We start from the raw sequence: 72,089 nt of genomic DNA, 5'->3' as shown, positions 1-72,089 counted from the left end.
ATTGCTGCAATTGACCATTTATCCTCTGTCCCTCAGTAATTTACCTTTCTGTTCAAAGAAAACTCTGTGGTGTTGCTCTACACAGTGACACCAGTTTATAAACGACATAAATCCTAAAAGTAACCATGGATCCACCAGTAGCTCCTGTAGCATTAAATATTGCTCCTCTAAATGCCCCTCAAAGACAATTGGAGTGGCAGCCTCTAGCAGACCTGTATTATCAGATAGCAGAAGAAATGCTAATGCACAGCAAGTACCACATTCATTTGCTGAATGAGTTGAGGATTAAACATGAGGCTGGAACAGATGTATTGGGCATTTGGGATTCTTTCCTCCCTCTATTCAAACTCCCTCAGGTCAACCAGTTTTCTGACCTGATCCACCTATGTGCTGAATCTACGACGCCACTGAGAGGGCTGCGATTGACCCTTCAGGCTCAGTTGTTTTCTATGTCACCCCTGAAGCCATCAGAGAGATGGTCCATTTCAAAACTGAGAAGAAATTAGTCCCTTTATCACTGGCTGATCTGATAAAGCAAGGAGCCAAATTGACAGATGCCCAGATCACCAAGCTAAATCAATTATATATTGCCTCTGACACAGTGAAGTACACTCCCATTTCTCATGTTTACCTAAACCAATTGGGCAGGGACCTTGTAGACATGATCAGTACCATTCTGGGCTATAATTCTATTGAATTTGTTGATGAGATTGTGCTGGTGATGATGCTCATGTTTGCCCCTGGCAAGTCTCCAATCTGCTATGACTATGCCACTTACATATCTGACAAAATACATGAGCAATTGATGAACTTACCAAGAGAAAGGGTGTTCAGATACACCTCCTACATCTACCACTTGATTTTGTATTATCAACATGAGAAGTTCCACTTTGCTATAAAGAGAGTGGATGCACAAGGAAATCCAAGGTCAGTGGTGTATTGGTCCTCTGCCTTCCACTGCAGATCTGTTTCTCCATACACCTATTGTGAATTTATAGACCTCTTCATCCACCCAGCCATGTCTCTGCTCATGAGCTCACCTCCTCCTAGGCTAACTGATGAGATGCAGAGGATTCTTCAGTTGTCCAAGGCATACAACATCGGGGATTGGTATTATTACCAACACCACACAGTCATCAGAATATATGGGTGTGAGCTGCCCCCATACAGATTGCCTAGATATGTGCCCATGAGATTGTTTGCCCTGGAATACTTCAGGCAATTTGGGAATGCTGATGTGCTGCACTTTTCAAGCAGAGGCAAGAAAGCACAACTCAAGGTCAGAAACCAATTAGGCCACTTCATCTACAACAAAAGGGAGGAGGGTTGGCAAGAAGCCGACAGCATGTTAGGATCCCTTGGCCTACAGACCAGTTTCCTTTGGAAACCTTATGACCCCAATCACTTCATAACTCTAAGAAGGGTCAAGTATAGGATGTCTGGTTATGACCATGTAAGGTTGCCCCATATAGAAAAATATGCAAATCGAGCAAAATGGAGGAGGGGAACCTTAGAGGAAGCTGATACACAAGAAGAATTAAATCAAAGAGTAGTTAGAAATATCCAAAAGATGGCTAACTTGGAGCTTTGTGCACAGGTGTTTACTCTTCCAAGCACTCAAGTGGGAGCAGCTGCATCTTCCTCCACAACAAATCAGCAAACGGTTAAAGCTACTGAGCAAACCTCAAGCAAAGGCAAAGAAAAGGAGATGGAACCAGAATAGCCACCTCATGAGGAGGCACAACAACAACAACAGGTACAACAGCAACAAGAGGGGCAGCAAGAGAAAGAGCAGCCATTACAGCAAGAAAAGGCAGCTGAAGCCCCAATTTCCACTGAGCAGCAGGCTTAGGACACAGTGCCTCCTAGGCCAGAAACGACGGTGGAGGCCTCAGTCCTCCAAACCCCACAAAAGGAAGACATAAGCAGAAAGAGGGACAGAGAGACTCCCCTCACAACAACAACGACTCAAGGGGAGAAAAGACACAGAATGAATCCCCTTTCAGAAGAGGAAATGCCTTTGGGGCAATCTTTGGGCATGGGCCCACCAAGTCTGGAGGCCTCAGCAAGTTCCTTCCAGAAGGAACAAGAGAGGATGATGCGAGGAGAAGTCAGCTCCTCAAGCCAGCAGAGAGAAGGTGAACTGAGTATCAAACAGCAGTTCATTGACATAAAGAGGAGGAATGGGCCAATAAAGATACAACTATATAATCATTTGTTGAAAATGGCTCCCACCAACCAGCAAAGGCTCATGTCTGCATATGATGTTAATGAAGGCAAGATGATCATGAGTCACTTCATGCCAACTGCATTGCAGCCACAGTCCCCTTCAGACTACTTGAGGACCAATCTTGAGGTCCTTGCCAAGGACATCCACCCAATGGACAAAATCGAATTGCATAAACAAATGGGTGAGATGGTGTATGCCTCCTTGGCAGACAAGACACTGGATAACTACAGGCTAGAAAATAGCCTAAATAATACAGCTGCCCAACTTCAGTTGGAGAGAGCATCCTCTCAAGCAAAGGATAACAGGATCAGGGCCTTAGAAGATATAATCATAGAGATTGGACATGATCCTAAGGACATCAAGGGCATACAAGAAATATTGAAATTGAGGGATGCAGACATGGCAGCTTTGAGGAGAAAGATCAAAATCCCAGCAACAATTCACCCACAAACAGATGAAGTTTCCCAGCTGAGACATGATCAAGATGCCACAGCTTTGCTGGTGTCTTTATATAAACAGCTAATCCAGACTCAAGAAAATCTGGGTGAATCAGTGGCTGCACAGGCAACATTACAAGCATCATTATAGCAAAAGGAAGGAGGTCAATCATCTCAGCCTCCTCTAGAAATAATTAACCTGGAGGAACCTCCTTAGACCATAGCTCCTCCTACTGAAAAGACATCACCATCTACATCAACAACTGCACCAACAACAACAGAGCAGGCTCCAAGCCTGGACATGCAGAAGCTCAAGAATGAAATACAAGCCCTGGAAGCCCAAATGGCAGAGCTAAATGAGGCCAGGGAAAGTCTAGCCAAGCTCAATGAGAGGTATGATAAATCCAAGCAGAACGTGGCAGAAAAGGGCAGGGAAATAAAAGCCCTCAAAGACAGGATAAAGGAGCTGGAGAAGGAGCTCACACTGGATAAAGTGCCAGCTGAGCTCAAGACAGTCTTATGGGCCAACATTGGCCAATCCATCACTGACCAATGACAATAAACTGATACAATTCATGAGCAGTTGGAGCTCATTGCAAAAGCACAGAAGGAAATTCAGAGATCAAGGGCCTCTCTAAGCAATATGCCTGAAGTTGCCAACAGGATGATCAATGTGCTCAATAATAGAACAAGTGCTCAGTTAGGAACTATGGGAATTACCAATAGGACTGAGACTATTCTGCTAGTAAAGAGGGTCCTGACACTAAGAAACCTGGTGCAGACATTAGAGAGAAGGACCCAGGACATGCAGACAGAGGTCAACAGGTTCATGGACAAGTTTGTGGCATTGCAAAACAGAGGTCTCCCTGGCTTACTGAACGGCGTAGGAATGCTACTTACACATGAGCAGTATACCAAGAGGGTCAACACATTCGCTACAAATCAGATCAATGAAAGGCCCTGCACCTCAGAGGAAGCAGGGCCAGCTACAGGACAAAGTCTCTACAACAGGGTAGAGAATTTATTCTTTATAATGAATGAAATTAAACACCTGTTTGAAGTGCCTCCCAATTTCTATAAATACACAGAGGCAGATGAGACTTTGGATGCAATTCTTAGACATCAACTGCCCACACAGGAATGGTGGACTAGCATGATACAGAAGATACTGTAAATCCAAAGGCTTCCAGCACAGTTTTTAGCAAAAAACACAAGTCATCACCTTCAGAAAAAGTGATGCGTAAACGGTGGATGAGAGAGGAATGGGCTGAGCCAACTCAGCAATCATATTCGGCCAACAAAAGCAAGATTGACAGCTAACAGGTAACAGGGCCAAAAATCTACAGCACAACAGCCATAAAGGCACATTTCCAGCATTAAAGCAGAACGTTCAGACCGACTAAGTGGCCTCCAAGGGTCAAAGTATCTCCTGACAGATATAAAGGGCATTCATTTTGTATTAATAGCAACAGTAACTGCTTTTCTGATATTTTGTAAAAGTTGGTAACATATTTAATTATCAAATAACTCAGCGGTTCAGATATTTTGGGACCGATTGTTTAAATTCCCCCTCGCATAAGCTTGCAGGGGTTGTTGATTTCCTCTTTAAGAGATCCTATGCTGTAATTTATTCAGAGTTTAATAAAAGAAGTGATGGAATCTCTCAAGTTCTGAGCTGTTTGAATGCGTTCATGGTGTTTGTTAAAGGTTGCAGGATCCCTGTGCATCTCACAATACAATAAGTCTTCTGTAACTCTCTTCGTTATGTGTTTCAGTCTTTTACAATCCATACATGTTTCTGAGTTCTAGTATTTAGCAGCAAAGAAAAAGAATAGCTTTCAGGATTTATTCATGAAATACCCTGAGCTCAATCTATGTTGTTAATGAATGTTTTCTTCAGTTATAATCTTGATAAGTGTAATTCTTAATTGCTGCACTTTCAGAATATATCTTTCACAGTGACCCTTGTTTCAGGAATTCAACTTTGCTCCTGTGCAATATACCTCACTTTCACACCACTAGCTTAGTGGAAAATTCTTAATTGCTTTCCATTAGCTAATCATACATCATCACCACGCTTTTAAGTTTGTTTGTTGAAATACCCAATAGGCCCTGCAGTCTGAACACTCTCACTTAATCATTTCAAACAATTCAGAGCTCTAGACTCCATTGCCCAATGAATTACAATTGTCTGAACACTACATCTTAGGTATTGAAAGATATCACTCAACCAAAATTCAAACCAATCCCTCACTTCATAGCTAGCCTAAAATCCTCATAAAACAGAGATAAATCTTAAAGAGAGAGCCCTCTCTGATTACAGTTTGGCTAGAGACTGTAATCCAAAGCTTGGTTAGTGGTTACCCCGGCCGTATTCCCTTGGGAGTCATAGGGAACAACCTGGGTGTTAACAGAGATAATACTTAAGAAAGTTAATAAGAAGCTGAAACAAGAAAGAGAAAATTCCAGAGACAAGAAGAATAAACTACATGAGTACAAGAAGTTGATAGTGAAATTTTGGGTAGATGTAGTATATGAAGAAGAAACTAAAATTTTATTACAAAAAATAGAAACTCAAATGAAATCCTTGAGGAAAAAGTTAAAAATTCAAAGTACAGAACATGTTGAAATAAAAACAATTCTTCATGTTGAAAGGAAAATTGCACTTACTAGAAAAAATAATACACAATAATAATGAAGTCAGTAAGTTGTAGAAGAGAATTCAAAAACTAGAACAATCCCTCCAAAGTCATCTTTTCGCAACTCTCATTCAAGTTTACCCAAATTCATAAATGTTTACAAAACAACTGTTTAAAGTATTGGAAGATTTGAATCTTTCAGCAATTGAATTGAGGAAAACACAAATCTCTTTGGAAGAAACGAAAGACAACATGAATATTAAAGAGAGTAGATTAATATAGAAAGTGAGAGGAACAACCAACTATAGTGTGAAAATTAAATTTCTCAAGAAGAAACTAATAAGTTGAAACTAAAATTAAAGGGAAATGCCTCATTAATGGAAGAAAAATGGGGAGTTTCTGATAAAATTATACAGGTATTGAACTCAATTTTCCACTATATTGGTGTTGTTGTAAAGAAAATTTCCCTACTAAATCATAGCCAACCATAAAAAGAGTTTAAAATGAAATAGGAGAGAGAGTCCCAAAAGAAAAGTAAAATAAAATATTTGAATGAGAAAAATCCAAATGAAATCAAGACCTTAAACGTGGTTGACAAAGTATGTTTCTTTTGCATAGAAAAGAGAGGTCATAAAGGAAAACCTTCTTCACATCCAAGCTTCTAATCGACATAGATAAGGTCACAGGGTAGTTTTAATATTTAATAACAAGTTTTATCAAAGAATAAGAGTTGGATTGCCAAGTTTTTGGGGTCAAAAGGGGAAATTGGATCCTTGGGAGGCATATAAAACACTGTTATCAAATATGAAAACTCAAATTAACAATACTTTTGAATCATATAAAGCATTAAAAGGTTGAAATATTGCTAATTGTCTACAACATGACCTCCATGCTTTTTGGTTTGTGAAGACATTTTTGATGGAAAAACCGAATTATTCTAAGAACTCAAGCTTGCAGATGGTTTTCCAACAAAAAATAACTTATCAGCTTCCACTTGAAACAATTTTGCAAAGATATGAAAGGATGATCTCACCTACAATTATGGAAGTTGTGGAACCAAGAGCTAGTCAACCTATTCAATGAAATATTGTATTTAGTTTCGTTAATTCCAAGGGTTATCATGTTTATCTTTGATGACAAAATTTTGTATAAAATTTAAAAGACTCATTAGATAAACTTAATTATAAGGAGTAAGAAGTTTGACTATTACCTAGTAATTGAGAACTTAATTTTGATGTGTTATTTAAAGAGAAGAGAATGAGATGAATGAGGTTAGGATATTTTTCAATTTTGGTCTATAATTTTAATGCTTCATCTTCATTAGAGAATAATAAATACAAAGACAAATTTATTCTAGATATTGATGTGTTACAATATATTATGTTTCCTCCCTATGGTACTCTTTCCAAAATTTGTTCTTATTTATTTGAAGTTAATGTATGATGTAGTAGGTTCCTCTTGAAATAAATTCAAATTTATTAATATTATATTGTTTGAAAAAATTACATGTTTCTACTTTTAAGATGCCTTAATAGGCACTCCATTATCTTCAACATAAGAATTATCCTTTGTTTTCTTTGTTTTCTCACTGAGGGTTCTAGAATTGGATTCTCCTTTGGCATGGAAGTGAAAACCATGCTCAACTTCTAATTTCTTCACACCTTCTTCAAACTCTTAAAATCATGTAACTATCAAGAAAATTCCAGTATGTTGGATCTTAATTAATCTTTGAGGTCAAGTCCACATTACATTCTAGGGTGTTCTATCTTTGGATTATTTTTTTAATATAAAATCCTTATCTTCTTTATGAATGCCTTGGTAACTTTTCAAATGAGAATTGTCTCCATAGTAGTCAAAATTACCTTGACTATTGGGAATGATACATAAACTATAATATATGAAGTTGGAATGTAGCTTCTAAAATGTTCTATACTTATTATAAGAGTGAAATTTTGTTTCTCTAATAGGAAAAAATTCAACTCATGTTCTTGCAAGGCTTGTTGATGAAAGAAACTATGAGTTTTTCCTTTAATTTCCTTTTTTGAGATAAAAAAAGGTACCTATTGTCTCATTAGATGCAAAGTTATAAAGAAAATAATCCTTTCATTATTCATGGCTAACCAACCATGTTTGACGCTATACCCCTTCAAAATTTCTCAAATTCCATCTACAACTCATTTTTCCATTCAAAATTTTTATCCTTCTTAAGTGTTTTTTCATAGAAATGACATTAGAGAAATAATATGGTACAAATATTCTAATAAAATTAATCTTTCCAAATAGTGAATGTAATCCTTTCTCATTGCTTGGGGCCTTCAATTCAAATATGTACCTAATCCTCTTAGGATCAATATAAATTCCTTTTTGTTTGCAATGTGGCCTAAGATTCTCCCTTCTGATAGAGCCAACTAACATCTCTTGGAATTAAGTGATATCACATATTCTCTACATATTTCAAGGACTCATTGTACATGTTCCCAATGTGAACCTCTCATATTCAAATAACTTATTCATTTATCCTAATAACATGGTATAATATTTCAAATTAAATATGCAAAGTCATGTTCCATATCCCTCTAGAACATCACACCAACATTTTTTGATCGGAAGGGCATACAAGCATAAGTGGATGCTCCCCATGGTGTGATGAAAGTTATTTTATTACTATCATCATTATCATCTAAAATTTAATTGTATCTAGAGAATACATCTATCATAGACACTATTCCTAATCCACTAGTTGATTCGAACACTATTTCAATATTTGGGAGTGCGAAATAACCTTGAGTGAGGCGTTATTGTCATGAAATTAAATATAGAGCCTTATCTCTCCATTCCTCTTTTGGGCTATTACTGGGTTTAACATTCGACAAGGGTCCCATATTTTCAAGAGGATTCGAGCCTTTTCACATTTTATTAATCTATGTTTTAAACAAAGGCTTGAGCTTAAGATTTGTTATCCTTGTTTTTTTTACTAACTAGCTTATCATTTTCTTTCAATAGAATCACAGAGTGAATCACCTCATTGTTATATACCTTGAAGTCTGTAGAAAAAATCTTGGAAAGTTTTGAATAAAATAATTTATTGATAAATTTCACAATATAAACAATGCAACCCAAGATTCAACCATCTAGGACCTTCAAGTGTCTAAGTGTTTATTTTCTTGGTCTCTTATACTCCTCTTGAGGGTGTTGGACCCGCAAACATGTCAAGGGGATCTCCTTGGTAAGAAGTCCTAATTAGACCTCAAGCCATTTGGTGTAGGAGTCCTACCAGTGGGTTGTAAGGTAATGCCTTGACCATGATGTCATATAGAGGAAAGTAAGATAACTCTATCAGTAGCAAGGGTGTGATTGATGCAATGAGCGAAGGAATGAGTATGAGAGGTTCCAACACTTCAAAGGAAGAATTAGGTGGAGGTGAGTTCCAAGTTGAAAGGGATCAATCCTAACTCAGCTAGGAACACGCAACACAAAGGACATGCACAGGTTTCAGTAGAGAAGTCGACAAAGATGCGACATTCCCAACATACAACGTAATATAACACAAACAACACTCACGAATCAATCTGAGATGAGTGCGACAGTTGATATAACAAGTTTCAAAGAAAGGTCTGTCTATTTTCTGATAGAGCAATCGACACAGACGGTGACGAAATTAGCAACATATGCAACACATTAACGGCAAGATTCATATAATTACATGTGAATCAGTTCATATACAAGTACACAAGTTAAACAACATATATCATTAAGGAAATCGGAGCAGTCCAACTACAATAACAACATATGCATGAAAATGTGTTGGCTTTCATTATATAAAGAAGTGTAAGTCACAATAATACAATATACCATGTAAACCTGCTAGCCCTATAAGTAGAATGTTACAGACACATCCGCTTGCTCTTCCAAAGAGCTATAATAGCTCCGTGCAGTGGAGAAGCCAAAACGCATTACAATATTGTCGAAACCTTCTTCAAGATAATCTTGGTAGAAGCTTGGCTAACCAAAATCCCTTATAATGAGTTATGAGGGACTATTTATAGCAAAGGGTGTTACCCTTGAAACTCCCCTTTGTGTCAGTTGAACTATCCTCATGACTCTTCACATGCTCTATGACTATTACATCCAACTGTTGACACTTGACACACACTTGACATGACTTAACATTACAATGCACATGTACTTATGTGAGACAACATGGCTTGAGCAAGCCTTGCAGGCCATCACTGGAACTTGGTCTGGTGTGGTCAGACAAACTCTTTGACATGCTTATGATGGTGAATCTAGTGAACTGATGCCAAGCTTAGTCATCCGTGACGGTGTGCATGCACTTGATGGTGACATCTTGTTGAACCAAACTCTTACCTCTATTGCAGCCAATGCATTAGTTCATCCCCTTCATCCAACTCATCTACTAACATGCATATGGTCTTCTTGGGTATGGTTGAACTAGAAACACACTAATGCATAGTGTGTGTGTTGATCTTCAAGTGTGTGTTGGTGGTCATGTATATCAACTTACCGAAGTGAATGTTCAACCCAATTTGGACTTGTTTCTTGTCTTTGCCTTTGTGAGTGTGTTGAATGGGTTCGATTACATGTGTGCGTTCAACGACATGCATGTTGTTGGATCCTTTGCATGTGGTCAACAACACTACTCACCATTTTTTCTCTATGTCTACTGCTGGGATGGATATTTCACTTGTATTATCTTAGTTTATTTTGTGAATGCATGTTCTGTCGACTATTGTTCCTGTTCCTACTGCAACTCATGCAACTTCATGTTCTTCAAGAGTTGCTACTTTAGCACGCGTAAATCCTTCTTTGTTCAATGTTCTAACTTCACATAACCTTCATGTCACATCGTCACTTCATAGCATGAGCCTCTGAAGTTTCGTTCATTATTAGTGGATCTGCTTGATCTTGTAACTTTGCTCCGCCTGTATGTTGTTAACAACCTTCCTCTTGCATTTGTTGCATTCGCTGCATTCACTACGCTGAGGTTAGTTTTTGTTGATGATGCTACTCATTATGATTCTACTACTTGATGTCCTTGTCCACTAACAACTTGATTTCTTCATGAGTATGTAATCCCATGGACACTTGATCGACTGCATCCCCAAGCATCCTTTGAACAATGTCTTCATCTCTTCCCTCTTGGAAACCCTTGTACCCATACCACTAAGAAGCAGATGAATGCCTGTGATACCTAGAGACATGGTAACACTCATAGAAAGTAATCTGTGAATCAAGAACCAAAATGAACATGAGAACTAACTTGCAACATACCTTGGTAAATTATCATGAAGGTTGTGCAATTTTGGTTGGGAGGTCGGGAGACTAACTTCCATGACTACACAAGGCACAGCACAAGCTGCTTGGAGACTAACTGATTACTGGAACCACAAAATGCACAATCCATTTGGGCAGTTGGCTGTTGGGATTGTGGAATGTGCGATTCTAGCTGGGAAAGACCACTTGCCTAGGGATAGATTTGCGCAAATTTTTTGGCCAAGTAGCCACTCACCTATAGAAATGTGTAATTTAGTCTAGGACGATAGGCTAGAATGCATAACTCTAGAGAGGAAGGTGATCTTTTCTTCTCAAAATTGTGCAATGTAGCCTTGGTGAAGGTAGTGACTGGGCCAAGGTTGGCTCAACTCGTCGACGGGAAACTAAAAGCAAGTAGTTTGATGATATGCATGGCGACACTAAGTGATAGTAGAAGTGATAAATAGTGCATGAAAAAGATGAACGGAATATTGAGAAAAAAATCAACATGCAGGTGGGTGAGGCCGTTCGCCGGTTGGGCGAACATCTCCAAAAAACAGTGTCATGCACGCGACAGGAGTGAGATAGCAACGAAAATTGAAACATAGCTTGGATAATCTAGAATACATGTAAATGACAACACATGTTAAAATAAATCAAGCAAACAACACTCAAACAAGTCAATAGACAAAAGTGACAGAAATGCTAAAAAATACAAGTTGTGGAAACTTACACATGAATAGTTGAGCCGTATGTGTCGAGAAGTCGTGGATGTGTCGTGGGATGTCAGAGCTCCAAGATCGATGTGAATGAATGAGCTCTGATGTGTCGAATAGATAAGTTTGGTCCCAGGACCCGCATGCCACACATCTAAGAAAAAGCGACACTTGGATGGAAACTTCTAAAACAACATTGCATGTAACCCCCAGCTACTAAAAATGGCTCCCTGAATCATGGGAGGCCTATTGCATGTTGTCTCTTTCTATTCTGGGAAGATCAAGTCATGCACGCATGCAAGTCAAGTTTCCTCAGTCCTGGGTGGAACTAGTCAACCAGACTGTCCATGCATGCCAGTGGTCAACTGCTTGGGGAAAATGCACATTCCTGACTGTAAGTTGGACTCACTGCCCAAGGGGATTATGCAATTTCTGGGCCGAACAACTAACTGCTACCCATATACACAAATATTAGGCTAAACTGCCTATTCATGAGAAAAATTACACAATTCCTGCTGGGAGGGTTGGATGGCAGGATTCTACAATCATTGAGCCCAACAGTTTCTCATAGGGAATTACACAATTCCTAGATGGAAAGGCCAGTTTCCCTCCAGAAATGAGCAAATTTCACTGGGAATATGCTCAGCCTATAGCTGTACCAAGTCTGGGTGAGAAGCATGTGAAGGGAAAAGATCAAACTATGATCGATAAGCTACCTTTGAGCAAGAAATACACTGAAGCTTGAGGACTTTACAAAGCAAGGTAAGTTGTTATGAAGGTTAGTAGCGAGGCACCAAAATAGGCTAAGGAAAATTTTTGGAGGTGGTTGTAGCTGCTACAACACTTTGCGACACACTAGTAGAACTCTAGCTCTCTGAATGGACCTTGCTCGTGAAAATAAATTCTAACACCTCCTGAAGTATTGTTTAGTTCTTAGCTCATCTTGGCATAACACTAGCTTGATTGTAAGACATAACATATTCCAGACTCTTGGTTAATTGACACACATTCCAAGCCAAGGAAACTCAGTTGTTTCGACTGGGGTTGTGGGGTATATAAGTGCACAAGAAGTATAGTTGTCAAAGTCTAAGTTTCATCTCTCTTGTTTCTCCACTGCCAGCAGGCCTCGACAGTACCCCAATAGAGTCACATAGCAACCCAAGCATGGCTTCGCTGCCAGGGAGCCTACTCTGTACCCTAGAAGAGTTACTTGCATCACCTCTCTATGTAGGAAGCCTTTCTCTTCTTTCAACTTATTCATTTTTCATTTGGATTTTTGACTTTTCATTTGTTTTTGTTTTTTTTTTTCACTTTGGATAGCACTTATTCATTTCAAAGGTGGAAGAGGGATCCCAATTTATTGAGATTTGAGGAGGTTGTTCCAGCAGAGAATTAGGTTACTGTATCTTTAACGTGCTTGTTAAGGTTTTCTCCCTCACCTTACTCTACTTGACTAAGATGGCAAGGGTTAACCCAAAAACAACCAACTAGAGTAGGTGACACTAGTTAGCATGCAAGCGTTGTGTTTTCACCAAGGTTCACTTCAAATAGTACATATTTTCCTTCAACGTATCATGGAATAAAAGTAATAAGCTCATCATAGAGAGGAAAGATGATAGATGACCAAGTAGTGATAGTTGTACAAACCCTCTTTTACTTTACCCAGCTTGTTTCATGATTCACACATGGTTTGATGAAAATTAACCTACAAGTGAAACAAGTGAACGAGCTAACAATCAATAAAGAAAAGAAAGAGTAGAAGAAAAAATTAAAGTGAAGCAAGTAAACGAAAAATCAAGAAAGAAAACAAGAAATCAAAGCATGAAAGCAAACAATCATGCAAGCAAAAAACTAAAAGAAAACATTACTCCTACTCCTAGACTGATGGTGCATGGCATTGATCACGTGAAGTGATACTTGCAACGTACCCACTGGTGCATTAGTAGACTCGTGTTGGTGAAGGCTTGGTTCGCGAATAACCTAGTTGTGTGGACCAACATACAAGAAAGATATAACATTTAAGACAAACACACTTCATGTTTCAAAGTTCCTGTGGGACACAAGTGAGTGCATGTGCATGACGGACAATATGTGAACTTATCATGGTGTTGTGTGACACTACATGCAAATTTCAAGCAAAAGCACACTCTTGATTGAGGCATGCGATCAAACAAAAGAAACAAAGATAACTTGTGTCGTGCATGATTTCTTGCAACTCAAGATTCCTCGAATGCATGAGCAATGGGATCATGTAGTTCAAGTGGAGGAAGTATGATCCGTGTGTAAGATGGATCTTCAGTTAATATAGACAAGTGATGAGGATCCTTGGTGGACTGAAGAGTTTCATGATCAGAAGTGAGACTCACCCCAAAAGAGCAAGGATAGCAAGGACCTGACATAACCATCAGCTCAGGTTGATGTGCCTCGAGAGTCTTGGGTGTCTCAACATCATCATCAGGTAGATCATCATAAACCATTTCCTTTGAAAGATCAACTGCGATAGATTCATGATCATGATAAAAAATAGAAGAAAATGAAACATGACAACCACAATCATAAATAAATGAATTCTTCGGCATCCTCATGATCAGATGAATCAAACAGAGGCGTAGATGAAAAGCAAATGAACACATCCTCTATTTTTCCAAAAAAGACAAATGAAGGATCAAGTGGACCTTTAATGAATAACTTATCCTATGTTGGGTGTGGAGCCAAATTATCTTCTATATTGAAAGGTATCGCCACATTCGACCCCAGTTCATAATGGGGCAGCAATGCTGCCCATAAAATATTTGTTGCAGGGGGTTCCAGGGGGGAGCGACTGCAACCTTTTGGGAGCCCATCTCCTGGTGGGGGGATCGAGGGCAGTGCCCCCGAAGCTAAGAATAGATGTAAAATTTCCTTGTAAAATGTTGTAATTTCGTAGTCAATCTCGGTTGTTCATTAAGCGAAGATATGACGGTGGATGTTATGTTTAATTTAGGGTTTTTTAGCCCTAGAAGGCAACCCCTTGCTATATATGAGGGAATTGTATTGCGTCTATGTATATATGTATTATGGGTGAGGAAGAGAGAGGAGATTGAGAGCGAAGAGGGAATTACAGCGGATCTACTATAGGTTGTATCTCTTCAGTTTTCTCGATAATAAAAAAGGAAAGATTGGTTGTTTCTCTGTGGACGTAGCCCAAACTGAGTGAACCATGTAAATTTGTGTCTCTCTTGTTTTATGTGTTTTCTCTGCTTATATTTTTGCAATATTTTATGTGTTCCATTGCTCTGTAATATATAATTTTCTAAAGTGCTCTACATTTTTGAATGATCGACTAGCACTTGGTGAGTCCTGCGAGTGAGCAACAATGGGTGCATTCGTAGATTAAGGAACACATAAAAAATCATGGATGGCAATTTCACCAAAGAATCTTGGAAGGAATGGAGGGGGCTCCGATGGAAGGGAGTCATCCTTCGCTGAGATTTTATGTTCAAGCTCCCACTCATACTCTTCATGAAGGACATCGCATGTTGGTTGTGAACCACCAACTCCGTAAGTGGGTTTTTCCTCATTCACAATAAGTGAAGAGTCTGGAATGAATGAACACAAGACAACATTATCTAAAGGAATACTTGAGTGTGAAGTCGGAGGTCGAAGAAAATAATACACATGGGAAATCAAATTACTAACAACGAACTCTACATGAAAATTAAGTGGAGTGATGTTGGTAGGGTGTGAAGAAAGAACAAATGTGTGAACATGATCCTCAATATCACTGGGAGATGGTGGAACTGTTGAGTGAAATGGGGGTGGAGAGTCCATTGAGACAGTGCCTACTACCACATGGGATTGTGCAGTTCCATGAAAGAAGAAGGTTGAGTGAGGCTTGACATCAAGCCTCCTCTTGGGAGGGAAATATTTCTTAAGACAGTAAGTCACGGAAGCATTGCCAAAAATCAATAACAGATTCATATGGAGCCTTTTTTGTTGTAAGAGTTTCTGGTCATGATGGTCTGGATCAAAATGATGGAACGTGTCTTCAATAAGATCACATAAGTGATCACATGAGTGGATGGTGTGAACCAGTAGGCTGAGCACCCAACAAAATGTGGATTCACAAAGTGTGAATGCAAGCAGGAGACTGACCTGTTTGTGAGTAAACTCATCTTCCAATAAATACTAGAAAGGATGTTATGTAAGTTCTCAGGCTAGGCCACTTCGCCTTCACCATCGTATGTGTGAGTGGACAAGATATTAAAATCTTCCCCTAGATGGAGACATCTTCACGATTCTAAAAACACGTCGGGGGAAGAAGAATGGAAGATTCAGTGAAAGATATGCAAGGGTTCAAAACTGGATGAGAGGACACTGCTTGTCATAGGCCCTCCTTCAAGTGCCAGAAATGTTGATGGTGCTAGACCCGCCAACATGTCAAGGGGATCTCTCGGGTAAGAAGTCACAATTAGACCTCAGACCATTTGGTGTAGGAGTCCCAACAATTGGTCGCAAGGTAATGCCTTGGTCGCGATGTTGCATAGAGGCAAGTAAGATAACTATGTCAGTAGAAAGGGCGTGACTGATGTAGTGAGTCAAGGAATGAGTATAAGAGGTTCGAACACTTCAAAGGGAGAGGAAGGTGAAGGTGGGTTCCAGGTTGAAAGGGATCAGTCCCAACCTTGCTAGGAACACACAACACAAAGGCCATGCACATCTTCCAGCGGAGCAATCAACATGAATGCGCCAGTCCCAAAATACAAGGTAAGATAACACAAACAACACTCATGGATCAGTCCAAAATGAGTGTGACAGTTTATATAACAAGGTTCGGAGAAAGGTCTATTTGGTGTCTAGCAGAGCATTCGACATGGATGGTGACAACATTAACAATATATGCAACACATTAACAAGAAGATTCATATAATTGCATGTGAGTCAGTTCATATACAACTACGTAAGTTAAAAAACATATATCATTAAGGCAACTGGAGCAGTCCAACTACAATAACAACATATGCATAAAAATGTGTTGTCTTTCATTATATAAATAAGTGTAAGTCACAATCATACAATGCACCATGTAAACGTGCTAGGCCTATTAGTAGAACATTATAGCCACATCCGCCTGCTTTTCCAAAGAGATATACTAGCTCAATGCAGTGGAGAAGCCAAGGCACATTCCAATACTATCCAAGACTTCTTCAAGATAGTCTTAGTAGAAGGTTGGCTGACCAAAAGCCCTTACAATGAGTTATGAGGGACTATTTATAGCAAAGGGTGGGGTGACCCTTGACATTCCCCATTGTGTCATTTCAACTAACCTCATGACTCTTCACCTACTCTATGACTATTACATCCAACTGTTGAGACTTGACTTACAAATGACATGACTCAACATTAAAATGCACATGTACTCATGTGAGATAACATGGCTCGAGCCAACATTGTAAGACATCACTGACACTCGGTCCACTATGGTGAGACCAAGTATTTGACATGCTTGTGATGGTGAAACTTGTGAGCTGATTCCAAGCTTGTTCATCCGTGATGGTGTGCATGCATGTCATGGTGACATCTCGCTGAAGCGAACTCTTGTCTCCATTGTAACTAGTGCATTGCTTCAGCCCCTTCATCCAACTCATCTGATAACATGCGCATGCTTTTCTTGGGTACAGTTTAACCAAAAATAGACTAATGCATAGTGTCCATGATGATCTTCAAGTGTGTGTTTGTGGTCATGCACATCAACTTTCCCAAGTGCATGTTCATCCCCAGTTGGAATTGTTTCTTGTTTTTACCTTGGTGAGTGTGTTAAACAGGTGGGATTCCATGCGTGCACTCAATGGAATGCATGTTGTTGGATCCTTTGTATGCGATCAACAACACTACTCACCATGTTTACTATGTGTCTGTTGTTGCGATGGATCCTTAACTTGTAATGGCTCAGTTTCATCCATGAGTGCATGTTGCACCCACTGCTGTTCCTGTTCCTATGGAAACTCATGTAGCTTCATGTTCTTCAATATTTGTTGCTTCAACACATGCAACTCATTCTTTGTTCATTCTTCTACTTTCGCGCGACCTTCATGTTGCACCATCACTTCATAACCTATGTCTCTAAAGTTTCTTTCATTATCAATGGATCTCATTGATCTTGAAACTTTTCTCTGCCTCTATGTTGTTAACAACCTTCCTATTACATTTGTTGTGTTCACTTCATTTGTTGCGTTCGCTGCATATGGTATGCTACCTTCAGTTGTTGTTCGTGATGTTGTTGCTTGACCTCCTTTTCCACGAACAACTTGATGTCTTCATGAGTAGGCAAGCCCATCAACACTTGATCCTTCAACTGTTGTTCGTGATGTTGTTGATGTGATGTCCTTGTTCACGAACAACTTGATGTCTTCATGAGTAGGTAAACCCATGGACACTTGATCAACTGCATCGCCAAGAATGCTCTGAAAAGTGTCTTTCTCTCCGCTCTCTCGCAAACCATTGTACCCATACTGCTGAGAGGAAGATGGACACCTCTAATACTTGGAAACATGGCAACAGCCATAGCAAGAAATATGTTAGTCAAAAACCAAAATGAAAATTAGAACTAACTTGCAACATACCTGGGTGAATGATCATGAAGGTTACACAATTACGGCCTGGAGGTCGAGAGACTTACTGCCAAGACTACACAAGGCATAGTCTAGGCTACTATGAGACTAACTCACTACTAGAAATGCAAAATGCACAATCTCGTTGGGCAGTTAGTTGCTAGAATTGTGGAATGCGAGGTTCCAGCTGGGAAAGATTGTTGATGCATAGAAAGATTTTCACAAATGTTTGGGACAAGCAGCCACTAACCTCCATAAATGTGCAATTCAGTCCAGGAGGCCAGTGCTAGGACATAATGCTCAAATCTTCAGAGGAAGGTGAGTTTTCCTTCTCCAGATTGCACATTACAGCCTTGGTGACGGAAGAGACTAGGACAAGGTTGGCCCGACTTACTAACGGGAAACTAAAAGAAGTTAAGTCGATGAAATGCGTGGCAACACTATGTGATAGCAGAAGTGATAAATAGTGCATGAAAAACATGAATGGAAGATTGAGCAAATAGATCAACATGCATGTGGGTGAGGTCATTCGTTGATTGGGTGAACGTCCGTGAAAAATAATTTAATGCATGCGACAACAATGAGATACCAACAAAAATTGAAATAGAACTAGGACAACCTGGAATACATGTAAATGACAACAAGCATTCAAATAAATCAAGTAAACAACACTCACACAAGCAGAAATGTTGAAAAAGACAAGTTGAGGCCACTTTCCTGTGAACATTTGAGCCGAATGTGTTGAAGAGTCCATGATGTGTTGTGGGACATGAGAACTCCAAGATCTTAGTGAATGAATGACCTTTGATGCATCAAATAGATAACTTTGGTATCACGACGCGCATGTCACAAGTTTAGGGAAAAGCGACACTTGGAGGTAAACTTATAAAAGAGCGTTGCATGTGACCCCCCACTACTAAAAATAGCTCCCTGAATCATGGGATGCCTTTTGCATGATGTCTCTTTCTATTCTGGGAAGATGAAGTCCTACATGCATGCAAGTCAATTTTCCTCGATCTTCGGTGGTACTAGTCAACCATACTGTCCATGCATGGTAGTGCTCAACTAGTTGGGGAAAATGCACATGGGATTGCACAATTTCTGGGCGCAACAACTGGCTCCTGCCCATATTTGCACAAATCCTAGTGTCATGAAGAATTTGGTATCTACGGATAAATACTAATTCTCTAGATAAGTAGCTATATCTAGAAAAACAATTTAAAGAACTTTTACCTTTTTCTATAAACAATAGATAAGAAAAAGAGAATGAGAGGACCTACTTGTACTTTTGCTTTCCTCTTGCCTCATTTGTATCGGTCCTGTCGTTCCTTCCCGTACTTAACACGCTTCAGAAGTACATGTAAATATTAATAGAAGACAATGAACAAATCAAAGCAAAAGATCTATTGATTACAAATAAATAGAATCAGATACATTCACACATATAAACATCATATATCAAGATAAGCATATGGAAAAAGGTGCAAGTACTTTATTGAATACAAGGAAGAATTACAACCATGAAGTCTGATTCAAAGTCACTTCTCCAACTTTGGTTCCATTCACATCACATCATAAGCATACAATTTTTACAGCATAACGACACTTACAATAGTTTGAATTCTCAAACTAACATTATCTCCTTACAATTCATCAAAGTCCAGCCCCTGATCACTTAGATGTGTGCTTAATTTATAGGAAGATGGAGGATTTTTTATCATCAATGAGGGTATTGAATGGCCTTCCATACTTAGAATTAGTTCCACGAAGGAAGAGATGACACAATATGCAGTATCTTAACTCATTCCTCATCCATTTTCAAGCTCATATGAGATGATGTGGGAATCTTCTAGAAGGCTGCAGAAGATAAGAATATTCCGCAAACCCTAAGTGAATTTCACTCAAACTCACCCAAATCAGGTCAAAGAGGGCCTAAGTTCTCTACAAAGCACCCTGGCATGGACTTAACTACTCTACAGTTCACCCTTACATGGGCCTACCTACACTGGTCCCTATAGAGGTCATTTCAAGATGTCTTGAGGCCATGAAACTGTTTGGGAAGGAGGCATTCAAAAGGTTGAATTTTCTAGGGCATGTAGCAACTGAAATTAGGGTTTGATGATCCCTAAAGAACTGATCTGGATGATGGGAGTGATGTGCCCAAATGGATCTGTAAAAGCTACCCCCTAAACCATGAAGTCAAAAAATGTTAATGTCGAGTGATATGCTTTATGATGTGATGAGGAGGTTCTGAAGTGGTTGGTGACCTGCATTGACTACAATACATTATATCATGATACTTTGAGTCCTTATCATGAATTTCTGAGGGAAGGCATATGCATGCACAACATATAAACTTTCATTAAAAGTACTTAGGTAGTCGTCTACAGATATAGACCCATGATCAGAATGACCATCAGTGTAAAACCATTGTACAAATGATTTGGTACATTCCCTCAAATCACAACCCAAATAGATGAAACTAGATCCGTGGTCTTCTATCTCATTCAATCATTTGAAGTATGAGTCTAGCCATGCGAATATGTGATCTGAAGTCGAACATGGGAATAAACCATCTGATTACTAGCCAATGATGTAAGTGGTTAACAGACGCGAGAAATATCACTGATAACGATAATGATCCTCTAGGTACTGCAATACATTCTACATGGTGTGAATAGATGTTTTGATGTCAAACACCATGCAAATTATTTCGATGGAAGGCCAGTGATGTCAGCCTATCGTAGGAAATGAGAAACCTGCCATTGATGTATGCGAACCTCAAGGTACTCGGAGGGTGTTTCTAAGTCAACTTCTTGGATAATGAGGTGATGTAGACAAGAAGCGACTCATCGCAGGAGGGCCTTGATGTATCTCACATCAACGACATGAAATGAGTGTAATGATTTTGGAGATGGAATTTGACTGACGACACTAGGTTCAGGAATGGCGATCATGAAAATGAAGGTTTATGGTATTACAAAGGATGAATTTTGACTGAATGACTTCTCTTGAGCATGTCGACAACACTAAAATGAATTGGTAGCATTGAATAAAAACAAGGTGATGGATGGTATGATAGACAAACCATATGATAACCATCAAGCTCATAACCCAACCTAAATAGTCATGAAGATGAAGTGAAAATGTCATGTTCAATAGCAGCCTACTACCAAAAGTGGTTTACCCCTTCTTCCATTTTCCCCAGTCATTGTTGACTAGTACCTCTTTCTTTTTATTAAGCTTGAGGAGGATAACATATGCTTGTTGTATAATTCCACCCTTCGGGTGAATCCATCGTTATGTGATTTTTTAATGAGTCTAGCAAAGGTGAAACTCGGTCTTGTCATGATCGAGAAGTTTGTCACTATTTGAGCTTTTAACGAGTTTAACGACAAAGATAACTCAATCATTTTCGTATTTAGAGAGTTTAAAAAGGGACAAAAAGAAAACTCCACAATTTCTTTTTCATAGAATTGTCTCTCAAGCCCGAAAATGCATAAAACGATATGAGAGAGAACCTATTGACCATGTTTGATCAGTGTATTCCTTTTTCGTAAATAATCTATCTCAGCTTGAAAAAGGTTTAAACTTACACTGAGTAGATTTCATTTCCAGTTTGTTAACGAGCTGAAAATGACAAGCACTCAACAATATTTTCATATTTAGAGTCTAAAAAGAGGTTAAAAAGGACTCCAAGGGAGTTCCTTTTTCGATGTTTAATAGAGCTCAAAAAAGAGAGAAACGTGTGCTTTGTGGTCAAAGATACAATTTACAATAAATCAAGTCAAATTCTATAAGTCAGTTGTAAAACCTACTCAAAACACCACCAAATGGATTAAAAATACCTATTTCATGAGTAAAAATAGGTAAATACTAAATTTATTCGATTAATTAGAAGGAAATAAACATAAAAGAAGTATTTACACTGTCATTTTTAGCATTTGATAATTACAATTCAGTTTTGTGCTATGGGCTAGTTTTTTACCTCGAACTTGAGTAGTTTATTACTAGAGATTATTTCAACCATTTCTCGTGTTGTAGGGACTAGGTAGGAGATCTACCACTCCTCTTTATTTTCATGTAATTATTTTAGTATTTCATGCAAGTTTTAGGGTTTTTTCGGGCCTCTGGGGTTAGATTTTTTCGCCCTGGCATCAACGCAGGCTTGCATGTGAGGAACTACGTTGAACAACAACCAGATAGAAGGTTTCTTGCTCTGTAGTGCACTATCTCCTTGCTTGGGCTACGCTCGGCGAGTTTCCCAAACTTGTTTCACCTATTTTCTCCAAAATTTGTCCTATTTTTTGGATAGAAAGGATCCTAACTAAGGTTATGGTTTGTGGTGAGCACCAGTATTGCAAAACTATTGCTACAACTCATGGGCTTCTTACTTTACTCTTATCAACCCGGTAGTTCATAACAAACTTGGAAGTGACGGTGATATATGCACAAGTACTAGTTCTTACTGCAGGCTTGTTATCAGTAAATCTAGTGTCTATGCAGAGCTGCTAGTCCCACTAAGATGGGTAGCTATCTTAGAAACAAATAGATTAAAGTTACTTTCACTTTCCTTTATGAGAAGTAGATAGGAGAAGATCAAAGAATACCAACCTCAATCCTTCACTTCGTTATTTGCTTGTTCCTTCTCCTCACCGACCGGTCTTTGCCACTTCTCCCTTGACCACTCCATTTCAAAGACTATCTGTAAAGTCAAAGCAGCATAATACCTTCAAAGTGCAGAGATCTACAATCATAAACAATATAGGGCCAGATATATATTGACCACACAAATTCATATACTATCAAACATACAAGAATGTGGAGGAAAACTCGAATAGATTTATTAATATGAAGATTAGAAGAGAGGATTACAACCCAGTGTTCTAACCCAGTGTCATCCTCCCAGCATAAAAGCCCTTCTTCACCTCATGAAAAGCTTAGATCACCCAACACTATGATATTCCACCAGGAAACCAACAACACTTCCTTACAAGATACAAAATTCCAGCCTCTAGATCTCTGGGATGAGGGATCCATATATAGATGATTGCAGGGAGGTGAGTCAACTTTTGGGATTCTTATTAGTGTCTTCTCTTTGATAGTTCTTGATTCCACTTGGAGATTGATGATTTCTTAGTCATCCCTGGGCGAATTCAGAGAGGCAAGTGTCACATGAGATGTTTCTTGAAGATTCCATGTTCATCCACCTTGCAAACTGTCTCTGCCATTTGTCCATTCCCACCCATCGCACCCTACAGAAGGGCTTTCCAGTATTCATCACACCTTTTACATTGGGTAGGTGAGATGCATTGCACCCTTAGCACTGAGCAACCTGTATGGTCCAGTTTTGACCAGTTCTGAGCAGTTTCTTGTGGAGAACTTCTGGGAGATGATGTAATCAACTGACCTTGTTTCTTTAGGGCATGAAACAACACTTTAGGGACTCAGAAGCCCTTGGTTTATGGACATATATGATTGGGGTTTCAGTGCCCAAAAATATCTATAATAGTTTCCCTCTAAACCATGAGGTCATTAATATTTTGATGTCGGGTGAAATTCTTTATCATGAGGATTCGAGGTTTTTTGAACTGGAAGACGACCTTTAATAAGATATAATAAAATACATTATCTTCATAATATTTTCATGATCTAGCTGAGGTAGGCATTCCCATGCTTAGATTTATAAATTCATTTTTATGTGCATAGGACAGACAACCGTCTATGTGGCAGGCCGATGATTTTGATAGAGCGATCATCCTTTGATTCAGATGATCATATTGTTAGCTACCTATACCAATAGGTTTCATATTTCATGATTAACAAAGAAAGTTCCAAATATGCTCTGCTTTGGTGATACAAAGATCCCATATTTCCAAGAGAAGACAATATGTGTGTATATCATGATGTTCACAAAATTTTGGTGGCTGGTCCAACAGCCTAATCTGGATCATGCCATGTTTCAATTTTCTGTTGTAGAATAGAGAAATAAGTCTGGCCAAACTGTTTAATCTTGGCAGACCAGTAGCTTAGGTAGAGAAGTAAGGTTCCCAACTGTTTAATCTGGGACCTTGGAAGCAATAAGGGTAGTTCTAGATAGGAAATAAAAAGAAAAAAGCCAAACAAAAGAAAAGGCACAGAAGGGTATGCTAGTCTAAGTGCACCCTCCATGAAGAAACAAAAAAATGTTAGGCAAGTAGATGGGTAGGCAGATGGGGTTGCAGAAATGTCATTCCTTTTAATTGAGTGTTTGATAACCTAGTCACAATGGAATATCAGTGGATTGAGAAGGTTCTCTTCTCCATCATGTGCAGTAAAGCAAAGGAGCATGTCTAACCCCCCTTCTTTCCCCTTTTCACATTCATTACTAACATCCCTTCATCAGTTAAGATTCATGGAAGAATTTGAGGTTTTATGCTGGTTCTTATGCCTTTAAAAGCCACATTTCCTGTGTAAAATTCTTTTCATTTTGATCTACTCCCTAAACCAAGTGGTTTTCAAATAAAATTAGTGATATCACTCCTCATTCATCTTTTCCATCGATATTAACCCCTAACTTCTATTATCTAAATCCACTATGTTACCCTTTCCCTACTATTATAAACACCATGGTGTATAAATCCCAAGCATTGTATAAATATCCTCTCTTTTTAGCACTATAGCTAAATAAGTTTGTCTAAGGGAGACATTAGTCCACCAGGGACTATGGTCAACCCTGTCATGGGATTGCTCTAACCTCTGGTTGGAGGGATAACCTCCCCCTAAGCCCTCACCTCACCTCTGCTCAAGAATTCAACAAAAACCCCTTCCCTCTGCTTAAAACCAACTTTTTAACCCTTTTCCCCCCTCAGATTAACGCTTGCCCCGAAAAACCCACAAAAAGCCTTAAACCTAAAGTTCTCCGCCCAAAATATTAATTCGAATATTTTAATCTGCCGGCAGGACGCCCCCAACATGCACGATCCGTCGGGAGGCCCGCCAGCCATCCATCGTCTGCCACCCCCGATCCAACGGTGGGCGGGTATTTCGAGATTTGGATCTGTCGTCCTTTAGCGTCCGGGGAACGGTGGTTTTCCGCCCCGTACATGGGACGCATGGCAGGCGGCGGGGTTGTTCAGAGCCCCCCTCCCCGATACCGCCTTTGCCCAAAGGTGGTGCGGGGAAACCGCTTACCACCTTCCCCGTTACCACCTTCCCTCCTACGTCACCTACACGTCACCATGACATCGGACCATCTCCCGCCCCGCGCCACGTGGCCCTCCACGTAGCCCTGCCACCTTATCCGCCCGCCATCGTGTCCGGCCACGCTGGCCTCCACCTCAGCGCCCACGTCACCCTCCGTACCCGGGCCCGCCATGATGTCATGCTGACGTCATCGGCGGAAAAGCGCTAATAACCCGTTTTTGCCAAAATTGTCGTTATAAACGCCCGAAATAGCCGTTTTGTGTGATTTTCGAGCAAAATACATAGAGCTCTTGTCGCTGCCTCGGCGCCAGATTGTTCCCGAACCTCCAAATTCGAATTTGCGACCACCCGAGCTTATCAACTCAGCTACAATGAGCCTTCACAGTTCGGCCCGCAGGCTTTTCAAGTGATTTTATCCAGGTATTCACCATAATTCTCCCATTTCGCCCATACATACCATTTCTCTACAAATTACCATTAAAGCACTTGTCAAATTCCAAATTAAACTCTGTCTGCTACCTAAAAGTGAGATAAGGTAACCTGCATTGCCCTAGAACCATAATTTAACATTAAAACAGTCAATTCGCGGACCAAAATTGTAAATTTGTCCTCGAGGTGCCCGGCATTGTTCCCTTTTGTTGGGTGTAGACCAGCTACAGCTTTTTACCAAAGTAAATCTCACATACCCTCTGCAATTTACCCCTAGCAATCCACAATCCCTGTGAATTTACCAAAAACTACAGAAACAAGCCTGCCAAGCCTGCCTTTTCCATTGTGAAGAAGATCTCAAACATTTTCTATAGTGAGCCTATCACTTAAGCTCTGAGGAACCTTGCAAACCATTGCACTCATCTTGTTCAAAATCAGATTATACAATGGCTGCCCCTGCACCCTCAGCCCTCAATGTTGCTCCATTAAATCCACCAAATAAAGACCTCGAGTCCTTGCCTCTTGCTGACAAGGACTACCTCATTGAAGACTTTGTGGGTAACAGGGACTTTCTGCAGACCTTCAGGCAATTGAGAGAGGACTACCTGAATGGTCATGATACATATGGGATATGGGAGTCAAACCTCCCATACTACTGTCTCCCTTCTGTCAATGTTTTTCCTGAGATCATTCGCCTATGTGTTGAAAACTATGATGTGCAGCACATAGCTATTAAGTCTCCATCTGGGAGCATCCTCTTTTACATTAATCTAGAATCCATCAATAAAATGCTCCATTTTGATCAGACTGAGCTGCTGTTCCCATTCTCCATGAATTATCTGCTGGACACTGGCGCCAAGATGACTAGTGAGGAGATTTAAAAGGTCACTAGGACATTCATGAGACCTGAGTGCCAGCCTACAGGGCCAGCTCCCTACTTGGATGTCTACTTTACTGAAGTAGGCAGACTATTGCTGGACATGATTGCTTATGTGCTGGGGTACAGAACCAACGAGCATGTGGATGAGACAATGTTGGTATTGCTAGATGCTTACAGCCCAGGCCAACCCCCTGCCCGCAAATATAACTTTGCTAAGTTCATAGCTAACAAAATTCATGATGAATTGGGCACAGTAGACAGACAGGGTGTCTTCAAGTACTCGGCCTATATCTACCACCTTTTCATGTACTATCAGTTTGAGGTTTTTCCATGCTACATCAAAAAGCTGGATTATAGAGAGGAAAGAAGATCTGTTATCTTCTGGACATCTGTCTATCACAAAGTTTCAAATTCACCCTATTCCTAGTGTGAATTTGTTGACCAATTTGTATACCTTGTCTCTTTCCTATTGATGAGGTCCCCTCCTCCCAGAATTTCAACTGAGATACAGAAAGCTTTGTAGCTTTCCAAAAAATACAAAATAGGTGATTGGTACCTATATGAGAATCATACAGTCATGAGAGTCTATGGCTGTGAGCTCTGTCACTACAGGCTCCCAAAATATGTGCCTATGAGAATATTTGCCTTGGAGTATTACAGGCAGTTGATTCAGTCTGACCTCACCCACTTCCACAGCTCCAAAAGGAAAGCCCACCTCAAGTTCAAACACCAGGTGGGACCCTTCATCATGAATAAGAAAGAAGGATGGGAAGATGCTGACCTAATCCTCAAAGACAAATACAAGCTATCATATAGTTTTCGGTGGGTCCCTTATGACCCTGAAGGCTTCATTACTGCTAGAAGAATCAAGTACAGGCTTCTAGGTTATAGGCATTGTCAATACCCACACATTGAAAGATATGCCAACCAGCAAGAATGGCAGCAGGGTACTCTAATTGAAAAACTAACTGAAGAAGAGACAATGTTAAAGAATGTCAAGGAACTAGAAAAACCTCTTGACCTAGACTTTTTGCAGTAGGTACCCTTCAAATGGCCTTATTCAACAGGAGAAGGGACCTCGGCCTCAAGGACTGCACCAGCCACATAGGCACCTTACACAGCAGCACCAGCTACAGACAAAGGGAAAGGCATAATGGGTGCTGAAGATGAAACCGTGAAAGAAAAGTCTGCCCCTTCAAGTGAACAGCAACAAGGGCAACAACAAGAGAAGAAACAAGAGCAGCCACAAGGGCAGCATCGGAGTAGCAGCAACAGCAGAGTCCCACTCCACAAACTGAGCCACCAACAACTCCAATTTTGCAGACCCCAGCACAAGAGGACAGGGGTACGAAAAGAGCCAGAGAAGAGTCCACTCTTGCTAGTGGATCCTCCCAGCAACCCCAGACCAAGAGGCCGAGAGCTGATTCCCCGGAGGTAGAAGACATGACTGAAGAATTCCTTGACAGTTCAAGGAAAAACAGGGAGGGCAGCCAGCACACAGGTACAAGCTCCTTTCAGCAGGAGCAAGGATTACAACTTGGTTTGGAGGTGTCCTCCCCCTCTCAGCAGAGCAAGAAGCCCAAAGGCACTAAGGACTTCTTCAAGCAAATAAAAGCACAGAATGACCTGCTGAGGGTGGAGGTTTATAAGCAATTCCTCAATGCCACACCAGCCCAAAAGGAAAGGCTAATGTCTGTGTATGACATTCAAGAGGAGAAAATGATCCTCAGCCATTTCAAGCCTACAGTGCCCCATCCAAAATCCGTAGCAGATTATGTGAAGATAAAGGTGGAGGTCCTAGCCAAAGACATCCATCCAGTGGACCAGATTGAACTCCACAAACAGACTGGAGAAATGGTCTATGAAACCTTGGTGGAGAGGGCAACCTTGGCCCATGAACTAAAAGAGTCACTCAAAAATACCAACACTCAGTTGGATTTTGAGATAATGTCCTCCCTAGCCAAAGATAACAGAATAAAGTCACTTGAGGACATTATTGTTGACCTAGGGCATGATCCTAAGGATCCAAAGGGTGTAAGGGCCCTTATGAAGAAAAAGGAGGATGAACTCAATGCATTAAAGAAGAGGTTAAAACTGCTGCCCACAGAGCATCCTCAGACAACAGAACTATAGAAGGAAAAGCAGGTTGATGAGCAGCTAGACCTCATAATGCAGTTAAATCAGAAAATCCTTGAGTTGGAGAAAGAACTTGAGGGGGCATTACAAGACAAACAGGGAGAATCCACATCCCAAGCCCCCCCAACTACTTCAACCACTGCAACAACTACAGAGCCAGCAGTGGCTCCCACAACAGAAGCAGCAACAACAGCTCCAAGTTCTAGTGCAAGTGTGGAAGAATTAACCAAGGCCATTAAGGAAATGGAGCTCCAGGCAGATGAAATAAAGAAGGCCAAAGAAAAATTGGCAGAATTAGATGCTAAGTATGACAAATCAAAGATGACAGTGGCAGAACAAGGCAGAGAAATAAAGGCCCTAAAAGAAAAGATAAAGGCCTTGGAAAAGGAGTTGAATCTGGAAAGTGCCATGGCCGAAATAAGGAGAATTCTGTGGGCCAAAATTGGCCAATCCATGGATAAACAATGGAGATCAATTAAAACCATACATGAGTAGATGGATTTAATTGGCCAAGCACAAACAGAGATTCAGAGGGCCAAAACAACACTGGGAGACAAGCCTGAACAGGCCAACAGAATGATAGATTTTTTGAATAGGCAAGAAAAGGAGGAACTAGCAACCATTGGCATAGTCAACAGAACAGAGGCCGTCCTCACAGCCAAGAAAGTACTCACTCTCAGGAATTATGTACAGACTGTGGAGAGAAAGTGGTTTGAAATACAGGCTGAGGTACATGAGTACCAACACAAGATGGCAGCACTGCAAGCAAAAGGACTGCCCAGCCTACTAAGCGGTACAGGAAAGCTAATCTCCCGAGATCAATTTGCTAACAGGATGGCAGCTTATATTGAAAAGCAAATCACTGCATCTGCCGGTACCTCTCAGGAAACAGGGCCTCCAATAGGACAGTGCTTATATAATAAACTTGAAGGCCTGTTTTTTATTGAGAGTGAGGTGAAGCACCTTTTTGAAATTTCTCCTAATTTTTATAGGTATACAGAGGCTGATGAAACTTTAATTAAGATCCAAAGACATCAAATGCCTAAGGAGGATTGGTGGCAGGCAATGCTTCAAATTTTGCCACGGTAGCCTCAGTTGCTCGGTCACTGCCATCTCCAGCTCACTAGAAGACAAACAACAGAAAAAGGTTAGCATTTAAAGCAGCTGAAAAGTGACTCAGCACATGTACAATGAAAGCTAGCCAAAAGGATAAGAAAAAACGCATATCTTTGACAGCGTATCCTCAGCCGACTCCAATAGCCACCAAGTCAACAGTCTCTGACCATTTTGACAGCTAAAGCACTGAAGAGTTATTACAGCATTAACTTTCTCAGCTACAACGCTTTAGGAGTTGGCATAACATCAATGAGCCATTAACTCATTTCCTTGATATTTTACATGTAAATTTTGAATATATACTCCCCTTAGTAACGCATAAGGGGTTGGGAATTTTCACTCTGATAAAAATGTATTGTACACTTTCATAATTATCTAATACAAAGGGCTGGACTGGCTCAGTGATTTCCTGAAGATTTGATGTCTTGCTGATGACCTGCGTGCTGTTGCAGAATTCTTGTGCTGTCTGGTGGAATAATAAGTCTTCTTAATCTCTGTTTTGTATTCTTATGTTATTGCATACTCATCTTTTCATCAGATCTAGCAATAGAGAAAAGGGATAGTACAGGACATGATTCATAACACCCTGTGCTCAATCTATTATTGCTGTAAATTTTTTCTTCTAAATTAACCATGGACATGAAATCTTGAGTGATCATGTTGGCATTAATTCAATAACTGTGAATGTGTATCTAGAAATTCTTAGTTGCTTCTAAATAATATTCACACTTCTTCACACATCCTTTTATTGAAAGATTATTAACTGCCTTTCATAAACTGAATACATCACACTTAGTCAAAATTCCAAAGTGTTGTTTCCCAGATAGTTATCCAGCTCTGCAGCATCACTATCATATCAACATAGCACACCGAAAAACTAAAGGACCACTGACTCCATGCCCAATGACCTATAACATTCTAGTGAGAACATATATATATCTTGACTGAAACATTCTCCAACCAAATACAAAAACAAATCTTGAACATCATAACTAGCCTAAAATTTCTGCACAAAAAGAGCTAAACCTTAAAGAGAGAGCCCTCTCTGATTACAGCCTGGCTAGAAGCTGTAATCCAAAGATTGGTTAGTGGTTACCCCGGCCGTATTCCCTTGGGAGTCAAAGGGAACAACCTGGGTGATAACATAATTGGCGACTCCACTGGGGACAAGGCATATTGTTTTTCAACTGTTGTCTGTCCATAGACAGTGGTTCTAAAAGCTTGAGCAGTCCCTTAAAACAGTCCTAAAAATATCCTAAAAATACCAAAAAGAAGTTCAGAAGTTGGCTCCTAAAAAGGAAATTAGGCACACTAGGTCAAATCCTGACCCTAATCCACCAGCTATTTTTGAAAATCCCAATACAATCCCCAAAATCATCAGGAAGCAGCAAAGGCAGGAAAATCCTACTGATTTAAGCCCTGAGGCAGCTTACCCTGAACCAGTTCCAACTCCAATCAAGGTCCTATTTCAATCTACCCCCGTTTCCCCCAGTTCCCCCTCTACATCTCAAAGCCCTCCTTTCACACATTCATCCACTGCACATACTTCCTTGACCCACACCCTAGTTTCCACTGTTCCAACCACCCCTGTTGTACCAGTTGTTCACCCCATCCCAGTTGTCCCAATTAACCCTACAAATCCTGCAAATATGGCTAATAGATATGCACCCCTGCAGTTGCCTGCCAATGCTGCAGCTCTACCTCATGAGTACCAATCCAAGATCTCATACTTTGACTCCACTGGATCTTTCACAGCAATTCAGCATGCGAAGAGGATGCAAGACCATTTTGAGAACTATGAAATAGATGATGATAGTGTGAGAATGAGAATCTTTGTTCAGAGTTTGACAGGGGATGTAAGGACTTGGTTTAGATCACTGGCTGCAAATACCATCACAACTCCCGATGAACTTTATCAAGCCTTTACCAACAGATGGGAGAAGAAGAAAGATCCCTTGCACATACTTGGTGAATATGATACAATCAAAAGAGGTCCCCAAGAGACTGTCTTGGAGTATTGTGCAAGATTCAATAATGTATATAATGCAATACCACAGAATTTAAGACCTCCTCCTGATTTAGCCTTGTACAAATTTCCTGATGGTTTTGACCCTGATATGGCATATCAGTTAAAGGAAAGAGCCCCTGAAACTCTTGAAGATGCCCAGAAGGTTGCTGTCACAGTGGAGGCTAACCTAATTGCCAAGAGAAACAGGGCAAGATTGGAAAAGAGAACCACCTTCAAAGATGAACCCTCAGCCTTTGATCAAAAATTGGATGCAATACTCACTAGTATGAAGAGATTGGGGGACAAAGTAGAATCAGTTGAGAGAAAGTCATCATGGGATGCACCACAAAATAACCCTAACAGGAATCCAAATTTTAGGAGAAATCAAAACCCAAACGTTGGCAAGAACGGTTCTGACCCAGACATAAGACCTCCTTTCCAGGAAAACTATACTGAGGCATCCACTTCAGATGAACAAACAGATGACACCCACATCAACCTAATGGGCCTGAATGATGAGCAGCAAGTTTTTCTAAGTCAAGAGAATCATAAGGATGATGACATTCAACAATTCCAAACCAGGTCAGGTGAGTCATTTGACTTTAAACAAGGATATGACATAGCTGTTTATGAAGTTCATAAACAATATAAGCTAAGAAGTAGAACTATAAATGTAACACATGTAGAAATTTTGAATAATTTAACACATATTCAACAGAGATTATCCTGATCATACAATTTAAGCGGAACATGTATAATACATAATCTCCTCTACGTTGATCAAGAATATAGCAGCATCAATAACAATAAAACATCAAGAGCATTCACACATTAACACAGTATGTATCACGGGGAAAGCATCGCGCTAAAAACCCCACACTATCTGTATATTAATGATTGAGTCATGTAACATTACACAACATAATAATTCTCACAAGTATCTCCACCTGTTACACACAATACAGCTCAGATTTGATCTCCAAATCTCCCCCGCTGCTTGCCTGCCTCCACTGCTCAATACCTGCTCAAGAACTGATGAGAATTGCTTCCCAAACTCGATTTTCACCTGCAAAATAGTCACTCACTCTTTGTGGACGTGAGAAAAGGCTAAAATGCGGGCCAAATACGTGAGCAAACTCATTGGCATACTCAATCCCTTGATTGTGCAAGATCTGGTGCACAACTATAGTCACAACTGATAGAAATCTGATTCTCTACCACTTGTCCCTGTTGAACTGAACATGCACTGACATGCAACTGAGTTAACTGATGTATTCTTTAGTTGTATTATGAGTTAATAATTAATTTAACAACTCATCATTAGTCTATCTGCAGTTAGACTAACTACAACCAGTTTAACTAAGTTAAACTGAACACAACTCCATCAACTGTACCTCCAGTCCACTAAACTCAACTCACTTGAGTTCTAACTGAAGTCATGCATGCAACAACTCAACTGACTCATAAGAAAAACGAATTTCCTTCTGACAGCTGCATGTGCCACTTCCGTAGCTCAAACTGAAGTGCTCCAAGAGAATAAGATTAAGTTTATAGTCCAAATATTATTGTGAGACAATAATATTTGACTTTTCTATTTTTGACAGCCAATCTAAAAATAGACTTGATCACTCACACTATGATCACTCACACTTTCATCAAAAATAGAAGTCCATCTATTTTTCCCAACTTGATCAATCATCCATAAACATAGACATGATCCATATGTCTAAAAATAGACATAGTCTAAAAATAGACTTGCGCCAAAAATAGCCTGCGGGCCCACTTAGTGAAGGTGACTCTTTTCACTAAGCTCCATCATCTTGTTGCAATCTAAACACTCCCTCTCGACAAGATATGGATTATCAGCAACCCCTATCCTGCCTCGGTGGTACTCGAATTTGCTCCTGGTGAGAGCCTTCGTCAGAATATCAGCATCCTGATCCTCCGTTGGAATGTACGAAAGTAACATGATCCTCCGCTGCACACAATCTCTGATATGATGGTACCTGATGTGCTTGGACCCAAAAAACCCGACCAGGATCATCCTCATCCACACAGATCTCTGCTTCCTGCTGTACCAAGAAACTACTGTCGATCTGATACTGAAGACCCCTCCTGATGTGCTCTTTCTGTCCGTTGGGCTCCCTGCCCAATCTGCATCCGTGAAGCCACATAGCTTCACCTCATCCTCCTGTCTGTACCACAAACCATATCCCGATGTGCCTCTCAAGTAGCGCAATACATTCTTGCCCGCCTTCCAGAAGAGCTTGGTAGGCTTAACCATAGCTTGTGAAAGCTGATTAACTGCATAGCATATATCAGGTCGTGTATTGACCAAATACATCAGCGACCCCACCAACTGTCGATAAACAGTGGCATCCACTTCTTCTCCCGAAGTGGCATCCTCCTTCCTCCAACCTCCAGGAAGAGGAGTATCAACAGGCTTGCAGCCATGCATGTTGAACTTCTCCAGTATCTCCCGAGCATACTTGCCCTGAGAAACAAACAGTCCACCACTGCGCTGCCATATTTCCAATCCTAGGAAATAGTGAAGGAGGCCCAAGTCCTTCATCTCAAACTCTGTAGCAAGATCCTTCTTGCATGACAGTATCAACAGCTCATCACCCGTTAGAATCAAATCATCAACATATAGTACAATGATAAGCAACTTACCCTCCACCACAATCTGGTATAGGTTCGGATCCGCCTCGCTCTTGGAGAATCCAAGTCTTGTGAAATAGCTGTCTATCCGTGTGTACCAAGCACGTGGTGCTTGCTTCAACCCATACAGCGCTCTCTTGAGCCTGCACAAATGCGACTCGCTGCTGAAGACTTCAAAGCCTTCGGGTTGCTCAATGTACACCTCCTCCTCAATGACTCCGTTGAGGAACGCAGTCTTCACATCCATCTGATGAATGTGCCATCCCATCTGCGCTGAGAGAGCAAGAATCGTACGTATGGAAGAATACCTTGCGACAGGTGCAAAGGTCTCCTCATAATCGATCCCCTCAATCTGTGAAAAGCCTCGGGCAACAAATCTTGCCTTGTACTTCTCCACACTCCCGTCAGCTGCCTGCTTAACTTTGTAGATCCATCTCGAACCCACCACTGATTTCCCTTCCGGTCTAGGAACAATCTGCCATGCACTGCTTCTGACAATAGAATCATACTCTTCCACCATGGCGTCTACCCATGCGGGATCCTCCACAGCTTCCTCGAAAGAGGATGGCTCAGTCACAACACACTTGCTCATAAGAGCCATGTATCCAGTGTACCGATCAGGTGACTGTCTCTTCCTGCGTTGGGCTGTAGGTGGTCCTACAACTTTCTCTGCATCTTGAGCCAGTCGCTCAGCTTCTGTCAAGCGCTTTCGCCCTCTGATGGTTGGCGTTGCATGAGTGGTCTCTTCCACTCCATGAACCTCGTCCTGTGGCTGATCCACGTCCTGAAGCTCATCCTTAGGAACTAATAGCTCCTCATCTGCATGCAAGTGTAGCTCCCTCTCAAGCGAACACTTCATGGCTTTCTCCTCCTAAAATTTTATATCCCGTCGCACAACAGTTTTACCACTGTCTGGCAAATACACACGATAGTTGTGGGGCGTATCAGTGTACCCCACAAATATCCCAACCTCTGCAGTCGGCTCCAACTTCTTTCTGGCATCCTTCGTCACATGCATGTAAACGTTAGCACCAAAAATCCTCAAATGAGAAAGATCAGGCTTCTTACCAGAATAAGCCTCCTCAGGTGTACTCATGCCAAGTATCCTATGAGGACAACGGTTCTGCACATACACTGCTGTATTGCATGCTTCCGCCCACAAGTGAAGGGGTAGGCCCTGATCATGCAACATTGCCCGTGCAACACCCACAATCGTTCTGTTCTTCCGCTCAGCTACCCCGTTCTGCTGTGGGTTATGGGGAGCTATGAGCTCTCTACGAATCCCTTCTGCCTTGCAGAAATCCTTGAACTCGTCCGAGATGTATTCACCACCATTATCGCTCCTAAGAGCCTTCACCTTCTTCCCCGACTCCTTCTCGACCAGTGCTTTGAATTCACAGAACTTTGAATATGTCTCGCTCTTCTTCTGCATGAAGAAGATCCAGCACTTACGAGAGAAATCATCAACAAAAATCACATAATACCTATGTTTTGCTGTCGAAGCAACTGAGAAAGGTCCACACACGTCTGTGTGAATTCTCTCAAGGATCGTCGTGGCGCGACTATCCTTCTCGTGAAAGGTGGCTTTCACAAACTTCCCCAAAGTACACCCCTTGCACTGATCTGACTGCGCAAGTGTGCCTTTAGGAAGCCCTGTAGTGATCTGCTGCAGTATCTTCAAGGCTCCATGGTGAAGGTGACCCAATCTCCTGTGCCACAACTCGCCATCATCCCGGCTCACCAATCCTTCTGCCTTGCCTGCCATTGCTGCGCATCCATCTACATGCAACTGATAAAGGTTCCTCACTTGAACCCCTATCTTCCGGGTCTCACCAGTTGTCTTGCTGCGCAGGAAGGCCTTTCCCTCGCTGAAAACAACATCATACCCCTTGTCTTCTAACATCGCCACTGAGATGAGATTCTTCTTCAATCCTGGAACATGCATGACTTCCTTCAATACAAAGGGTTTACCAGACTCCTTCTCAAAGGAAATGGTACCGATACCGGTCGCACTGTATCTACCATCATCGCCCATCTCGATGTGCACTCCAAGATCTTTGTCCTCCAGATCAGAGAACAAATCTCTATCTCCCGTCATGTGAAAAGACGCACCACTGTCCAAGAACCACACTGATCCCATCACACTTGAAACCAAGCATGCGATCAATGAAAAATCAAGCTCAAACTGAGAAGCTAAAGCCTCTCCCCCTGCAGATCCAGTAGCTTGCTTGTTCTTCTTCTTCTGCGGACAATTTGTGGCATAGTGTCCATGCTGGTGACAGTGAAAACACTTCACTTTGGACATATCCTGCTTCTTGCCTTTCGTACCAGACTGAGAAGCTTTCTTGCTCTTCCCTTTCTTTGCTTTGGCAGCCAAAGCACAATTCTCTTCATCAGATACCTTTGATGAAGATCCATTCTCAGCTTTATTGTTACTGAGTTTATCCTTGAGCGCCAGGTCGCTCTTGCTTTGGAATAACATTTGCAATCCGTTGAAAGACATTTCAACAACACTGCTGCAAATTCGATTTTCCACCAGCAACCAACTCAACTGCTTCCGATCAACCCTCGCTTGATATCCTGTAAAAATCTCTTCTACAAATCAAGCTGCTCTGATACCATGTAGAAATTTTGAATAATTTAACACATATTCAACAGAGATTATCCTGATCATACAATTTAAGCAGAACATGTATAATACATAATCTCCTCTACGTTGATCAAGAATATAGCAGCATCAATAAAAATAAAACATCAAGAGCATTCACACATTAACACAGTATGTATCACGGGGAAAGCATCGCGCTAAAAACCCCACACTATCTGTATATTAATGATTGAGTCATGTAACATTACACAGCATAATACTTCTCACAAGTATCTCCACCTGTTACACACAATACAGCTCAGATTTGATCTCCAAATCTCCCCCGCTGCTTGCCTGCCTCCACTGCTCAATACCTGCTCAAGAACTGATGAGAATTGCTTCCCAAACTCGATTTTCACCTGCAAAATAGTCACTCACTCTTTGTGGACATGAGCAAAGGCTAAAATACGGGCCAAATACGTGAGCAAACTCATTGGCATACTCAATCCCTTGATTGTGCAAGATCTGGTGCACAACTATAGTCACAACTGATAGCAATCTGATTCTCTACCACTTGTCCCTGTTGAACTGAACATGCACTGACATGCAACTGAGTTAATTGATGTATTCTTTAGTTGTATTATGAGTTAATAATTAATTTAACAACTCATCATTAGTCTATCTGCAGTTAGACTAACTACAACCAGTTTAACTAAGTTAAACTGAACACAACTCCATCAACTGTACCTCCAGTCCACTAAACTCAACTCACTTGAGTTCTAACTGAAGTCATGCATGCAACAACTCAACTGACTCATAAGAAAAACGAATTTCCTTCTGATAGCTGCATGTGCCACTTCCGTAGCTCAAACTGAAGTGCTCCAAGAGAATAAGATTAAGTTTATAGTCCAAATATTATTGTGAGATAATAATATTTGACTTTTCTATTTTTGACAGCCAGTCTAAAAATAGACTTGATCACTCTCACTGTGATCACTCACACTTTCATCAAAAATAGAAGTCCATCTATTTTTCCCAACTTGATCAATCATCCATAAACATAGACATGATCCATATGTCTAAAAATAGACATAGTCTAAAAATAGACTTGCGCCAAAAATAACCTGCGGGCCCACTTAGTGAAGGCGACTCTTTTCACTAAGCTCCATCATCTTGTTGCAATCTAAACAACACAGCCTGAAAAAACAAAGGATAGCCAGCAACCTAAGAAAGCCATTGTCACAGAACCAAGTGACAAAACTGGTCCAATTACAGATAAGGTGATAGTTGAGGAAATAGCTGAACAGCAGCCTATGGCTACATCACCCTTGCAGCCTAATCTAAGTAACACTTCTCAAGAGATGACTAACAAGGACAAGCCTCAAGATCAAGATAAGAATCAAGAAGAAAACCTAGTGAACAAGGAAAAGGCTGCCACCCACACCACAAAGATCCAATCTGAAAGACCCTTTGACTTAGAAGCTGAAATTGGAAAATGAAGGTAGTTGTTCCTCTTTCAGAACTAGCCAAGCATGACATTTATAGACAACAAATCAAGAAGTCCCTTCAACTGACTCGTAATAAAGATAATGTAAATGTGCTAGATGACACCCCAGAATTGCTCTTCGGTCCAGAAGTGGATGGAAAGACAGCTGTTACAGGTATCTTACCTTTTTATGTCAGTCTGCATATTCATGACAAGGTGTTACACAATGCAATGTTTGACTCAGGTGCCTCTCACAACTTGATGCCTAAATCGGTCATGGAAAGATTGAATCTAGATATTACAAGACCATATAAGGACCTATTCTCATTTGACTCCAGCCAAGTTAAGTGTTTAGGTCTCATAAAAGATCTCTGTGTTTCACTCGTCCAATATCCCAATAAGACAATCCTGATGGATGTTGTAGTTGCTGATATCCCACCCAAATATGGGATGCTGTTATCAAGGTCGTGGGGGGCTAAACTCCAAGGATCCCTGCAACTAGACATGTCATATGCAACCATCTCAGTCTTTGGTCAACCCAAGAGGTTATATAGAGAGTCACTTATGAAATACATGGTCAGCAGTGAAGAAAAACCTCAAAACTTTCCCATATATGCTGTCCATTCTGATATAGATTCATATATTCTCTTCAATGATAATTCAGGCCTTACAAATGATGATGAAACCAAAACACTTGAACAAAACCAGGACATTAATGAACAAGCTGCTGCCCCAGGAATAAAGCTGATTCAAACAAGTGATGAGACTGTCCTAAAGGACAAACTAAATGAAAAACCTGAACTTCAACTCACAATCCCAGATCACAGAGAAGTGATTAAGTCTCCCCTACAACAAGAGATCCTATGGTTCCTTGAATTTGATGGATCAGTCAACAAATTAGGGGCAGGAGCAGGGGTTTGGATACATAATAAACAAAACAGTCATGCAGAGGGCCGAGCCTATAGGTTAAACTTCAGATGCACCAACAATATGGCAGAATATGAAGCTCTCTTGTTAGGCCTTAAGCTAGTAAAATCCTTACAAGCCATAAAGGTTTCAATTATGGGAGATTCAGACTTGATCATCCAACAAGTAAAGGGAAATTTTGTTACTAATGATAAAAGACTGAGATCTTATAGATCTGTTGCTGCTGAACTACTACAGTCCTTCACTGAATTTCAGATTACCAAAATTCCTAGAGCCCATAATCTGCATGCCCATAGCTTGGCCACATTTGCGAGTACCTGCAAGCTACCTTTTGAGCCCCACCATTGCTTTACAGCTGAGGTAAAACACAGACCTTCTATCCCAAACAATGTCAAGGACTGGCAAGTATTTGAAGATGATGCACAAATAAATAATTTCTTGACCTTGCAACAACAATTTGTAGGACTAAATATTGACACTGAAAGAGCAAGTCAATCACAAATACTTGAAAGAGCAAGTCAATCACAAATACTTGAAAGAGAAATTCAATCACAAATACCTAATCAACAGAATCATAAGCCAATATCACCTAAAACAGCTAACCAAATCCTACATCCAACAATTTTCAACAAAGACAACATACTAGAAATTCAACAAATCGGTTGTGAAGAAGTGGCTGATGCTGAAGCTTTAGTGATACAATTGAAAGATAATTTTCTTCCAACGGGCCTAACTCCACTAGAGGATATTTTTGATTCAAATGATGTCCCTAGAAAACCAAAAATGCAGCCCCTTAACTCTGCCATTGAAGAATGCAACATTGGAACCATGAAAAAGCCCAAGATAATAAAATTGTCTGCATCCCTACCTCCTGATCAGAAGCCCAAATACATTGACCTTTTCAAAGAGTTCCAGGATGTCTTTGCATGGAGTTATGAGGAATTAAAATCCTATGACACCTCTGTTATCCAATACACAATCCCTCTCAAGCCAAATCAAAAGCCATTTAAGCAAAAATTGAGAAGAATAAACCCTATGCTCCTCCCTGCAATTGAGAAAGAGGTGCAAAAAATGTTTAAGGCTGGTATCATAGCACCAATCAGGTTTTTTGATTGGATCTCAAATTTGGTGCGTACAAGAAAGAAAACTGGTGAAATAAGACTTTGTGTTGATCTTAGAAATCTAAACCAAGTGTCCCTCAAAGACAATTATCCCTTACCTACGATGGATCACATTCTCCAAAGAGTGGTAGGAGCATCAAGGATCTCATTACTTGATGGATTCTCAGGCTTTAATCAAATCCTAGTACACCCTGATGATCAAGACAAAACTGCATTCACAACCCCATGGGGAACTTTCAAATATGTAAAAATGCCTTTTGGATTGAAAAATGCAGGGGCAACATTTCAAAGGGCAATGGACATTGCTTTTGCCAAAGAGATTCATGACTTCCTTGTCATTTATTTGGATGACCTCACACCTTTCTCAAAATCAGACCAAGAACATTTGAAACACTTGAGGCAGATCTTCCTAACATGCAGGAAATATGGAATTTCCTTGAATCCAAAGAAGTCCCTGTTTGGTATGGAAGAAGGAAAGCTCTTAGGGCATATCATTTCAAAGGATGGCATCAGAATTGACCCAGATAGGATACAAGCTATCTTGCAAATGCCCCACCCAAGAAACATCAAAGAATTGCAAGCTTTCTTAGGGAAAATTAATTTCTTAAGAAGGTTTATCCCAAACTTAGCAGAACTGATTAGATTATTGAACAACATGCTAAAGAAGGATTCGAAAGTGAAGTGGACAGTAGAAGCAAATCAAGCCTTTGAAGGTATTAAATTGGTCCTTACCCAAACCCCAGTCTTAACAAATCCTCAATTTGATAGAGAATTTATCATTTTCTCTTTTGCCTCTCAGCATACTATTGCTGCTGTTCTATTACAGAAATATGACCAAGGAAACGAGAAACCAATTGCTTTCTTCAGTAGAGCTCTTAGAGATGCACCTCTGAAATATCAGATCATGGAGAAGCAAGCTTATGATTTGGTCAAGGACATTAAAGACTTTAGGATTTACATCCTTTACTCCCATGTTATAGCTTATGTGCCAAGTCCATTGTAAAAGACATACTCACTCAAGAAAATTTAGAGGGCAGAAGAGGAAAATGGATTGCCAACATCTTGGAATTTGACATTGAAATACAACCTACAAAACTAATAAAAGGGCAAGGTTTTGCCAAACTAATGACAAAAGCAAACTTCCAAGCCCTAGACATAAACCAGCTGGACAATGAACCGGAGCTGGCGACTCCAAAAATCAACGTAGCCTTTGAACATTCCCCTTGGTATTTTGATATATGTTATGTGTTACAAAACCTGTGTGCTCCACCAGGATTGTCCAGAACTAAGTGTAGATTCCTGAAAATGAAAGCTTCTAAATTTTGTGTTATGGATGGCAATTTGCTTTGGAAAAACCATGAGGGTATACTATTAAACTGCTTGATTGAGAATGAGACTAACAATGTCACCAAAGAATTTCATGCAGGTGACTGTGGTGGACACTTGTATTGAAAGTCCACTGTGGATAAAATACTGAGGGCTGGTTACTATTGGCCCACTGTTTTCTCTGATGTCAAGAAATTCACCACCTCATGTCATAAATGTCAAGTGTTTGAGGGAAAGAGAAAGTTACTGCCACTTCCTTTGAGGCCTATTGCAACAGAGAGACCTTTTCAACAATGGGGCTTGGATTTCATTGGGGAAATTCATCCCTCATCTTTAGGCCAACATAGATGGATTATAACAGCTACAGACTACTTTACTAAATGGATTGAAGTTGTTCCATGCAGACAAGCAGATGATTCCACTGTCATTTAGTTCCTTGAGACCAATATTCTTGCTAGATTTGGCTGTCCTAATAAAATAATAACAGACAATGCTGCTACCTTCAGATCAAAGAAGATGGTGAATTTCTGCCACAAATTTCACATTACCTTGGGCCATTCTACTCCATATTATCCCCAAGGAAATGGCCTTGCCGAGTCATCAAACAAAAGCCTTGTAAACACCATAAAGAAGGTATTGGAAGAAAATAAGAAGAATTGGCATAAGAAGCTTGTAAATGCCCTGTGGGCAGATAGACTAACAACCAAGAGATCAATTGGGATCAGCCCATATGAGTTAGTTTATGGATTAGAAGCCAAATTTCCTTCATCATTAGGGGTTCCTGTTCTAAAATTACTTCAAAAAAGTCAAGTTGAGCCAAATGATATGCAAAGAAGAATCAATCGAATAATATGTTTGCATCAAACTAGAGACCAAGTTTACAACAAAGTTCAAGTTTTACAAGAAAAGCTAAAGAAAGCCTTTGACAGAAGGACCAAGGCAGAAGATTTCAACGTTGGTGACAAAGTCCTCAAATGGGATTCAAGAAGGGAAGATAAAGGAAAACATGGGAAGTTTGATTCCCTTTGGAAAGGACCATTTGCTGTTCAAGCAGTGCAAGGAAACAATACTTACTTCCTCAAAAGTCTTGATGAAGCTGATCTGGATGAAGGTCCTGTGAATGGCAGGATGTTGAAGCACTATTTTGACTACTATCCATAAGTGCAGCCTCAGTTTCCCTTGTACATATTCAGGTGTATATACATTTCTTTCTGTTAAAATGTAAAAATGCAGTTTCTCAAGTTTTATAAGTTATCAGCAAAAGGAAAATAAGTTCAGAAATCTACTAAGATGGGAAGAGCATAACTTTGGCATTTCAAAGAAGAATACTCCAAGTTTGATACCAGAAATCAAGGGCCAAGGCATTCTGACCTGCTGTTCTTGGTCTTTCAAAGGAAAAAGCATCCCCATGTGGAGCCACTGTTAGCTACCTATACCAATAGGTTTCATATTTCATGATTAACAAAGAAAGTTCCAAATATGCTCTGCTTTGGTGATACAAAGATCCCATATTTCCAAGAGAAGACAATATGTGTGTATAGCATGATGTTCACAAAATTTTGGTGGCTGGTCCAACAGCCTAATCTGGATCATGCCATGTTTCAATTTTCTGTTGTAGAATAGAGAAAGAAGTCTGGCCAAACTGTTTAATCTTGGCAGACCAGTAGCTTAGGTAGAGAAGTAAGGTTCCCAACTGTTTAATCTGGGACCTTGGAAGCAATAAGGGTAGTTCTAGATAGGAAATCAAAAGAAAAAAGCCAAACAAAAGAAAAGGCACAGAAGGGTTTGCTAGTCTAAGTGCACCCTCCATGAAGAAACAAAAAATGTTAGGCAAGTAGATGGGTAGGCAGATGGGGTTGCAGAAATGTCATTCCTTTTAATTGAGTGTTTGATAACCTAGTCACAATGGAATATCAGTGGATTGAGAAGGTTCTCTTCTCCATCATGTGCAGCAAAGCAAAGGAGCATGTCTAACTCCCCTTCTTTCCCCTTTTCACATTCATTACTAACATCCCTTCATCAGTTAAGATTCATGGAAGAATTTGAGGTTTTATGCTGGTTCTTATGCCTTTAAAAGCCACATTTCCTGTGTAAAATTCTTTTCATTTTGATCTACTCCCTAAACCAAGTGGTTTTCAAATAAACTTAGTGATATCACTCCTCATTCATCTTTTCCATCCATATTAACCCCTAACTTCTATTATCTAAATCCCCTATGTTACCCTTTCCCTACTATTATAACACCATGGTGTATAAATCCCAAGCATTGTATAAATATCCTCCCTTTTTAGCACTATAGCTAAATAAGTTTGTCTAAGGGAGACATTAGTCCACCAGGGACTATGGTCAACCCTGTCATGGGATTGCTCTAACCTCTGGTTGGAGTGATAACCTCCCCCTAAGCCCTCACCTCACCTCTGCTCAAGAATTCCACAAAAACCCCTTCCCTCTGCTTAAAACCCACTTTTTAACCCTTTTTCCCCCCTCAAATTAACCCTTTCCCCGAAAAACCCACAAAAAGCCTTAAACCTAAAGTTCTCCGCCCAAAATATTAATTCGAATATTTTAATATGCTGGCGGGACCCCCCCAACATGCACGATCCGTCGGGAGGCCCCCAGCCGTCCATCATCTGCCACCCCCGATCCAACGGTGGGCGGGTATTTCAAAATTTGGATTTGTCGTCCTTGAGCGTCCGGGGAACGGTGGTTTTCCGCCCCGTACATGGGACGCGTGGCAGGCGGCGGGGTTGTTCGGAGCCCCCCTCCCTGATACCGCCTTTTCCCAAAGGTGGTGCGGGGAAACCGCTTACCACCCTCCCCATTACCACCTTCCATCCTATGTCACCATGACGTCGGACCATCTCCCGTCGCGCGCCGCGTGGCCCTCCACGTAGCCCTGCCACCTTATCCGCCCGCCACCCTGTCCGGCCACGCTGGCCTCCACCTCAGCACCCACGTCACCCTCCGTACCCGGGCCCGCCATGACGTCATGCTGATGTCATCGGTGGAAAAGAGCCAATAACCCGTTTTTGCCAAAATTTTCATTATAAACGCCCGAAATAGCAGTTTTGTGTCATTTTCGAGCGAAATACACAGAGCTCTTGTCGCTGCTTCGGCGCCAGATTGTTCCCGAACCTCCAAATCCGAATTTGTGACCACCCGAGCTTATCAACTCAGCTACATTGAGCCTTCACAGTTCGGCCCGCAGGCTTTTCAAGCGATTTTATCCTGGTATTTACCATAATTCTCCCATTTCGCCCACACATACCATTTCTCTGCAAATTACCATTAAAGCACTTGTCAAATTCCAAATTAAACTCTAAAAGTGAGCTAAGGTAACCTGCATTGCCTTAGCACCATAATTTAACATTAAAACAGTTAATTCGCAGACCAAAATTGTAAATTTGTCCTCGAGGTGCCCGACATTGTTCCCTTTTGCTGGGTGTAGACCAGCTACAGCTTTTTACCAAAGTAAATCTCACATACCCTCTGCAATTTACCCCTAGCAATTCACAATCCTGTGAATTTACCAAAAACTGCAGAAACAAGCCTGCCAAGCCTGCCTTTTCCACTGTGAAGAAGATCTCAAACATTGTCTACAGTGAGCCTATCACTTAAGCTCTAAGGAACCTTTCAAACCATTGCACTCACCTTGTTCAAAATCAGATTATACAATGGCTGCCCCTGCACCCTCAACCCTCAATGTGGCTCCATTAAATCCACCAAATAAAGACCTGGAGTCCTTGCCTCTTGCTGACAAGGACTACCTCATTGAAGACTTTGTGGGTAACAGGGACTTTCTGCAGACCTTCAGGCAATTGAGAGAGGACTACCTGAATGGTCATGATACATATGGGAAATGGGAGTCAAACCTGCCATACTACTGTCTCCCTTCTGTCAATGTTTTCCCTGAGATCATTCGCCTATGTGCTGAAAACTATGATGTGCAGCACAGAGCTATTAAGTCTCCATCTGGGAGCATCCTCTTTTACATTAATCCAGAATCCATCAATAAAATGCTGCATTTTGATCAGACTGAGCTGTTGTTCCCATTCTCCATGAATTATCTGCTGGACACTCGTGCCAAGATGACTAGCAAGGAGATTCAAAAGGTCACCAGGACATTCATGAGACCTGAGTGCCAGCCTACAGGGCCACCTCCCTACTTGGATGTCTACTTTACTAAAGTAGGCAGACTATTGCTGGACATGATTGCTTATGTGCTGGGATACAGAACTAGTGAGCATGTGGATGAGACAATGCTGGTATTGCTAGCTGCTTACAGCCCAGGCCAACCCCCTGCCCGCAAATATAACTTTGCTAAGTTCATAGCTAACAAAATTCATGATCAATTGGGCACAGTGGACAGACAGGGTGTCTTCAAGTACTCGGCCTATATCTACCACCTTTTCATGTACTATCAGTCTGAGGTTTTTCCATGCTACATCAAAAAGCTGGATTATAGAGGGGAAAGAAGATCTGTTATCTTCTGGACATCTGTCTATCACAAAGTTTCAAATTCACCCTATTCCTAGTGTGAATTTGTTGACCAATTTGTATACCCTGTCTCTTTCCTATTGATGAGGTCCCCTCCTCCCAGAATATCAACTGAGATACAGAAAGCTCTGCAGCTTTCCAAAAAATACAAAATAGGTGATTGGTACCTATATGAGAATCATACAGTCATCAGAGTCTATGGCTGTGAGCTCGGTCCATACAGGCTCCCAAAATATGTGCCTATGAGAATATTTGCCTTGGAGTATTACAGGCAGTTGATTCAGTCTGACCTCACCCACTTCCACAGCTCCAAAAAGAAATCCCACCTCAAGTTCAAACACCAGGTGGGCCCCTTCATCATGAATAAGAAAGAAGGATGGGAAGATGCTGAACTAATCCTCAAAGACAAATACAAGCTATCATATAGTTTTCGGTGGGTCCCTTATGACCTTGAAGGCTTCATTACTGCTAGAAGAATCAAGTACAGGCTTCTAGGTTATAGGCATTGTCAATACCCACACATTGAAAGATATGCCAACCAGCAAGAATGGCAGCAGGGTACTCTAATTGAAAAACTAACTGAAGAAGGGACAATGTTAAAGAATGTCAAGGAACTAGAAAAAACTCTTGACCTAGACTCTGTGCAGCAGGTACCCTTCAAACGGCCTTATTCAGTAGGAGAAGGGACCTTGGCCTCAAGGACTGCACTAGCCACACAGGCACCTTCCATAGCAGCACCAGCTACAGACAAAGGGAAAGGCATAATGGGTGCTGAAGATGAAATCGTGAAAGAAAAGTCTGCCCCTTCAAGTGAACAACAACAAGGGCAGCAACAAGAGCAACAACAAGAGCAACCACAAGGGCAGCAACCGGAGCAGCAGCAAGAGCAGACTCCCCCTCCACAAACTGAGCCACCAACAGCTCCAATTTTGCAGACCCCAGCACAAGAGGACAGGGGTACGAAAAGAGCCAGAGATGAGTCCACTCCTGCTAGTGGATCCTCCCAGAAACCCCAGACCAAGAGGCCGAGAGCTGATTCCCCGGAGGTAGAAGATATCACTAAAGAATTCCTTGACAGTTCAAGGAAAAACAGGGAGGGTAGCCAGCAAACAGGTACAAGCTCCTTTCAGCAGGAGCAAGGATTACAACTTGGTTTGGAGGTGTCCTCCCCCTCTCAGCAGAGCAAGAAGCCCAAAGGCACTAAGGACTTCTTCAAGCAAATAAAAGCACAGAATGACCTGCTGAGGGTGGAGGTTTATAAGCAATTCCTCAATGCCACACCAGCCCAAAAGGAAAGGCTAATGTCTGTGTATGACATTCAAGAGGAGAAAATGATCCTCAGCCATTTCAAGTCTACAGTGCCCCATCCAAAATCCGCAGCAGATTATGTGAAGACAAGGGTGGAGGTCCTAGCCAAAGACATCCATCCAATGGACCAGATTGAACTCCACAAACAGACTGGAGAAATGGTCTATGCAACCTTGGTGGAGAGGGAAACCTTGGCCCATGAACTAAAAGAGTCACTCAAAAATACCAACACTCAGTTGGATTTTGAGAGAATTTCCTCCCTAGCCAAAGATAACAGAATAAAGTCACTTGAGGAAATTATTGTTGACCTAGGGCATGATCCTAAGGATCCAAAGGGTGTAAGGGCCCTTATGAAGAAAAAGGAGGATGACCTCAATGCATTAAAGAAGAGGTTAAAACTACTGCCCACAGAGCATCCTCAGACAGCAGAACTACAGAAGGAAAAGCAGGTTGATGAGCAGCTAGACCTCATAATGCAGTTAAATCAGAAAATCCTTGAGTTGGAGAAAGAGCTTGAGGGGGCATTACAAGAAAAACAGGGAGAATCCACATCCCAAGCCCCCCCAACTACTTCAACCACTGCAACAACTACAGAGCCAGCAGTGGCTCCCACAACAGAAGCAGCAGCAACAGCTCCAAGTTCTAGTGCAAGTGTGGAAGAATTAACCAAGGCCATTAAGGAAATGGAGCTCCAGGCAGATGAAGAAAAATAGGCCAAAGAAAAATTGGAAGAATTAGATGCTAAGTATGACAAATCAAAGATGACAGTGGCAGAACAAGGCAGAGAAATAAAGGCCCTAAAAGAAAAGATAAAGGCCTTGGAAAAGGAGCTGAATCTGGAAAGTGCCATGGCCGAAATAAGGAGAATTCTGTGGGCCAAAATTGGCCAATCCATCGATAAACAATGGAGGTCAATTAAAACCATACATGAGCAGATGGATTTAATTGGCCAAGCACAAACAGAGATTCAGAGGGCCAAAACAACACTGGGAGACAAGCCTGAACAGGCCAACAGAATGATAGATTTTTTGAATAGGCAAGAAAAGGAGGAACTGGCAGCCATTGGCATAGTCAACAGAACAGAGGCCGTCCTCACAGCCAAGAAAGTACTCACTCTCAGGAATTATGTACAGACTGTGGAGAGAAAGTGCTTTGAAATACAGGCTGAGGTGCATGAGTACCAACACAAGATGGCAACACTGCAAGCAAAAGGACTGCCCAGCCTACTAAGCGATATAGGAAAGCTGATCTCCCGAGATCAATTTGCTAACATGATGGCAGCTTATATTGAAAACCAAATCACTGCATCTGCCGGTACCTCTCAGGAAACAGGCCTCCAACAGGACATAACTTATATAATAAACTTGAAGGTCTGTTTTTTATTGAGAGTGAGGTGAAGCACCTTTTTGAAATTCCTCCTAATTTTTACAGGTATACAGAGGCCGATGAAACTTTAATTAAGATTCGAAGACATCAAATGCCTAAGGAGGATTGGTGGCAGGCAATGCTTCAAATTTTGCCACAGTAGCCTCAGTTTCTCGGTCACTGCCATCTCCAGCTCACTAGAAGACAAACAGCAGAAAAAGGTTAGCATTTAAAGCAGCTGAAAAGTGACTCAGCACATGTACAACGACAGCTAGCCCAAAGGATAAGAAAAAAAGCATATCTTTGACAGCGTATCCATAGCCGACTCCAACAGCCACCAAGTCAACAGTCTCTGACCATTTTGACAGCTAAAGCACTGAAGAGTTATTACAGCATTAACTTTCTCAGCTACAACGCTCTAGGAGTTGGCATAACATCAATGAGCCATTAACTCATTTCCTTGATATTTTACATGTAAATTTTGTATATATACTCCCCTTAGTAACGCATAAGGGGTTGGGAATTTTCACTCTGAGAAAAATGTATTGTACACTTTCAGAATTATCTAATACAAAGGGCTGGACTAGCTCAGTGATTTCCTGAAGATTTGATGTCTTCCTGATGACCTGCGTGCTGTTGCAGAATTCTTGTGCTGTCTGGTGGAATAATAAGTTTTCTTAATCTCTGTTTTGTCTTCTTATGTTATTGCATACTCATGTTTTCATCAGATATAGCAATAGAGAAAAGGGATAGTACAGGACATGATTCATAACACCCTGTGCTCAATCTATTATTGTTGTAAATGTTTTCTTCTGAATTAACCATGGACATGAAATCTTGAGTGCTCATGTTGGCATTAATTCAATAACTGTGAATTTTTATCTAGAAATTCTTAGTTGCTTCTAAATAATATTCTCACTTCTTCACACATCCTTTTATTGAAAGATTCTTAACTGCCTTTCATAAACTGAATACATCACACTTAATCAAAATTCCAAAGCGTTGTTTCCCAGATAGTTATCCAGCTCTGCAGCATCACTATCATATCAACATAGCACACCGAAAAACTAAAAGACCACTGACTACATGCCCAATGACCTATAACATTCTAGTGAGAACATATATATATCTTGACTGAAACATTCTCCAACCAAATACAAAAACAAATATTGAACATCATAACTAGCCTAAAATTTCCGCACAAAAAGAGCTAAACCTTAAAGAGAGAGCCCTCTCTAATTATAGCCTGGCTAGAAGCTGTAATCCAAAGATTGGTTAGTGGTTACCCCGGCCGTATTCCCTTGGGAGTCAAAGGGAACAAGCTGGGTGATAACACATCTGCGCAGCAATGATGTACATTTGATGTCTTTATTTTCCTGAATATATCGTAGCTCAAATGGATGAAACTAGATCAGGGGTCTTCAAACTCATCCAATCTTTGTCCGAAGTACAAGGTGATCCATGTGAAAAATGTTCTGGAGTCGAACATGGAAAGACATCACCTGATTACCAGCCAATGATGTAAGCTATTAACAGGCGCGAGAGGAATCACCGATAATGATGATGACCCTTAAGGTACGCCAGAACAATTCGCATGGTGTGAAAATGGGACTTGGCATCGAACACCATGCAAAACCTCTCGGTCGAAGGCCATTGATGTGAACCTGTCGCCGAAAGTGAGAAACTTGCCCTTCAGGCATGCAAGCTTCAAAGTACTGAAAGGGTTGTTCCTAGGTCGACTTCTTGGATAATGAGCTGATGTCGACAAGAAGTGACCCATCGTAGGAGGGCCTTAATGAATCCCACATCTATGACATTGAATGGAGCAAATGACTTTTGGAGGTGAAAACGATCTAATGATATAGGGTTCAGGGTGACAGTCATGAACGAATGAAGCGTAAAGGTATTGCAGTGGATGAGACACAAGATGGGTTGGTGAATTCTCTGATGGACTTCTCTTGAACATATCAGTGACACTTGAAATGGATTGGTATCATTAACCCCAAAGATGGATGGTACAATGGACCAATGGTAATATGACCGGTGAACGGAATAACCCAACCCGACCCAGACATGGAGTGAAAGTGTCATGTTCAAGAGTGACTTTGATACCAATAAAGTTTCTTCAACTTTTCTTCCCAATTTTTCCCCAGTCATTGCTGACCAGTACCTATTTATTTTTATCAAGCTTGAGGAGGATAACATATGCTTGTTCTATAATTTTCCCTTCGGGAAAACCCGTCCCTATGTTTTAATGAGCCTAGCGATAGTGAAACTTGTTCTTTTCTATATGGACAAGTTTGTCGCTATTGGTTTTAACGAGTTTAATGACAAAGATAACTCGGTCCTTTTCAATTTTAGAGAGTTTAAAAGGACGTAAAGGAAACTCCAATAATCCTTTTTCGTCATATAATCCCTTAAGTTTGAAAAGGTATAAAATAATATGAAAGGGATGAATTTTTGGTAATTTTAACAAGCCGAAAAAAACAAGCGCTCGATATTTTTGTGTAATAATCCCTTAGGTCCAAAAAGATTAAAATCTAGAGGAGGGATAACACTCCCGGTAGCTTTAATGAGCTGGAGAGGCCAACTGCTCAGCAATATTTTCATATTTTACGAGTTAGATGAAAAGAGCTTAAAGGAGACTCATTTTTTTTAGGAATGAGTGATAATTTCAGGTAGCAGTTGATTCCATGTAAGGTTTGGAATTTTCCAATCACGACAGTATCACAAGATGGCTAACAGGATTACTCTTCACAGCTGTTCCTCAAAAAGGGGTAAAAAATCAAATGGAGGTGAATGATCGGCTAAAACAGAGTGGAGGTGATGATGAGAACACGACCAAGGCTCAGGAACTGATGATAATGCATTCACAATGGTTATTTACCAGAGATTGGTTCATTTTTTAATGAGCTTAAACTATGGGGGAAAAATTTGCTCATTTCTTAGGTTTAATTTTAACGAGCTTGAACTTCACATAAAAACTGCTCGTGCCAGTCGTATAATAAGGATGTCTCATCGATAGATTCCATTTTTATGAAGCTTTCACCTTTTTAAGATTTTCTCTGTATCCTTCTTTTACGTAAGCTAGGAACGACCAATCCTATGAGTTTAAAGGGTTTGAGAATCTACAAACTAAGAAAATAAATGGTTGCTCTTCACTTGCACACAAAAAGGTTTGCATGCCCCCAAGTATAGTGAAGTAGAGTTTCTAGGTTACCCCTCAATTTGCAAACAAAACATTTGCTTTATCAGGAAGGCCTACCTTTTATAGGTTACCCCTCAATTTGCAAACAAAAAATTTGCTCTATCAGGAAAGGCATACCTTCTAATGGAGGTATCTTATTCGGTCTAATCACATTTTCCTATACGGATGGGTGTCAGACTAGTCATATATCCTTCACAGAAACCTACCCTATACCCATAGTTTTCCTGCCGAAGCAAACCAGGGTGCATGCCCCGTGGGTTTCAGTCACAACCCTCGAATTACTCGCATTCTTCAGGTGGACAGACTGGAGATTGATGATACATTCCTTGCATGAAAAGACCATTTAGGGATGGTATTTGACTATTTGCCATGTGTGAGCCAGGGAATGAAAGCTGGTCTACAAGCTGGACCACTTTGCCTTCATGCGGAAAACACATTACTGGAAAGAGTTAGGAGACAATGGCTCCCATGCAATAAATATAGTCACATCCAAGGAGTAGATTATAATATAAAGGCCCTTGGACTACCATTACATTCATATACACAGTTTTCCTTCTCAAAGTTATAGGCGCATTTGGAACGATCCCTAATAGCCGACTGGTTGCTTTGTCGAAGCCTGTTAGATTTATCATCTCAAGCATAAGAGATGGCGAGCCAAGCTCTTTCCAAGCAGTCGAGGAAAGGATACTCACAGAAGCCCCTTCATCTATGATAGTACTAACCATGACCATTCTGTAAGCTTGTACAATGATTCAGAATGGTACATTAGAAGGTAGATGGGGTCTGCCTAGTAGATTCCAATCGAAGGAAACCACTAGGTTGCTTGGAGGTGGGACTGAATAGATAGTTGGATATGACACTGGTGAAATTCCTTCCTGCGATAAAGGAACAGGCAGATTTCCCCCATGTTCATCAGAGTCTGTGTTTACGAAAAGAATTTGAATGGTGTCGTTCTCATTCTCTTCGATGATTGTATCATCTGAAGATGGACCTTCCGAAGACAATACTGGGTCTACTGCCACCTCAACCTTTTGACTTTCATCTGGTATGGATTCAGTGGGTTTATCTTCAATGATAGATGCTTCGATCGAACACAAATTTGTGTCGGTCATATTTTCAACTAGCGATGGACTCAGCAAGAGTTTCTTGTATCCAAGAGGAAGCCGCAACGGTGAAGAAGGATAGTTATCCAAGACTCTTTTTTCTTCGTCTAGGAAGGGACAACGGTGGACTACGTGATCGCCTTCACACAGTTTACAAGGAAATTTACATTTCCTTTTCTGTCCAAATGCTTCACTTTCACTAGTTGATGGTGTATTTTCAACATGATTTTCAGAGGTTGATGACACCGGATTGTGCAAACAAGGAGACCAGTCCATTAAGATCTGAGGGATACAAGGACAATCTTGATGATAGTGGTCTCCTTTGAAAATGACACATGGAGATTTAGGTTTGGATGGTGCAGTGTGTGGATTTTCACTAGATGATGCATGATTACCCCTTTTTGCCTTTGGCTCCTTCTTCTTCTTTTCTTTCTTCTCGTTCTCCTTCTTCTCCTTCTTAGTCACTTTATTTTTGGCTTTACCAGCTTCATCAAGCGAAGAGGAAGGAGGAGAGGAAGAATTGGACGAAGTAGAAGGTTGGGGAGTAACTTTAGTATCATCTAGTTGCGGACTCGATTGTTCAGGAATCACGACGTTCTAATGGACGGAGGTAGAGAAGAGCCATATTGGCAAGCCAATCGTCAATCCTGGAAGCGACAATGTGGCCATATAAGGTGCACAAACATCTCCCAAAGAGGAGAAAGGACTAGGATTTCCGTCAAGGGAAATCCTTGGTTGGTGGACTCCATTTTCCTCAACCTAAGACCAATGCGGGAATAGTGATATTATTCCAATTAAAATAAATTTTAGATTCTTTGACACAACTTTTTTTTTCAATTTTTAAGAGTCGAGAAAAAACAAAAGAAGACTCTAGTTGCCTTCGATTTTTAATGAGCCTGAAGTGACAAGTGCTAAGGTGGACCTTTTCCTTTAAGGAGTCTGAAGAGGAATGAAAGAGACTACTCTGGAAATCTAGACGGAGGGATTACCGAACCAATCGAAAAACTGCAGAATACTTTTTACGGTATGACAGTCAATCTTCCTGAATGCTGTGTTCAGTGCATTGCGATCGATAAGGCGGCAAACATAGCTTCTTATGGATAAAGGATATAGCCTATTGTGGTCTCCCAATATATAATCGATGGTACATGGGAGCACAAGCCCATACTGGCACTTGTCGTCTCAAAGAGGAGGAATCACCCAACCAACAATGAAAGCGATAGTTACCAGGCTTTACGACACCGGAATACATCTCTAGCCTAGACTTCTAAATGTTGTGCATTAGGTTCCAAAGCGTTTTTATGTTCATTGAATTTATTTTACAGTTGATCTTTCTTAAGAAATTTGCCTTTCAAGTTCACCGCGTGATATAGATATACAATTCCTAAAATGCAACCTAAGATGATAAACAATCGTTTAATATTCCTTTTGCAATGAAAATCCTAGCTACTAAAGAAAGAGAGATGATATTCTTTCAACATAGAGCAGAGAGCACACACTAGATGCACTGTCTTAAATCAAACCAACAAGCAGTCTAAATGCAAATGCACATGCATGTATTTGTTTTTAGCTTTCTTAATGTGTGAATGGCAAGAAGAATGCTAAGTACAAATCTGAATTGTCTTTTCAAAGCGACGGTACTAACAAATTTCTCTTCAAAAACGGAAGGAAGATAATGACGACACTTTGCGACTTTGAATTTAAAATTTCTTTCGACACTTGAAAATCTACTAATTCAATTCAAATACAAGAATAACTGTATAATCGACCATCAAGAACAATAGAATTCTTTTCTTTGACTAAAAACGACACTTGAGACACTTCCAAATCAAAAGATGACAGTTTGATTACGCTACTTTTTGTAAAAGAGAACTGTAAATGACACACAATACATAAAAAAATTCACAATTATTTGTACTATGGAGGTGGAATCATGCAAAGGAAGGGAGTTTCCACAGTCAGATACTGATCATAGACAGCAAAACTCCTGAGTAAAGCTGAAGATAGTGAACAAAGAAACCAAAAATCTGAGAACAAAAGAGGTCTTATCTTATCAGCGCACCTGCAACACAGGGAATGTGCGAAGCAATGCACCTATTGCAAATGGGAGGTGTGATGCATCCAGATTCCCAAGAGGAGAAAGTGCGATGGTCGAAGGACGAGACTTCAACTTGGTTCTTGGTCACAGTTTGGAGCTTAGTTCATGGATTTAGGCCGAGTTAATGATACTGAGTAAATAGAAATCACAGGGGCTGATCTAATGAGGCTACTAGAGCCATCACTAGGGAAATTAGGATGTTTGCAAATCGATTGTTCAGTTTATAAACAAAACCCGGAGATAGATTGAAGAAACATTGATCTACTTTCCACTTGCATAGCAAATGCAGTTGGAAGGCTAGCTGGCTTAACTTCAGGTTTCATCTGTAAGTTTATAAAACAAACAAGTATATACAAGCAAAGAAGCTATTCGCTCCCAGTGGAGTCGCAATTTTGTTATCGGGAAATCTAGTTTCTATGTAGAGCTACTTGTCCCACTAAGATGGGTGGCTATCTTAGAAACAAATAGATTAAAGTTACTTTCACTTTCCTTTATGAGAAGTAGACAGGAGAAGATCAAAGAATACCAACCTCAATCCTTCGCTTGGTTCTTTGCTTGCTCCTTCTCATCACCGACCGGTATTTTCTGCTTCTCCCCTGACCACTCTGCTTCAAAGAGTACCTGTAAATTCGAAGCAGCATAATACCTTAAAAGTGCAGAGATCTACAATCATAAAAAATATAGGACCAGATATATATTGACCACACAAATGCATATACTATTAAACATACAAGAATGTGGAGGAATACTCTAATAGATTTATTAATATGAAGATTAGAAGAGAGGATTACAACCCATTGTTCTGACCCAACATCATCCTCCCAGCATGAAAGGCCTTCTTCACCTCATGAAAAGTTTAGATCACCCAACACTATGATATTCCACCACGAAACCAATAAAACTTCCTTACAAGATACAAAATTCCAGCCTCTGGATCTCTGGGATGAGGGATCCATATATAGGTGATTGCAGGGAGGTGAGTCAACTTCTGGGATTTTGATTAGTGTCTTCTCTCTGATAATCCTTGATTTCACTTGGAGATTGATGATCTCTTACTCATCCCTGGGCGAATTCAGAGAGGCAAGTGTCACAGGAGAAGTTTTTGGAAGATGCCATGTTCATCCACCTTGCAAACTGTCTCTGCCATTTGTCCGTTCTCGCCCATCGCACCTTTTACACTAGGCAGGTGAGATGCATCACACCCTTAGCACTGAGCAACCTGTATGGTCCAGTTTTGACCAGTTCTGAGTCGTTTCCTGTGGAGAAATTCTGGGAGATGATGTAATCAGTTGACCTTGTTTCTTTAGGGCATGAAACAACACTTTTAGGTTCTCAGAAGCCCTTGGCTTATGGACATATATGATTGGGGTTGCAGTGCCCAAAAATGTCTATAACAAGGCCATCACTTGGTCAGCTGGCGCAATATCACTAGGAGCTCAAGCCAACTTCTATGGATTCCAGAAGATGCTCTATATGTGATGAAATAAAGGAAAGCTTACTCTATAGAGGCTACTCTAATTGCAGAAAGAAAGAAGATTGAAATGTAAAGAAAACCTAGCAAACCCTACTTAACCAACTAATTCTACTTTTGCAGAAAGCACTATGAAAACCATTAAATGAATTCCATTACCTACTCAAGGAAGTAAACAACATCTACTCAAGCTTTTTCTAGAAGTAAAGAGAAAAAAAACATCTTTTTGGATTTTTGTGTATTTTTATGTGAAATTTACATGCATGTATGTTACTGTGTGTGAAGGTGGAAGCAAATAGGTGGTGTTGAAGCGAAACTTTGGGGTTTGAGGAGATGTAGGATGGTGTAAATGGGTCCTGGGAGGTCTCAGGTGGCCTTTTGGAGGATTTTCCCACACTCGGCCTTCAAAAGAAATCCTATAGGAAAATCTAAAGGAGGACACAGGGGATCTACAGGAGGATGCCGAGAGCAGTTTTGAAGGTTTTGAAGGTGTGAGAGTGGGTGGAAAAGGTAGATGAAGGTTGGGATGATGTGGTAGGGCACCTAGGGTCCACCAACGGTCACTAGGAGAGGGAAAGATGATTGGGAGAGAGGAAGAAATCCTATGGAAAAATGCAGAAAACTAAGGCAGATTTGAGGTGAAATTTGGGCGACCTATAGGGCATGCATCAAGGAGAGAATGTGATGGCTGATAGGCTGACCTGCTATGAGAAGAGATCTACTACAAAAGAACTGACTGTCAACCAATGAGATCAAGCAAGCAAGGGCATGAGTGCAACAAAAAGACAGAATTTTGCATCAAGCTAGTCTAAATTATGAGCTATGGAAGCAAATGCTGAAAAATGCTACAAGGAGAGAAAGCATGGAAAGAGACTTATTGCAAGGACAAAAATGAGCATAGTGGAAGAGTTCTAAATCAAAGCATTAACCTTCTAACAAACTTGCAAACACTAGAAATCCAATGGAGAAGGAAAATCTGTGTTTTTGGGGCAGCAAGAGGGTCTTTGCCTTAGTTCATGGTCCAAAAGGGAGGAAAAGAGGCCAAGGCACTATTGCTAGCATTTTGAATCTTCTTTGTATCACTGCTTAACCTGCTATAGAAAACACAAATGGAAACAACCTTCTAAATCACCAAAAGAAACCTATTCTTAACCAAGAAAGAAATTCATCTAACAATAACTAATCAATAAACTAAAACAAAGAATATAAATACAAACAAACAGGAGATTGGCTACCTAGATTTGGCCCTAACCCAAGATTTTCAGCCCTCTGGGGTAACTCAGTGCTAGCTCAAAAATGATCTCATCTTTATTATCAAAACAATAATAGGATTACATGAAACTGTCCATAAAAGTAAGCTCAAAGTTGTGCATATATTTGCAATAGAAAAAGTACAACAAAAATCCGACAAAAATTCGACCCTAGTGAGGCCCTAGGCCTCTCTACTTATAAAACTAAAGCTCCCAACAGCTTCCTTAAAACCAAGGAGGCTTGTCTCTCAAAACTCGAGATAAACATATGTTATCCTCCACTTTCTCAATTGCCTCCTAGTGCATTGATTTGGCTATTTGTACTCCAAGCTGCATGAAGTGAAATTCGAAGTGGGGAGTAATAAATGAGGGGGATTCCCTCCTATAAATCCTCTCCTTTGTCCACTTCAAATTATTGCTCCCAATTTTCCATTGAATCTTTGACTTTGTCTTCAAAGTTCAACAGAAATTTGCATTAGACACATATTACACCTCATCGCATCATAACTAACTCAACTCACTCCATAAGCATAAATATAATGAAAAAACATGCAATAAGCTACGAGAATGGTTGATTTAACTATGTTAGGAGGCAAAATGAGCCCATATAGTTACACATTTATGGGGCTCATCATCACCCCCATACTGAAGGTGTTGCTCATCCTCCGAGTAACTTAGTCCATCTCCTCATCTTTGATGGCCCTTGTGGCCTCTCCAGCATCCCAAGTTTCTGATGTTGTTTTGTTTTTCTTGTCATAGAAGCCTGCTTTTCTATCTATCTCTTCCCACTTCCTCTGCTCTTCTTCTTCTCTGCTTCCTTCTAACATGCCTAACAGCAGTGGTGGACTCAGTTTGAGGCCAATCCAATTGACCTGTAGCCTCTACATTGAGTTCTTGTACATTGGCACTCTCCTTAGTGCCTCGTTCATCCTCGTTGGGGAATGATATTCCCTGATATTTAGATTGTGTGGTAAGGTGTTCCATCTCCTCATACATGCATGAACATAGTCATCCCCAAGTAACCTTTCCATGTCCTCAAAATGTCCAATGGCCTGTGCTTGATCACTTATATATCTAGGGGCAATTTGAGGATTATTTGCAAGTAGTTGGTGTGTGCTGATGAGAGCCATGGGATCTGATGCCTCAACTCTGATCATTAGTGGCTCATTCTGCTCTCTAATCATCAACCCTTTTACTTCAATTTCCATTAACTATTCATCGTTCATCCAAGAAGCCATGGTCATTAGTTGTAGGTCCCCTAGCCTAGAATTAGGGTCCCACACATTCATGTCCATGAGGTCCATATTATGCAGGTAAAATTCTACCATTTTTGCCTTATCTTCTACTGTCCTTTTGTCACACAGGTCCATAAATTGCCTGTAATATTGAAAAGGAATTGTGCCTATTTGTGCCAAATTCTTGATCTAAAATTGTAGCCATTGGTCCTTGAGGTATAATCCATAGGATTTTTCTAGTGTTCTACATTGCAGTGCCTCCATGCATAAGCCAGCCATACATGCCAGCTGGGTTTATTTCTCCTTTAGCTACCTTCTTAGCAATTCATTTTCAGTTTGGAGTTGGATTCTTGCAATTTCCTCCCTATGTTTGACAACACTTAACTCCCTACCCATTTCTCTAAGCTTGTTCTCCATGTGGCCAACATCCTCAACTCCCTTGGATTTGGCTATTTGCATCCACGTATGTCTTCTTATTCTTTCCTTTTCTAATTCAAAGAATAGTGGGATTGCAAATGTTTGTGGAATTAACCTTCCTCATTTAAGGAGATGGTAATAGGAGGCAAGGCTGGGCTAGGGATCAGGTTCTTCTAGCTCTGCAGCTTCCTCCTTACCCTTTGGCCACTATTCCATTGTTTTCTCAAGCTATTGGGTCTCCTCTAGCCTTGATAGTGTCTCCTGTAGAACTATTTGTGCCTCCTGTAGGACTGTTTTTGGGTCCTGTAGTTTCACTTTTCCCTTCTAGGTGGAAGATCTAGGAGTCCCTCTTTCATATGTGATAGGGGTTTTAGAGGGATATTCTTCCCCTTTGATAGTGGGTGAATCTTCAATTGTAATGAGCATTGTCGAAGATGGCTGGGGTTTTCCTGTTTTTATCCTTGTTATTTTTCTGGCCTTGAAATACATGGAGGCTTGCCTTTTTATCTTTTCTTTTGGTTTAATTGGTGTGCCCAGGAAAGTGAGGGTAGTTGCTACCTCTCTTTCCAGAGTCTCAGGGGACCCTTCTCTTTGTTTTTTCCTTTTTTGTCTCTTTTTCTCCTCCTTCTGTCTCTTTTTTTTGTCTCTGTTCGCTCTGTTTCTTTCTTTTCTGTCTCTTCATCTTTCTCCTCTTCTATCTTAGTTTCTTCCTCCTCATTTTCTTGTCCTACCAAGTCATCAGTTGCATCACCTTCTCCCCCTTTTTTCTCTTGTTCCTCACTATCATAAGGACGGATATCATAGGTGAGGGCCTTAATGTCATGTTCTATTGTCATGTTTATGAATACTTCCCATGCTATAGGGAGTGTGAATGTATGGAGGGATTCTTCCACTAAAATTTTTATTAACCCATGGTGAGCCAGGTAATTTGGACTCCCTTCTTTAAACTTAATGTTGGAGTCTATGAGGGACTACAGGAGGAAATAGGGGATGGTGAGTTTCTGGGGTGTTGGAGTGTCCATGCCATATCTCAGCTCATGAAGGATTCTAAAATGATAGCCATAGACTATGCTATACCTCCCCTCACAGGAAATATATTTGATGATTTGGTCACTAACCTCATCCAAAGTGTAGGGTATGCTTGTCCTTCTAATTCCATTTTTATCTTCTACAGGATGTTCATTGTTTTGGAAGAAGTTTTTCTTGGCAGCCTGTCCAATTGGTTTTTCATCATTGCTCAAAGGTAATCCAAGAGGAAGGGTAGGAACCCTACTAATAAATTTTGGGGTTATTTCTATGTAAATACCTTTGAAAGTGACAGTGGCATGGGTTCTTGAGTGAGGGACTGAAGAAAGGGAAAATTCCTGAGCAATTTCCTTATCAAACCCTCAGAATTTCTCAAAAAAGGTCATCCAATTTGCCCTTGTGAATATGGCTACTACTTGGGGGTGTTCATGGAGCGTGGTTAAATTAGTGGGTTCCTTCATCATAAATACTCCTATAATTGTGCTTATACCCTTTTTGAACACCAGGTGTAGAGATGGAGACAAGAATTTTGAAGAAAACAGGAAAACAGAGGAAAACTGTGTTTTTTTTTTCTTTTTCTTTTTTTAAATAGGCAGAAATGTTTTATGTAATTCCTCTTCTTCTATGGCTTTAATTCCTCCTTGAAATGATATCATTCCTTGAACATATTGATAATCAAGTTGGGTATGAATGGAACCTACCTCCTCAAGCCAGAAATCGAGCAAAAACCCCGTGTTTTCTCCTTAAAAACAACTCACTACCCCTCCTATAGAACTTCCTATAGGTGCTCTTCTAGAACCTGTAAGTGCTCCTATAGATAATGTTGAGAGTAGGATGATGGGTGAGATAGATGGAAAATGATGGTTTCGAGGCTGTGCGGTGAGAAGGAGTTTGCTGCAGCTAAGTTTATGTGGAGAGGATGAGGGAAAAGGTGGTGAGAGTGCTCGAGGAGGAGTACTTATTACTTCTTTTAGATATTTTTGGTGATGGGAGTGAGTTGGAAAAAATGTACATTGGTCATATTTAGAACATTAGTCCCTACCTTCCTTGTCATCATGGTTTCTTCATGCAATCACCTCTCATTATTGCATTAGAGTTTGCATACCCTCCATTACCTGTCCTTGGTATCTTTATCTGAGTTGACTATGTGCACATGTGGGTGACATCTTTAGATGAGTGCAATCGAGGTGGCCAAGTTAACTGGCCACCTGTTCCTCATTCAACCTCAACCATCTAATTTTCTCATGCATATCTTTCAATTATAGAAATGCAAACAAAGGATCGGGTTAGTCACTTACCTGTGAGTCGAATGTATGTGCTGTGAGGTATTTTGGCACCTTTTACTGTTGCATGCTTGTATTTCCTTTGCTACATGCTATCTAATTTCTGATGTCTGGTTTTTTTCCATGCACAAGTTTCCTCTCGTTGGATCTAAGCTTCAGATGTCTTCTTCAATCTTCAAGGATGCACTTCTTTTACGGCTATAGCTTGATTTTAATGGGATCAGTTGCTACAGGAATTCCTACAGGAGGTCTTGTAGTTGCTTCTCCCTTTGAAATTTCAGCTTATTTCTATGCTGGGATCTATGAGGATGATGCCAGAGATGTAGATGGAGATGGAGAGATACTAGGTAAGCTGCAGGTGAGATTTGAGGTGCTGCTTCCTCTCTTATTTTTCTTTTTTTCTTTTTAATAAAAAGTGGTTTTCTTTGTTTTTCAGTGACAGGAAGGGAAAAAAATAATGATGATGATGTGATGCAGGTGCGGAATGGAGAGAAAGGAGGGTTGATAGCTGTAGGAAGGTTTACATGTCCTTAATAAAGCTTCCTAGCCCCTCAAACTGCTTTTTGGTACCATTTCTGGCTCTCTGTAATTACTACAGGAGCCTCCTATAGAACACACAATTTCCGGAAAAAAGAGCACAGTGGGGTGGAAGAAAGGTTAGAAATGAGGGAGAAGAGTATGAAGGAGGTGAAACAGGTGTTGGTGTGAATTTCAAGGCTCTGTGGCATCTTCTCTTGTTCCCTGTGGTCCTCCTGCAAACCTGCAATTCACATTAAAATTTAATTTTCTTTTTCTTCTTTTCCTTCCTTTTTTTTTGTTTTTTTGTTTTTTGAAAACAACTAGGGCACCTCAAGGAGGTTTTCACCGTAATTGCCTACCTTGGGAGTCTCCAAGGGAGGTTTTCACCCAAGGATCTTATTCTCTTTTTCTCTTCTCATATTTTTTTTTGTTTTTGGCATCACTCAGCCGCCTCGGAAGAGGTTTTCAAACCAATGATGGGACTCAACCACCTCATGGAGGTTTTCACTTGAGTCCTTATTTTTTTATTTCTCTTTTCCGTTTCTTTAGTGAGTGGGTGAAGTGGAGGCTAAGACATGCTCCACTACCATCACTATCTTATTCAGATCTTCAATTAACTCTCGCTTGGAGAGGGGCTTCTTGTAAATTTTCAACTTATGTCCATTGACAAGCATGGGGATGTCTTCCTCATCAATGGTTCTGATCAAAACTGAACCATCGTCATTGCATTTTTCCACAATGTAGGGTCCCAACCATCTTGTCGTTAGCTTTCCTTTGAAGTATTTATACCTTGAATCATAAAGCAGTGCCCAATCTCCCTCTTGGAATTGCTTCTCCTTGATATTTTTGTCATGCCATATCTTCCTCTAAAGCTGAACTACCTTTATGTGGAGAAGGGCCTACAATATTTGTTCATCCAATCCATTGAGCTGGAGTAATCTTTCCTTATGTGCATGGTTGAGGTCTAGGTCCAGCCGAGCTGCCATCCTTAGTGTATTGAATTCAAATTCTATTGACAACAAAGCCTTCTTCCCATATACTAGTTCATATGGTGTCAACCCTGCGGTGGTCTTCCATGTTGTGTTGTAGGCCCAGGTGGCCTCAACTAATCTGTCTACCCAATATTTTTTTCCGCTACTCACTACCTTGGTCAAAATTCCTTCCAAAGCTCTGTTAGTGACTTCCACCTACCCATTGGCTTGTGGATGGTAAGGGGTGGAAGTCATGTGCTTGATTTTATGATGTGTGAGCAGGTTTTCATTCAAATTGGAAGTGAACTAACTGCCTTGATCTGTAACCAATTCTCTTGGATACTCAAACTTGTAGAATATGTTTTCTCTCAAAAACTCAGCTACTTTTTCCTCTATTTCTGCTTTGATTGATTTTTTTTCTGTCCACTTGGTCTTGTAATTGGTGCACATAATGATGTATTGCTTCTCTTTTGAAGGAGGGTTGATAGGGCCCACAAAGTCCATGCCCCACTTCTCAAATGGCTCAAAGGTCACTTGAGGTTGCATGGGCATCTCATCCTTTGGAGTAGGTTTCCCCATCCTTTGACACCAATCACATTGGCTGGTGTATCTCCTCATATCTTGATGAAGAGTGGGCCAATGGTAGCCTGCTTACAATATTTTGAAGGTAATTCTCTTTGTTGCAAAATGACCTCCACAAGGCCCGTCATGACAGGTCAAGAGAATGTCAAAGGCTTCCTCCTCCCTAACACATCTTCTCAAGATCTCATCTGAGCCATGTTTGAAGAGATTACCCTCGATCTAGGTGAAAGGGGCACTTTTCCTTACTATCTTGCTCTTCTCTTTTGAGTACAGGTGTGGTGGAAACTGTGTTGAAACGAAGTAGTTTGCTATATTAGAAAACCATGGAGAGAGTAATGAAATAGAAATCAGATGTTCATCTGGCATTTGGTCATCCACCATTCCTTCTTCACCTGCAGGAAAATTTACTCTAGACAAAAGGTCAGCAACAACATTTTCTTTACCAGGCTTATCAATAATGGTTAGATCAAATTGTTGCAATAACAAAAACCATCTAATAATGTGAGCATTTACATCTAGTTTTTCATTAAATATCTAATTGTAGCATGATCAGTGTGCATTTAGGTTTGATAGCCTGTAATATAATGTCTAAATCTGTTTAAGGAATTCATAATAACAAGGAGTTCCTTCTCAGTCACTCTGTAATTTAACGCTACCTTTGACAAATTTTTTCTTATAAAGTATATGGCATAAGGCAACTTTTCATCAATTTTTCCTAAGGCTGCTCCTATTGCTTTGTTCGAAGCATCTATGTGAATGTGAAAGGGTAGGGGCTAGTTTGGGCCTCTGAGAATTGGGGCAGTTATTAACTTTCTCTTCAGGGTATCTAGGGCTTCTTGACAGTTTTAAGACCATATGAACTCAACATCTTTTCCTAAAAGTCCAAACAGAGGAGAGGCTAGCATACTAAAATCTTTAATGAATCTTCTGTAATATCTAGCTAAGCCTAGGAAACTTTTGACATCTCTCACCTTTTGAGGAGGTGGGACCCTCTGGATGATGGATATCTTGTTTGGGTCCACCTACAGTTGTTGAGATATTGCATTACCTAACACGGTCCCTTCAGTCATCAAAAATTCACATTTTTCTAGACTGAGGGATAGGTTCATCTCAATACATTAGTCTAGAACCTTCCCTAGGTTAGATAAAGCTTCCTGCAAGTCATAACCATAAGAAGTAAAATCATCCATATATATTTCCACTGCATCATGAACCAGTTCAGAACATATACTCAATACCGCTCTTTTCAAAGTGGCTAGAGTGTTGTACAAACCAAAAGGAAGGACTGAGTACGCAAAGGTATGCCAAGGACAAGTGAAAGTCATCTTATCTTGGTCTTCCAGGCAGATTTGAATCAGATTGTACCCGCTAAACCCATCTAGGAAGGAGAAAAACTTTTTCCCTGCTAGACCATCTAACACTTGATCTATGTTCAATTCCCGATAGTTGACATAGATACTCCACTTGCCATTTTTCTTTAACACTAGCACCAAAGGAGAGGCCCATTCACTGTCAGAGATGGGGTAGATGAGTCCTCCATCAAGCAATTTTTGCAATTCTACCTTAACAATGTCTTTAGGTGATGGATTCATCCTCATTTTAGGCTACCTAACTGGTTTACAATCTTTCTTAATGTATAAATGATGAGTATGTACTAAAGGGTGCACTCCCTTCATCTCCTTATAACTCTAGGCGAAGGCATCTAAATCTTTTCTCAATAAGTTGCACAGTTGCTTATCCTGGGAAATGGATAGGGATGGATTGACTTTCAAGGTTCTTTCTAGGCTGAACTCTATATTCTTAACATGGAGGGAGGTTAGGTCAGGCACACAAAGATCAGTTAAGGGGTTGTTTTTGGTTTCTCTCACTATGTTCTCTAATGGTAAGACACTGGGGGGTGGATTTTGAATCAAACATTCAATCATGTCATCATCATCTTGCAGTTTTCCCCCCATGGTGGTTTCTAATGTACAAAGTGGTGTAGAATAGACCTCATCCTGATCCCCCTCCCTCGACCAAAGAGGTAGATCATGTTCTAGCAAGGGTTAGGTAGTAGGGCATAGGATTAACTGCTTGGACATAAGCGCATTCTAGATGGTCATGTTCCTAGCTCGATAACTGATGTAGGCATAGGTAGTAGCCAATCAGGGTCTTCTTAGGATGAGAGGATACCCAGTGAGCTTTTCCTTCAGCTAGAGAACTATGAAATCAGTAGGGTACTCCCATGAATCAATGGAGACAATCACTTCTTCCACAATCCCTTCAGGGGTCATGGTGGAGCGGTCTGCTAGCTACAGTACTGTCGTTGGCTTCATCAAGGAACCCTCGAGGTTAATTTTGAGCATTGTGTCCTTTTCCATCACATTAATTGTGGCTCCCAAATCAATCTGTGGGATCATGGTGCCATTGATGTGGAGATCAACTACTGGGCTTCTAGGGGCCAGATATTTCGGACACATTACCTACCCCAACATCAGGTTAGACAATTGTCCTATGACAATGATGGTTGGGGCATCTCTTTTGCACCTTCTTAGATGCCTAAATCACTTCTCTTTGATCAACTTATTGTAGATATGAATATCTTTTATGGCTTGGAGAAGTGGTATCTTCACACATAACTATTTCAATTCGCCCAGAAGTTCAATTTCTTCTAGGGTACGCTATGTTGTCATGGATAGTGTCTTAGGAAAGGGTGGAATTTCTTTAGGTTCAATTTCCTATTTATCTTCCTGAACCTCCCTAGGTGGAGGATTGTTATCTAGGAGAACCTTTCTAGATCACAGGCTAATCTCCTGAATCTCCACGACATAAGTTAGGCATGATGGTTCCCCACTATATACTTGCTGAGTCTGTCTGTTGTTCGGGGTTAGGATCGGCTGGGCAGGAATTTGGGGTTGCCTTGGTGGAGTAGGGGGCAATGATTGTGGTTGAGTAGGTGGTGGAGGCAAAAGAGCAGGAGGAGAGTTGTACTAGGGCCTCAACCCCTAATCAGATGCATTCCATTGAGGTTGCAACTGAACATAGGATTGAAATGAATAAGCGGCTGGTTGGGCATGATAGTGAGATGGGAAGGACCAAGGAGGAGGTGTCAACCAAGAAGGATGAGCAGGAGGGCCCCAAGAAGGTATGGAAGTCACTTGGTTGGGGTTGTAGTATGTCTGGGATGCCCCTTGCATCCACTGCTAGTATGGTCTAGGTCCATGAAATCTTCTTTGGTTCATGAAATAGAGTGGTTCAGTGGCTCCTTAGGCCCCTTGGTATACAGCTTTAAGTCTTGGCAATGAAGGGAACTTATCTATAGAATGATATTATTCATAGACTGAACAAACCTTTATAGATTTCAATGGGCATTCATTCCTAGGATGCCTCCTGGTGCATATAGGACAAAAGATGGCCAAAGCCCTATAACACATATTTCACTAAATATGGAATTAAATAGTGGATCTATAATTTCAAAATAACTAAGAAACACAATTCTAGTTATGTCCTTGAAATATGCGTTGTCTCTACTTCCTGTTGTTTTCTTTTGATATGCAAGGTATCCATTTGCATGGCAAGAGTTTGTAGCATCTCACTTTTCAAGTAATACATCATGTTTCCAATTACACCTTTAATGTGTGAATTGGAAGAGGAGGTACTGGCTATGGGTTCACTCCACCTACCTTTCCTTCTGGCTACTCTAGAATGGTTTCTAAAAACAGTCTCTATGTCCTCATAAGATAGTTGGTAGATGTCTCCCCCAGCCAGTGGATGGAGGGTGTCTAGAAGGTCTTCCAGAATTCCCCTAAGAAAGACCAACTTCAGAGGTTCAGGGTCAAGTGTACACTTGACCCTTTTATAGCTGAGTTGGAACCTCTCTTCATAATCTTCCAAGGAACCATCACTTCCCATGGTCATTCGGAAGATTTCTTCTTTGGTATCTTTTGACCTACAGTAGTCTTGATATTTTTCATTAAAGGCCTGCTACATCTGAGCCCAAGTTGTGATGCTATTGCCAGGTAACCCCATGAACCAGTGCAATGCTGCATCCTTGAGAGTAGAAGGGAATAGTTTCACCTTTTACTCATCTTCTGCATAGTCATAGATTCGACGGATGACAAAAAACTCAAACAAGAAGGTGTCAAGATATTTTGTAGTCAAACCATGGAAGTGAGGTAGGGTTTAAGGGCTTATATTCTTCATTTTGGTGTCCCCATTGGTCTCCCTAATGGGAAAGGTACCCTCTATTCTCTCTCCATTCACCCTAGCATTTCTATTCTCAACCATTGGCTCAAGAGGAATGTTTTCTTCTTCTTCTTCCCCTATAAGTTCTTCAAATATCTATGGTTGTACACCTAAAGGTTCTTCTTGATCACTGCCACCGAAGAAGTCAGAAGGTTGGATGTGTGAGGTAGTGGGGGTGTTGGGTAAGAATTTTTCTGAATTATCTATATTCCTACGTGGCATGAAAGGAAATATTTTTGGTTGGTTTTTCTTTTTCACACTGATTGTACCTGAAAAATTGAAATGGATTGAACAAAACAAATTGCAACTAACTGAAATGAAATTTTCATAATTGAAAAGGAAAGCAAGGAAATGTAGAACTTGAAAGAAATGACTAGCCTACTCTTGTTGAAACAAAATTTGCAGAATTGAAAAGGAAAGTAAGGAAATGCAGAAACTGAAAGAAATGAATATTCTACTTTTGCTGAAATAAACTATTTAGTAGAATCTTGCGATAGAAAATAGAAGAAAGCAGTAACCACAAAATAATTTGACACTTCCCCGACAAAAACACCAAAAAGTGGTGAGCACCAGTATTGTTGCAATAATGCTACAACACCTCGACCGCCTACTTTACTCTTATCAACCCAGTAGTTTGTAACCAACTTGGAAGCGATGGTTTTGTAGGCACAAGTACTAGTTTTTACTGCAGGCTGTTACCTGGTCTACTAGTGCAATATCAGTAGGAGCTCAAGCCAACTTCTATGGATTCCAGAAGAGGCTCTATATGTGATGAAAGAAGGGAAAGCTTACTCTACAGAGGCTACTCTAATTGCAGAAAGGAAAAAGACTAAAATGTAAAGTAAACCTAGAAAACCCTACTTAGCCAACTAATCCTACTTTTGTAGAAAGAACTATGAAAACCATGAAATGAATGCCATTACCTACTCAAGGAAGTAAACAACATCTAGTCAAGATATTTCTAGAAGTAAATGAGAAAAAATCTATCTTTTTGGATTTTTCTGTATTTTTATGTGAAATTGACATGCATGTATTTTATTGTGTGTGAAGGTGGAAGTGAATAGGTGGTGTTGAAGGGTGACTTTGGGGTTTGAGGAGATGTAGGATGGTGTATATGGGTCCTAGGAGGTCTCGGGTGGCCTTCCAGAGGCTTTTCACACAGTCAGACTTCAAAAGAAAGCTTATAGGAAAATCTACAAGAGGACACAGGGGATCTATAGGAGGTCTATAGGACAATTTCGAGTGCTTTTTTGAAGGTTTTGAAGGTGTGAGAGTGGGTGGAAATGGTAGATGAAGGTTGGCATGATGTGGTAGGGTGCCTAGGGTCCACCAAGGGTCACTAGGAGAGGGAAAGATGATTGCAAGAGAGGAAGAAATCCTATGAAAAAATGCAGAAAACTAAGGCAGATTTGAGGTGAACTTTGGGCGACCTGTAGGGCATGGATCAGAGAGAGAATGTGATGGTTGATAGACTGACCTGCTGTGAGAATAGATATGCTCCAAAAGAACTGACAGTCAACCAATGATATTAAGAAAGCAAGGAAATGAGTACAACGAAAAGACAGAATTTTGCATCAAGCTAGTCTAAATTATGAGCTATGGAAGTAAATGCTGAAAAATGCTACAAGGAGAGAAAGCATGGAAGAAGACTTATTTCAAGGATAGAAATTAGCATGGTGGAAGAGATCTAAAGAAAAACATTAACCTTCTAACAAACCTGCAAAAACTAGAAATCCTATGGAGAAGAAAAATTTGTGTTTTTGGGGCAGCAGGAGGGTCTTTGCCTCAGTTCATGTTCGCAAAGGGAGGAAAAGAGGCCAAAGCATTATTGCTAGCCTTTTGAATCTTCTTTCTATCCTTGCTTAACCTACTATAAGAAGAAAAAATAGAAACAACCTTCTAAATCACCAAAAGCAACCTATTCTTAACCAAGAAAGAAATTCATCTAATAGAAAATAATCCATAAACTGAAACAAAGCATATAAATACAAATAAATATGAGCTTGGCTACTTGGATTAGGCCTTGAATCAAGAGCTTTATTCCTCTAAGGTAACTTAGTGCTAGCTCAAAAAGGATCTCATCTTTATTATCAAAACAGTAATAGGATTACATGGAATTGTCCACAAAAGTAAGCTTGAAGTTGACCAAAGTTTTACAATAGTAAAAGTACAAGAAAAATCCGACAAAAATTCAACCCTAGTGAGGCCCTAGGCCTCTCTACTTATACAAGTGAAGCTCCCAACAACTTCCTTAAAACTAGGGAGGCTTGGCTCCCAAAACTCGAGATAAACATAAGTTATCCTCCACTTGCTCGGCTGCCTCCTAGTGCATTGATTTCGCTGTTCGTAGTCTGAGTTGCATGAAGGGGAATTCGAAGTGGGGAGTAATAAATACGGGGGATACCCTCCTATAAATCCTCCATTTTTTCCACTTCGAATTATTGCTGCCAATTGTCCATTGAATCTTTGAATTTGTCTTCAAAATTCAACAAAAATCTACATTAAACACATATTAGACCTCATGGCATCATAACTAACTCAACTCACTGCATAAGCATAAATATAATCAAAATCATGCAATAAGCTAAGACAATAGTTGATTTAACTATGTTAGGGACCAAAATGTGCCCATATAATTACCCATTTATGGGGCTCATCAATTTAATTAGAATGACTATTATTTGGCGAGAAAGAGAGCATGAAGAAAAAGACATGATTTCCCTAAATAATCTGGGTACAGTTGAGGCCCTCAAAAGCTGTGGGTTTCTCAAGTATTTCAGGTTCTTTGGAATGAGGCAACAAATAAAAATATTGTAGTTCCTAGTTCATGCATGGGATCTAACAGATCAGGCTTTTCACATAAGGGACAAAGTGGTCCCTATTATGATCGATGATGTTTACTTTCTTACCGGGCTGTCGAGGCGAGGTGCCCCCATCTCACTTTCAGGATTTTTCTGTGGAGGTGAATCGATGAGGGATTACATTCGACAATTTTTTCAGTTAAGTACATAGCCTAGCAAGGATGGGAAAATAAATGTGAGCGATGTAAGTTATTTTCCTTTGAGAATTATCCTTTTCACTATCGCAAAGTTTGTTGGCAGTGTGACACTTCATCCAACGAACAGATCATATATGTAGTATGCACTAGAGCGTCTTGAGATAAAAGTATTCAACTGGTGTGAGGCTCTGCTTTCTTCACTATAAGAACAACTAAAAAAGGTAAAAAGTGGTAAGAGGAATAATTTTAGCTATGGTTCGATATTAATCTCTTTTACCTTAGAAATAATTCTGTTAATGCAACCACATCATGTAACACTCGGTGTAACTAGTCCTAGAGATCCACGGATGCAGAGGTGGGTTGAATTGATGGTTAGACATGCAAGTCAGTCAACAATCATCTTTTCAACTACATTATTCAGTTGGATTGATCGACAACACATTGCCATCAAGGAGCATCCATACTCAGGGAAGGATTTTTGTGGAGATATAGATTTGATTTTACTAGTGGGATCTCAATCGGATGCTACAGGTAAATTGTTTGACCAAGGGTTTTTGATTTTCAAGTTTCTACATGTTTTTTTGTTTTGATGTTTCCAATACTAAACTAAAATCATTCTCATGCATGCAGACATGGGTATTGTTTTACCTATGAGGCACCAACATGAGGGAGGTGGGCCAACGAGGAGAAACATTGGGAAAGTGGTTCTCTAGGATTTGGATTTGGCCGAGACCTTGGCAGAGTTACAAGATCATGTGGAGGGATTAACCCTTAGTATTCGAGATG

The sequence above is a fragment of the Pinus tabuliformis genome, chromosome 9 (assembly GCF_031772625.1).
Source record: "Pinus tabuliformis cultivar Carrire ecotype Pingquan chromosome 9, CPIR1, whole genome shotgun sequence".
Lineage (NCBI taxonomy): Eukaryota > Viridiplantae > Streptophyta > Pinopsida > Pinales > Pinaceae > Pinus > Pinus tabuliformis.
Note: the sequence above shows the minus strand (reverse complement) of the source record.